Here is a 72,089-nt window from a genome sequence, read left to right as displayed (position 1 = left end):
GTCCAATAGTGTTGTAGTTGGATGGGGCTTGCAAAGGCCTTTCCAACGATATATTATAAGCCCAATTCCGATGAATATTGAGGAAGTTATGGCCAATTTACTAAACTGGGCCCGGTTTGAGCTTTATGTACGGCCCAATGATCTAGGGGAGGGCCTAATATCATTTAACATTCCTAATGCAATTAGGAATGGTTTTAGTTTTCTAGAACATTCTAGAAGGTTCTTTTCATTCCTAATTCAATTAGGATTCTTTAGAGTTTTAATCAGATCAAATAGCATTTTTGATTGAAATTATATTATTTTATCTTCCAGTACGGGAATTTTATCAAAATTTCAAAAACGCGTTAAAAGCCAATTTGGCGTCCAACCCCAGGCCTTGGCGCTTGGAATCAGGATTGGCGCCAGACGCCAGCCATTGGCGTCTGGCGCTAGCCACTGGTCCTGGCGCCAATGAGCCAGGGCTGGCGCCAAGGTTGTTTTGTGGTCTTAAGACTCTGTTTTGATAAATTATCTTTTTTGGATGATTTTCTCTATAAATATCGTATCAAAAACTCCGTTTTCATCATCAATTACAATTCATTATTTCACTTCATTCATCATCTACATCATTCATTCATCAATTTTCAATAACATTAATTCTTTGGCATTCTTTCTTCCTTGCTTTTTCATAAAAAATTCCGCATTCGCAAGATCTAGAAACACTTAGCCATATTCGAAGTTGCCTTCGCCCTAGACGTGAAAGGTTTTTAATTTCTGAGGGTTTGGTCCCAAATCTCTCTTTCAATTATTTAATTTAATTGTCTTGATTATTATTTTCCTTGAAGTTACTAACGTGTGTATTTTGTTATTAGAAAGAGGTACGAGGCATCCAAGTAAGTGCTTTAATTGATTAATTGATATTATGATGTAGATATCATGCTTAGATTGTTATTTTGATTCCTAGTATCATGTCTAGGGTATCTTTAATATTAAGTATGATTAAAAGTACGATGCTTCCTATGTTCTTCCTAATATTTTTTATTGTTAGTATCATGTTAGGGTTAAAGATTTGATTTTTTTTGCTTAGTGACATGCTAGGATTTGTTATTAATCTTGTTAGTATCATGCCTAGGATCTTGCTATGCTTTAACATGATTATTGATTATGATTATTTTTATTATTCATGATGTTGATTATTTATTATGTTGCTTGATACATATTATTTTATATTGTTATTGTTTGATCACCTTTATTGCATGTTTAAAGGGAATTTGTACTTGTAATCGCGCTTAATAAGATATTAATAATTTTGTTAGGGTTAATTATGATTATAATTCAAGTGATCGCCAATAATAGTTTATTTGTGCATTAATATTCAACCAACATAGATTAAATAGGTTTAGGGTTAATCTATTGATTGCATGTTAGTCAGAAAGCGCACATGAATACGAGCAGAATAAAGTAGAGGCCTATTATTAGGGCAGGTTCAATCTCTTTTAGGTTGGATTTGTACCATCATCCCCGAACCCTTATTTGGTTCATGACCTTATGGAGTTGACGATCTCTTGGATCGTTAAGGGGTGTAACCTTCACCTCGTGAACGGTTTACAAGTTCCTTTAAAACTTGTTGGCGACTCTTTTGCTCTATCTTCTTCCCTTTTGGACGCCACCGTACTTTAGTGTATGATCACAGTGGGGTTCAAGCTAGTGGGATTTTTAAAGGCTTGAAACTATTCCCCACAGCAATGGAGCCAAAATTAGTGTCGTATCCGTAGGAACGTTCGGTTTGTCTTTGCCCACCGGGCTTGTATTGGAACTAGATAATGTTTATTATGTTCCCAACATTACCAAAAACATCATTTCAATTTCGGCGTCGGACGCCAAGGGTTTTGAATTTCGAGTAAAAGACAATGAATGTTCGTTTTATCTCGATAATGTTTTATATGGTATTGCACATTCTTAAAATGGTCTTTATGTGCTTGATCTGGACAAACAAGTTTATAATGTGAATAATACTACCAAAAGAGCTAAGACCATGGAGTCAAACCAAACTTACTTGTGGCACTGTCGTCTTGGCCACATTAACACCAAACGCATCAAGAGACTTCTACAAGAAGGTGTTCTTTGACTCTTTCGATTTAGAATCGTTTGAGAATTGCGAAGGAAACTTATTAGGCAAGATGATTAAGCATCCATTCTCCAAGCTGGGAGAAAGGGCAGGAGACTTATTAGGCCTAATACACACAGATGTATGTGGACCAATGAGCTCAACCACAAGAAATGGACACCGATATTTTATCACCTTCACAGATGACTATAGTAGATATGGTTATGTCAACCTAATGTTACATAAATCTAATCGTTTGAAAATTTCAAAGAATTTTAGAGTGAAGTTGAAAATCATCTTGGTAAGAAAATCAAAGCCCTTCGATCGGATCGAGGTGGTGAATACTTGAGCCAAGAATTCGATGACCAACTGAAAGAAAAAGGTATACTTTCAGAATTGACACCTCCCAAGAACTCCTCAATGGAACGGAGTATCTGAAAGGAGAAATCGAACCTTGTTGGACATGGTACGATCAACAGTGGGTCTTAGTGATCTTCCTATCTCTTTCTGAGGACTCGCACTTTTAACTGCGGCACTAACACTGAACGTGCACCATCAAAAGATGTAGAAAAGAATCCATATGAATTATGGACAAAGAAACCTCCTAGGTTGTCTTTTCTAAAGATATGGGGATGCGAAGCATATGTCAAGAAATTGATTTCTGACAAACTTCATCCCAAATCTGACAAGGTTTACTTTGTGGGCTACCCAAAAGAAACCAAAGGGTATTACTTCTACAATAAATCGGAGAACAAAGTGTTTGTTGCTCGCGATGGTATTTTTTTGGAGAAGGAACACCTTTCCAAAATGACAAGTGGCAGTAAAATCGAACTCGACAAAGTTCGTGAGGATGAGCAAAAAAATTAGAATGAGATTCAAAGTGCTCAAACAGCATCTGTTGACGCAGGTCAAAATGATCAAAATGTGCAAAGTCAAACCGACAATGCAAATGCTCAATCCATTACGCTACATAGGTCTCAGAGGCCGAGATCTCAACCTGATAGATATCTTAGCCGAGATATCAGAGGACGTCCTGATTATGGATGGAGATGAACCGATAACCTACAAGCAAGCGATGGCAAGCACCGACTTTGTTAAATGGCATGAGGCCATGAGATCTAAAATTGATCCATGTTTGAAAATCAAGTCTGGGACTTGGTTGACTTACGCGAAGGTTATACATCTATCGAATGTAAGTGGATTTTCAAGATGAAAACCAACAAAGATGGAAATTTATTCATTTACAAAGCTAGATTACTGGCAAAAGGTTATAGACAAGTTCATGGTATTGATTACGATGAAACCTTTTTACCAGTTGCAATGCTTAAATCCATTCGGATCCTCCTAGCGATTGTTGCATATTATAACTATGAAATATGGCAAATGGACGTCAAAACCGCCTTCTTAAATGGTATTTTGGAAGAAATTGTGTACATGACACAGCTAGAAGGTTTTGTCGACCAAAACAATGCTGGGAAGGTTTGTAAGCTTAAGAAGTCCATTTATAGACTAAAGCAAGCTAGCAGAAGTTGGAATCTGCGATTCGATGAAGCCATCGGTAAGTTTTGTTTTATCAAGAATCTAGATGAATCTTGTGTTTACAAGAAGATCAGTGGGAGTGACATTGCCTTCTTAGTCTTATATGTCGATGACATATTGCTCATTGGAAACATCATTTTGTTGTTAGAGTCCGTAAAGGCCTGGCTTGGAAAATGTTTCTCAATGAAAGACTTAGAAAAGGCTCAGTATATACGAGGCATCAAGATCTATAGAGATAGATCAAAAAGGATGATCGGATTGAGTTAAAGTACTTAAATTTATAAGGTACTTTCTCGATTTGGCATGGAAGAGGACAAGAGAGGTCACTTGCCAATGTCACATGGCATAACCCTGAGCAAGAAGTAGTGTACACAGACACCTGATGAGCGGGAAAGAATGAATCTGATTCCATATGCTTTGCTTATTGGATCGATCATGTATGACATGATATGTACTAGGCCACATGTATCGTATGCCTTGAGTGCTACAAGCCGTTACCAACCAGATCCAGGAGAGGCCAATTGGACTGCGGCCAAGAACATCCTAAAGTACCTAAAAAGGAACAAGGATAAATTCTTGGTATATGGTGGTTTAGAAGAATTAGTTGTTGAAGGTTATACCGACGCAAGCTTCCAGACAGACAGAGACAATTTTAAATTGCAATCTGGATATGTGTTCTATCTAAATTGAGGAGCGTTCAGTTGGAAGAGTGCCAAGCAGAGTATAACTGCAAATTGTACAACTGAAGCCGAGTACTTAGCAGCTGCTGAAGCGGCTAAGGAGGTTGTATGGATTCGTAAGTTCATTGGTGAACTTGATGTTGTACCCTCCATAAAGGGTCCAATATCCCTCTATTGTGACAACAATGGAGCTATTGCTCAGGCCAGAGAGCTAAAGGAACATCAAAAAGTCTAACATGTCAAACGACGGTTTCATATGATTCGAGAATGGAAATCAGAAGGTGAAATCAGAATTTGCAAAGTTGGAACGGATGACAACGTAGCCGATCCACTTACTAAACCTTTGCCTCAAGTGAAGCACAACAAGCACGTTGAGGCAATGGGAATCAGGCATGTAGGAGACTGACTTTGATTTCCCTGTTTAGTGTTTTGGTTAAATTTTGAACATTTAATGTAAGACACTAAGAAAAATCATTCAGGTTTTGGAGTAATATAAATTTCATGCAATATTATTTTACTCTGTTTACTATTTAATTATGATTTAGGATTAAATAATGAGTCCATTCGATTCTTGCAATATTCAAAATAGGGTATCAAGACCAGTCTTGATAAGGAAACACCTATTAAGTGAACATTGATTATTATAATCGAAAATTGTCCCTGATCGAGGTCATTTAAACGATAGACATTTAATTAATGACTGTAGACACCTAAAAATGTCTCCCCAAAACCAAACCCGATGATGAACAACCTTTCACCGCCATTATTGGTCGGGTTGAGTATTTAATTTTTGGAGTGCTTAAATCCATATTTCCATTTCATAAACCAACCCAATTCCTAGCCCAATTCCTCTTTTCGTACCTTTAAACCCAAAATATTTTCATTTCGTGTCCTTTAAAATCATTCATTTCGTGTCCTTTTTATAAAAATGTTTGATCCAATTTATTTTGGTCCATCATCTGGGTCCAATGATTGAATAGTTGTATGGGGTTGAAAAGAGCTTTCCAACTATATATTATAAGCCCAAATCCGAGTTATAACGAATAAGTTATGGAAAAAATATTAAACTGACCCAAACCGAATCTAAGCCCACCTTACCTACGACCCAATGATCATGTGGAGGGTCCAAATTATTTAATCCCATTCCTAAACCAATTAGAATTAATTGGAAGCTTCTATAAGTTTCTAAAAGATCCTAATTATCCTTTTTGAAAAGATAAGATTAAAGAGTTTGAAATTGAATAAAACTCCTTGTTTGAAAATCCTAATTTTATCCGAATTGTAAGACATTCAAAGATAGACAGATATTATTTTCGTAACTCATAGTTTTTATTCAAATTTTATATGGTTGGATAGCCCTTGAAATTATCTTTCCAATGATATATTATAATATCAATTCCGAGTTATAACGGAAAAGATATGAATAAAATGTCAAACTCTATCCAAAACTGACACTGTCTCACTATTTCGGCCGTATCTTTACTTCAACAAAAAATTTTAATCTGATTCTAATTGGGTTTAAAATAAGACTTTAAGAGCTTTCCAACGATATCTTATTCATATTATTCTGATTTCTGGATCAAAAGATATGATAAAAACAAAAATGCAAAACCTGCTGTCTATCGCAAGTGTTTTAATCCGATTCGAACTCGATCTTTTCTTGATTCTTCGACCCTTTTTTTCCTATAAATAGAGGTCATATAACCCCTTTTTCAATGATCAACAAGCTTGATCACAAAATAATTCTCTTCTCCCTCTTTAGCCTAAGCACTAGCCTCCCTATTCTTTCATTTCTTCCTTAAGCACTCCAAGGAGTCCATAGAATACTTGAAGTTCTATACTTTAACCAAGGCGTGATAGGTAGAATGAACTGAGGGTTTGGACCAAATCAACTCTACTTTTTATTTAATTTAATTTAATTTTCATTTGATTTTTTTTATTGAAGTTACTAACAGTTTATTCATGATCTAGCAATTTAAAGGAACGCGCAGAATGTGAGTAATTAATTAATTTAATTACTCTTATTTTATTTTTAATATTGCTAGTATAATGATTAAGTTTATTATTTAATTTGACTAACGATATTATTGTTGAATTGCTTCCAATATTAATGTTTATTCTATTATATTTTTTATGATCACCATATTGCATGTTAAAGGGAATATGTAATTGAAAATCACGCCTAATAAGATAATTTGGACAACCGGTTTAGGATCCTTTTTAATCTTGTTATTTAATCAAGTGATCACAATATTTTAGAATTATATGTTGCATTAATATTAAACCAATTTAGCCTAATATAGTTTGGATCAAATTGAATATTTTGTTTGTATGCCTTTGAGATAGCATGAATCACTTTTCACTATAAGAATCGAGTAGAGGCCAATACGGGCGAATGTGACTCCATGACTCACTTTGTACCATCACCCTCGATCCTCCTTTTGTGGTTCCAAACCATATGGAGTTAGTAATCTCATGGATTATGAATGGGGTGTAACCTTCACGGGTCAATCGTTGTTGCCTTCATTGTCCCTTTATCGTGGTTGCCTTTTATAATCCGTGAACGGTTTACAAGTTCCTTAAAAACTTGTTGGCGGCTCCCTACTTTCCTTTTCCCTAATCGTATTATGTGAATTCCCACTTCCTATGAGTGCCAAGCATATTCACAACATGCTTTAACGTAGGAGCACTTCGAGCGACACCTACAATGACCAATTGAGATTAGTGTGTAGTTTGATTTATAGCATTGTTTCTTGTGCTACAAGGACATGATTGTCATAAATCATTTTCACAGGTATTGGTTTAGAACCATACTGGATCGACCTATTAGAATACTTTAAAGAGATTAATTATTGTCATAAAGTATGCTTCTCATTATGGCTATCGGAACCTATTTCCTTGACCATGAGTATTGTGAGTTCTCTTGTTTGAGTACTAGTCCGTTTTGATGTTGTCAATCGTCTTCCATAATAGGGGATTATAACAGCAACACTCGGATGGCTAAGTCCTCTCAGTAAGAGGAGCTACATTACAAGACTGGGAATTTCCCCCTACTAAAAAAAGGAAGATGTCTTTATTGTATACAAGGCCTCTCGTAGAGCGAGACTGTAAAAATGCATGGTCGTGCTCGGATGGATTTTAGAAATCATCTGTTTATTGACAGTTGGACTTGGAATCGAGAAACACTTCTAGACGTAATAAGGATAACGAAATAATCTTACCTTATAGTTCATGAAGAAGTCATGAAGAGACATAGGAAAAAGGCGATACACTAAATGCTCATTTGTCCGGAAGGACAAGTGGGAGATTAACAGGAATGGTGTCCTTCGAACAAGTGTATTATTCTGATAGCGAGTTCAGAATTATTAGAAAGCTAATATATTCAGCAAGGTCAAGTGATCGGAATGCCTTGATGGAGGCCGCTTCCGATCAGTAATATTAATGTATAATTAATGTTACAACTTATTCTTGACTGAACCCTTCGGGTCACACCCTAGCAAATATACGAACCGACTCGACGAAAGAAACTAATTCGTCGCCCGAGTATTAAATATTTAGACGTCAAAAATTCGAGCTTAGAGCGTCGGAAGTCGAGTCAAAATAATAAAAGACGAGACACGAAAATAATAAATCAACAAGACCAAAATACCCCTAGCGTCGGAATGCCCCGAGCAAACCGAGTCCTAAGGGCATTTGGTGTAGCATGGTGGCTAGCATGCGCACCAAGTCGAGCCTAGGCTTGCTGGTGCGTGCTAGCGCATCAATGCTAGCATCGCATGCTAGTAGCGCTGGCCAACGCGCGCAAGGAGCATCGGCACTTAGCAACAGCCCGCATCCATGATGCGCGGCTTGCTGGCCGAGTGCACAAGCCGTGCTGGGCTTGCTGGCCAGCAGCGCCAAGCAGCCTGCATGCTTGTGCTGGGCCTGCTGGCAGCCGCACATGGCAGCCCACCTTGGGTTCCTTGGTGCCCAAGTGTGGTGCCATGTTGTGCATTGTAAGGGGAGGCTTGAGGAATGAGGTGATCGGTTTTTGGAGAGGGACTGGGGAGCAAGTTTGGTCCCCCCCTCCTCCAAATGGTCCTCACCTAACCTCTCTCATGAGCTTGCCACTTGTTGATTTATTACTAGTTTGATTATTTATTTTATTTTAGCTTTAAAATAAAATGGAAAAATTAAATTCTCCCACATTGATGGGAGAACCTTTTCACTCTCTTGTTTTCCCTATAAGTACCCAAGTTGGGGTATTGGGAAAATCACTTGAGTGAGAGTTGAAAAAGACATCACCATTGTGAAAACCTTTGAACTCATTTAATCTCTCGGGTTTTGGTCAGACCCTGCTAACTTCAAGGTAGCGGACCTAAAAAGTCGGTGTTTTTCCTTTGTAGGTGGATATCGTTGGAGGCTCGGTATTTTCGGAGCTAAAGCTTTCAAGTAAGAGCCCATTAGGTCGGGCGAAGCACGCGTCAAAGGTAAATTTCGATTCTATCCTTTTATGTTTATTTTTTATACTTTATGGTTTTATTAATTGCGAGTGGTTCTTTCGGTCGGGGTCGTTTCCGCAGAAAGTTGGACTTACCAGACCCCAACAACATTTCACTCCGTACAAATAATGGCGCCAAATCTTTAGTGCAAATATGATTGCAGCTAATTCTAAATCATGGGTTGGGTAATTTACTTCATGAGTTTTTAATTGCCTTGATGCACATGCAATCACCTTTCCATTTTGCATAAGCACACATCCCAAGCCATTCTTTGATGCGTCACTATAGACATCATAGATTCCACTATTGTCTGGCAGTGTAAGCACGGGTGCTGTAACCATCTTCTATTTCAAGAGTTGGAATGCTTCATAACACTTATCATCCCACTTGAACTTCTTATCCTTCTTCATTAGAGTAGTCATAGGTTTAGAAATATTTGAGAAATCCTTCACAAAATTCCTATAATACCCCGTTAAACCTAAGAAACTCCGAACTTCAAATATTGTTTTGGGCGTAGGCCAACCCTTCACAGCTTCGATATATTCTTGATCCAATTCCACTCCATCCTTAGACACAAAATGACCTAAGAATGCTACCTTCTCCAACCAGAATTCACACTTAGAGAACTTTGCATAAACGTTATTTTCTCTTAGTGTTTGTAGAATTGTCCTCAGGTGTTCTACATGCTCCTCTTTGCTCTTTAAATACACCAATATGTCATTTATGAACACTACAATGAACTTATCCATAAATTGATGAAACTCCCTATTCATCAAATCCATAAAGATTGCTGGTGCATTTGTCAATCCAAATGGCATCATTGTAAACTCATAGTATCCATATCTTGTCCTAAATGCATTTTTAGGAATGTCCTCATCTGCAATCCTCAACTGGTGATACCCAGACCTCAAATCGATCTTAGAAAACATTGTTGCACCTTTTAACTGATCAAACAAATTGTTAATCCTTGGTAATGGATACTTGTTCTTTATTGTTACCTTATTCAATTCCCTGTAGTGAATATACAATCTCATACTCCCATTTTTCTTCTTAACAAATAAGACTAGCGCTCCCCAAGGAGATGCGCTTGGTCTAATGTATCCCTTTTTCTAATAAATCCTGTAGTTGCTCCTTTAATTCACTCAATTCTGCAGGTGCCATTTGATATGGTGCTTTGGATATTGGTGATGTCCCTGTGACTAAATCTATTGTGAAATCAATTGCTCTCTTAGGTGGAATTCTAGGGATCTCCTCTGGAAAAACATCAAGGAACTCATTCACCACTTCTATATCCTCTGGTTTAGTTACCTCATCATGATGCATGTTTCTCACACTGTAGAAGTACACTGGGTGCCCCTTTTTAATGTAAATTGCCAATTTTAACACAGATATTAACCTTGGGCATTTGGTTTCACCATGCATCCAATAAGTCACTGACTCATTCCCACTTGTGTTCACTTTCACTTTCTGCAATTGACAACTAATTTTTGCACTGTATTTGCTCAACCAATCTATTCCCAGAATGAGATCAAAATCCCTTAACTCAAACTCAATGAGATCATACATAAACACTTTCCTTTCAATTTCTAAAGGCACGTCACTTAAGGTTTTGGTACATTTCACTACCCCACCTGTTAGAATGGTTATTAGTAGGTCTACTACTTCTACTGTTTCCAAGAAGGCTTTAAGATTCGAAAAAATACCCTTTGAAATGAAGGAAAAAGTTGCACTAGAATCGAACAAAACTTTAACAGGAATAGAGTTAATAGAAAATACACCAGTGATGACATCTTTTGTGGAATCAGCCTCATGCCTACTCAACACATTCATTTTCCTTGTAGCTCCACCTTTCTGTTAATTATTTCCACTATTGTTGTTGTTGTTCTTTTCTTCATTCTGCTACACTTCCTTATTCCCAGCAAAGTTATTGTTGTTCCCCTGAAAGTTCCTTTGGGTCCCTCTTGAATTATTATTCTTCTTGTTCCCATTAGGATTCTTAGAGAAATACTTGTACTCCCTATGCCCCAGCTTATTACAAGCACGACAAGTAACCAGATTGCCTTTAAAATCCCTTCTAGGGTGGTTATTCTTAAACCTCTTGTAAAAATAACGCCTCACATTCTTGTTATTCCCTTGGTTATGGTTTATATCCCCTCCATTGAAGTTTCGTCCTCCTTAACGATTGTTACCTTGGGAATTATTGTTGTTGTGGAAGTTGTCGTTGTTATGGTGGTATTTCTGCTTCTTAAATTTGAACTGGTTACCCTGTTGGTTTCCAAAACTTTTCCCCACCTCTTTCCTTTTCTCCTTCCCTTTTATCTCAGCTAGTTCATTCTTCTTCTTCAACTCCAATGCATACAGGTGTACGACTCTCCCATACACTTCATCCAAGGTTTTAAGCACTTACCCACACAACTTCAACTGCAAATCAGTAGTCAAACCACTCTCAAACTTTCTAGCCTTTGCCTTCTCTGTAGCAATAGACTCTTTAGCAAATCGAGACAATTCAATAAACTTTTTGAAGTATTCAGTAACTGACATCTCTTCCATCTTCAGGTTTGAGAATTCTTCAGCCTTCTGCTTCTGTTAGAAGCTAAGGTAAAACTTATCTCTCACTTTCTCTTGGAACTTAGTCCAATTGAATCTAGGTAAGTCCCTAATGGTAGCTTCATTTTGTTGCCACCAAAGGTCAGCTTCACCCCTTAGATAATAAGTAGCACATCTACCTTAGAATTTTCTAGGCATCAAATTGCCCCAAACAGCTTCTCAAACTCCCTTGACCAATTTTCCAGTATGGTAGGGTCAGACTCTCCTTGATAGGTTTGTGGCTTTCTTTGGGCCACCTTCAGGAAAAGCTCTCCTTAAGCATCCTCATTATTAGTTGAATTCCTTGCCAACTATTAGGCAACAACTGTGAATTGCCTCACAACTTCACTCAAATTACCTCCATCAGTATTGTTATTACTTCCCCCTGCCATCTTTCTTCTCCTGAATTAATAACAAGGGTCTATATTAGATATGGTCTTGGCTAGCTATCAAGGCATACACTCATCTATTAATTAACACCCTTGAAACATTCGCAGTTAATTTGAAGCTAACAAATTGGGATAGAAAAAGCTGAAATTCCCTAAATTTATAGTTTTGTCAATTAATTATTGATTGCTAACCAACCATACATTTAATAAAGCATCACATAGATAAATGAAAATTATTCCCATAAATTCCCCTCTCTTAGAAATAATTTATTGGAATGCTTTTGATTGGAGTTTGGCTCATTGGAATAATGATATGAAATGAATAATTTTTGGGAAGTGAAATCAATTATTTTTCAATAATATAAATTAATTGACAAGGAAACAAATATAATTTTTATTAACTATAAGGATATAAAATAGAATTATTGAAATTAAAATGAGTTATAAAACTTATGCATTACATGAACTCACTGACTCACTGTGGTCATGCCACTTATTACTTTTAAAAATGTAAGGAATGATAAACTGAAAATAAAACTTAGAATCCTTAATGAAAAAAAAAACCATAGACGTCTAATCCTTTTGAAAGTTGTCTCTCTTGTCAGAGGACTATTTGCAACTACTAGGATCAAGCTCAGGGCCATCTGTCTCCTCCATGAGTTTAGGTGACTCTGGTTCAGACTCTACTTGCACGAACTCTCCCTCTTCCTCCTCATTGAAATATCTATTACAATTGGAGTTGGAGGTGGATTTGGTTTGAAAATTTCCATGAGGGAGCTATCTCCCTCTCCTTGCTCTCCATTTTCTGCTTAGTCTCCCTGAGAAGAAAAAGAAGAAGAACTTCTTGCCTGGTGACTAGAAGAAGGGGAATTATTCCCTACTGGATTTTCATAATGGTCAGGGTATGGAATGTGCACACGCTGACAATGGGCCTTCTCGACCCCAATGAGATAAGTAATGAAAAATCTGTTGTCTGGGTACCATTGTCCAAAATACTCCTTATGCTTGTGGTAGTTTGGGATGTCCCCTGGAAGATAAAAATCATAAAATTTTTCTTTGACGGCGAGATAAGGAGGCTCATCCAGAAGGCAATGAACAATCATAGCTGAATATGGTCGGGATGATCATAAACTCTGTTGCTTATGAAATTTTTCATGTAGGAACAAAAATAGCAAATATTTTCTACATAATCGTAGGGATATTCATTGTTTTTCTTAATGAGAGTGCCTATTTGGGTGAATTTTCTAGGGAGATTTGGAATCCTATAAAGGAAAAGACTTAGAAAAGAATTCCCTTTCCCAAAGAAAACAAAATAATACAGTTCTTTCATGAATTAGGTTCAATGTTCAATCAAACAATTTTTCTTTGTTTCTAATCACATAATTACATGCTCACAAGCAATTCATTCACATGATTAAACATTCACAACCTAAATACTAATGCATACAAGAACATGATTACTTCTAACTTATATGTCCAATTTCTTTCCTACCTTATCTCACCAACATGCTTTAAAAAGCTTTTAACATAATACTTACCTCAATCCTTGCTTTCTTGCAAAATAAACAAACTAAAAAATATATTCTTGACTCCTTTAAACAAAATTTTCGAAAAAAAGAATCAAATAGGCCAAAAAATATCGGCCCCTGAAAAAAAAAATTCAGACACTTTTTAAACCAAAAAATTAAATTTAAACCTTCTTTTAAAAAAATTAAAATAAATAAATAAAAAAATCGGACCCCTGGCATAAAAAAATTTCGGGTTTTTAATTTAATCAAATAAAAATAATTAAATGAAATAACTACTTTTAGAAATCTACAAATAAATAAATACTTGACCAAGTATCAAATTAAAAACACTTTAAAACATGTTTTTAGCTTTAGTAGTAATAAAATCTTAACCAAAGCGCTCTAATACCACTTTGTAACACCCTAGATATTCCTTTCTTTAAAATTATATGTTTTTCCCTGTTTAAAACTCAAAATAGAAAAATCTAAGACATTAAAGCCACCGTGAAAACGGCTAAGGCAACTATAAAAAACACACAGCGAAAGACTCTCCTTTAAAAAATTAAAAATGACTCAACTTAAAAAGTCAACAAACAAAAGTAATGTCAAACCAAGTAAAACAAAGTCAACGACCTACAACTTGGAACCATTGTAGGCCCTTAACCAAAATCAAACCAAATTCAAAACCTTACGTTAGTCTCACAAATAATAATATCATTAATTAATTAAAGTGATAAACACATCATAGACTTATGGAAACTAGCATGATTGGCTCTTCACTCAAAGTCCATCATGAATATTATTCATCACCTTAAAAACTTCTCTCTACTTGTTTCCACTACTCTCCATTAATAATGGGTCATCATAGGGCCAAGGTAAAGACAAGGCCAACAAACACACAAACACACTATCAGCAAAGCTGAGTACATAAGCGTAGTTAAACACAGTAACATGCTTTTACCTATCAATACACAACTTACCTTGTTGCACCTGTTTACAAGCACACAACACACCACAAAACTTCTCAACTAAATAACTAAAAAATTTATTTAGTATTGATTACGCATCGAACGGGTTTCCCTCCTAACCTGCCCCAATAAAGGGGTACTAACATGGGAGCTATCCGTGCCTGTATAAAAGAACCACTCGTAAGTGATGGAATTCTAGCGCATAATAATAAAAGAAAACTACAACATCCTGTACTCTCATTAGAAGTTATGTCAAATATAAAGTCTTATAACTCCCCCCATTTGTTCATACTCAAGGTATATATGTTCTAAGAGTTTTGGTGCGTAATCTCTTTCACTTTACGATATTTGGTGATGACTCTCAAACCATAACAAAATCAAACATTTTAATTATACGAATAATTAAACACTCCAATTTAGTTCTTGAATAATTAGTGACCACATAACATTTAATGTTGAATCCTTTTTAAATCTAACTCAATGTCAAAGACATCTTAAACGCGTAATGCGCCAAAATTCCTATCCTTTAGTGTTAGAAACACCTTAAATGCACTAAGGCACCAACACAAAATTTATTCCTCGTGTACATAGACACTTACATAGCTTCTTTCCCATGCTTATAGCATCAATAAAAAATTATATGAATCGTAATAAAATTCCCTTTTATATTCCAAACCAAATTAAACAATTAGCTTAATTAAACATGCTTTCTATCATGCCATAAATAAAAGTGTGGTTCATATTCAACATGCCAATAAATTATTTTCAAATCATTAATCCATCACAAATAAATCATGCTTCATACTTCAATCACCAATATCAACCAAATCACAATTTCCAATCATAATATAGCATGATACTACTTGAAATTTAATTAATCAAGTTGCTACTACTTCATCAAAAATATGCTAAGTACGCGAACGTACATTGATAACGATCTTAAAATCGCCATGACTAATAGAAATCACTGACTTCAAAGTCTCTTACAAACTAAAATCATAATATGGCATTAAAATCCACTCTACACAAAATTCCAACAATATATATTTTTATTAAACCACTCATAATTTAATTAAAACAAGCTGAAAATTTATTTTAAACCTCATAATTTAATCTTAATTAATATGTAATTAAAATTCTTTCAAGAAACTTGATTTTTAGCATGCTACCAAAAATTCAAGCAATATGTATTAATAAAAAGTTGTTGTAATTATGCTTTAAAACCCTTAAATTAAAGGTTTAAACCACCCTAAATCATAATCCTTCAATAAACAATTAATTATGAGTCTAGGGTTTCTAATTTTGGGCTTTTTAATTAGAATTAAAATCTGAATATTATTTTGCACCATACTTAATATCAATCATCATAAATTTAACACAAAACCCATAATTAATAATTAGATCTAAGATTGGCCGAATAGGAGGCCAGTACCACAGTAGCCTGTTGGTGGCGCCACTGTTGCTGCCAGCTGGTGCTGGTGGTGGCCGGCGGTGGTGAACCGAAAAGGGGAAGGGGAAAAAGTAAGAAAAGCAAAGAAAAATAAAGGAGAAGGAAGAGAAAGTTTACCTTACGTATTCTCCACTCTGGGCAAAAAGTTTAATTTGCCCAAGTGTTGAATATTTATACTCCTTTATCTAGAAACCTTTCTTATCTAAACTTTTCCTTTTTACTCTTTCCTAATCCCATTCCTAATTAAACTTTACTAAAGTAAAACTTTCCTATATTAAATCCCAACTTAATAAAATAATTAATTAAATAAAACTTTCCTTTTATATAATATTTCCAAACTTGTTTAAAATAAATAATTAAAATATCATAAATAATTCATTTCAAATTATTTAAATACCCCACAAAATACTTATTTAAAATAAAATACGTATAAAAATACTGGGTATTACAATCATTCACTTCAGCACGGTGGTGTCCAAAGGGAAGAAAGCTAGAGTAAAAGAGTTGTCAACAACTTTTAGGAACTTGTAAACCATTCACAAGTTGAAGATTATACCCCTTCACGATCACGGAGATCGCTAACTCCATAGTGATCCTGAACCTTGACTGGATATTCAGGGATGAAGGTATGAATCCAACCTAAAAGAGATTGAACTCGCCTTATATAGGCCTCTACTTTGTTCTTCTCATATTCATGTGCGCTTTCCAATTAACATACAAACAATATATTAATCCTAAACCTGTTTAATCTATGTTGGTTGACTATTAATGCACAAACAAATTTACTAAGCATTCACTTGATTTAAAATCACATTAGCCAAATTCAAATTATTAATTATCTTATTAAACGTGATATCAAATACAAATTCCCTTTAAACCTGCAAGAGATATAATTATCAAGCAATAATAATAATAATATCAAGCAACATAATAATATTAACTCAACAAATCATCATCATCATAACAATCTCATCAAAGCATAATAATATTAGCAAGATCCTAGGCATGATACTAACATGATTAATAAAAATCCTAGAATTGTCACTAAACAATAAAATCAAAGCTTTGTCCGTAACATGATACTAGAAATCATCAAAAAAATCCTAACATGATACTAGGAATTAAAATAATATTATAAGCACGATTTCTATATCAAAAGAATAATTAAATAATCAAATTACTTACTTTGAAGCCTCGTACCTCTTTATGTTAAAAGAATACACACGTTAGTAACTTCAATGGAAATATTAAATCAAACAATTAAAATAATATTAATTGAAATTAGATTTGGGACCAAACCCTCAAAACTATCAACCTTTCACGTCGAGGTCTAAGGCAAATTCAAGCTTGGTTATGTGTGTCTAAGTCTCGTGATGGATGTATGGTGTATTTTAAAAAGTCTAGGCTTAAAATCAAGAGAGAAATAAATAATAAGCTTTAGCTTAGAGAGAGAAGAGTGAAGGAGTTATGTCTTCGTCGTGTGCAATTACTTTATATATAAATGGATTAAATTATGGAGATAATTAAGTTCGTACATTTGGGTCGTCGTTTTTCCATAGCTAGAGGTACTAACAATCTTTGGACTAGTAAAATATCCCAAGCTCAATTGGAAGGATCCTATAAGGTAACACAAAGGGGCTAGATCGAGCATTAGAGGAAGAGGCCCATCATAGGCCTCATCACTCTAGGTGGCCGGCCATATGGAGAACTAGAAGAGGTTTTGGGCTTCGTGTCCTAGTCTAATTATAATGAGATTATAAATAGACTAGGTGTCTAGGTTTGCAAGTAAACAATTAACTGATCATTTTATCAAACCCTAATTAGCAAACACGAAACCCAACCCCTCTCAAAGTCCTCTCTCTCACACGGCTCTCTCCTCCTCCTCGGCGCCGGTTGTTTCTTGTGGTGGTGGTGGTTCGTACGGTGGTCGGTTTTCCGTAAAGGTGGTGATCGCGGTTTTCCTTAATCACTTGACCAATCTAGTATTGGTGGGCGACTCGTTTGAATCTCGTGGACTAATTAGAGGAGCAACACTTGGGGCTCTGTTCTCTCCCTGATTTGCCTGTCGAATAGCTTCGTGGAATTCACGCATCAAAGGTACGATTATGTGTCTTGTGTGTTATGCATGCGATTCTAGGGATTAGGTGCTTAATTGAATATGATTCATATTATTTCCGCTACGTAGTACCTATAAACTCCTACAGTGGTATCAGTTAGCCTCTTGCATGAACGCGCTAGATCATAATAATACGATTATTTGATGTCCATGTTAATTTTATAATCAATTAAGAGGAAGAATTTAATTTAATTATAGTTCGATTATTATTTCAATGTGATTAAAATTTTGTAATAGATTAAATGTGATTTAATTATGCTCAAAATAGCCACGAAGAGGACCGAATTAAGCCCTAGATTATTTGAAATTTTCAAACCACAGAACCCTAGTTTCGGATTTGTTAGAAAAACCCTAACCCTAATTCGAATTATTTAGAAAATCCTAGCCCTAAAATATGATTTTTATGCTTGATTTTGATTTAATTCCATTTATTTTATGTTTCATAATTTTAATTGGATGGATTTATGCATAAAAATATTTATGATCATTAATTTAATTTTAAAAGTTATAATTAAATTGGGATTAATTTTATGATAAACCCTAATTTTGAAGTTGAATGTGATTTAATTTTAATCTTATAGACTGATTTAATTTAATTGTGGTAAGTGTTATTTGAATTAAATTAAAACACAAAAAAAAATATTTTGGTCGGCAACCGTGGCTGGATGGCGCAGCCACGGCGGCTACCGATCGGGTGGTCAGTCCAGAGGGAGGGAGGGAGGGCAGGAGGTCCGGGAGGTGGCTGGACAGCAACGTGCAAGAGTTGCACGGCTGCTGTCATAGCCACGCTAGGGCTGCTACTGCTGCCGTTACGTGGCAGTGGCTGCTAACCGCATCCAGCCACCATGGCTAGCCTTAGCTAACCACGCACGGTGGCCTGCAGCCCCGGCAGAAGCAGCTGCCATGCTGCTACCCTATGCGGCAGTGGCTGCGGTCATGGTAGCCAGCCACAGTGGCTAGCTTTGGCTAGCCAACCACGGTGGCCGGCGGTGGTGGCTCACAGTTTTTAAAAAAAAAGTTATTTTTATTTTAAGATTATTTCAAGATAAATAGGATTTATTTTGGATAAGATAAAATATTTTGAAAATATAATCTTTTATTTTATAAGATAAAATCAATTTTATTTGGATAAAATCTTTTATTTTAGGATAACATCAAATATTCAAAAGTTGTTATATTTGGTATTTTCCATATTTAAAGTTGTTAAATTGGTAATTATCCATAATTAAAGTGGTTGATTTTGGATAAGATTGATTTGGATATTCAAAGCATATTCCAAAAGGATAATAATTGATTTAAATAATGTGATTATCCCATAATTAGATTAGGATATAATTGATTTTAAAATTATTTGATTAGCCACGGTGGAGCTGGTTTTACTCCGAGTCAGATTCTAACTCTTTTCTATCGTTTACACTCAATTTTTCTCTATAAATTAGGTTGATTTCCCCCATTTTCAATCATCAAAATCATCAATTATCTCTTTGTAGGAGTTTATAGGTACTACGTAGCGGAAATAATATGAATCATATTCAATTAAGCACCTAATCCCAAAAATCGCATGCATAACACACAAGACACATAATCATACCTTTGATGCGTGAATTCCAAAAAGATATTCGACAGGCAAATCAGGGAGAGAATAGAGATCCAAGTGTTGCTCCTCTACTTAGTCCACGAGATTCGAACGAGCCGTCCACCAATACTAGATTGGTCAAGTGATTGAGGAAAACCGCGATCACCACCTTTATGGACAACCGACCGCCGCACGAACCACCAATACCACGAGACACCACCGGTGCCGAGGAGGAGGAGAGAGTCGTGTGAGAGAGAGGACTTTGAGAGGGGTTGGGTTACATGTTTGCTAATTAGGGTTTGATCAAATGATCAGTTAATTGCTTACTTGCAAACCTAGGCACCTAGTCTATTTATAATCTCATTATAATTAGACTAGGGCACGAAGCCCAAAACCTCTTCTAGTTCTCCATATGGCCGGCCACCTAGAGTGATGAGACCCATTATGGGCCTCGTCTTCTAATGCTCGATCTAGCCCCTTTGTGTGACCTTATAGGATCCTTCCATTTGGGCTTTGGCCTATTTTACTAGTTCAAAGATCGTTAGTACCTCAGCTATGGCAAAATGACGACCCGAATGTATGAACTTAATTATCTCCTTAATTTGATCCATTTATATATCTAGTAATTGCACACGACGAAGACATAACTCCTTCAGTCTCCCACTTGTCTGAGACAAGGGTGTAATATTCAAATTCCTTAAGTCAATATATGTGTCAATTTGATAATATGATTACATCACATGTCGAGATCATATTAATCTACAAATCGTTTCTTGAAATCTGAGTTAGAATTACAAAACCAAATGATTACTGTGTAATGCATTTGAACGCGACCACGTATTTTCTAAATTCTCCCTCTTCAAGCGGCCATGATACATTTCCTAATTTAATAGGTAGACTCTATCCAATCTTGTGGTAACATGACTCCCACTCAACTTCCGAAATAACCGGGAAACACCCTTTATAATCTCCAGTTACGGCTAGTCGTTTGAGTGTACCATAGTAACAACATCCATTGAATGAAATCAATGTTCCACTCATGTCAAAGGAATCCACTAATATATACGAAAGCTCTATACTTGAACTTCAAAGTAGGTCATTAGTTCGATCATGCATCATTCATGCATATCCAAGTGATTGACCGAGCATCACCATGCCCCTATAGCTCATGAAACTGCGCTATCCAATCAAACTTACATGCTAGTTCATTTATTGAAATCATTTATATCCACTTTAATGATCTCAAACTAGGAACTTAAATAATATATGAATTTTGTTCACTTGTGGGGTTTCAATTCACCAGGTCATCAACCTGATGAGCCCATCAATTCATAATTATTCTGGACATTTATTTAATTTCCAAAACTATAATGAAATAAGAGAAATAACAATTTCTATTTTAAACATAATTCTGCAAATTGATGCATCTCTCATGTAATATGTTTTCTCAAAACATATACAACATAAATTACATAACTTGCTTCAATCCTAAGACTTTAATATGACTCTCATACCTTAGTCCATGGAAGAGGTTTAGTGATAATAAAACTTTGCTGAACATGACCTTCCGCTGGTCAATGATCTCTTATTTGAGGTGATATCTTATATCCTTAAGTTTGGATTTGTGATGTGACTCTGGCTTTTTTGTTCTTGGGCAAAGGCGACCTGTTAGTCACATGACATTTTATCCGAACTTCCTCTCTAACTATCTCAGTATAGTTTAATACACATATTCTGACATTGAGTATGCAACAGTGCTCTGCTTTGAACTCTTCAACCTCATTGTCCTTTTCCATCCATACACAAATATGCATTTATATCTCCATCTAAAATCATCTTGCCTGTTTGGAAAACTTTCATTCGTGTAACCTTTTGACAACTTGCTTAAATTACCATTTAACACAATATCTAGAAGAATTCCTCTAAGTGCTTCTCAAGTAATCAAGGATTTGTTCTTGGTAATTCTCCGTATGCTTATTCTGAATTCACTTGAAACCTGCTACACATGCACAAGTCATATGCAACATCTTGCTTTGTACATTTCATGGCACAAGTAATGGACCCTTTTGCAAAAGCATTAGGTACATTATCCATAAAACTCAACTCTATTAGCTTTTGAGGCACTGAGTTTTCTGAGTGTAATACCATGAAACATTGGGATATCCTCTCTTAGAGTCTTGCTTCATGAACTTGACAAGATCCTTATCAACATAAGTCTCTCGATTCATTCCAATCATCTTCAAGATTCACTTCATGGATCTTAATTCCAAATATGTACTCAACATCTCCTAAGTCTATCATATTGAAACAATCTTTCTAACCACTGCTTGACTTATTCAAGCATTGATATATCATTTCATATGAACTGTATGTCAACTACATACTAGACTAAAAAGACCAATTACTCCCACTAAACTTCTTGTCTCTAGAAGAGTCCTTTTTCGTTCTATTAAGGAAATCAACCTGTTTGATTGCCTAATCAAAACGAATGTTCCAACTCCCTGATGCTTACTTCAATCCATAAATGAATTTATGAAGTTTGCAAAACTTTCTAAGTGTTTCTAGATTTAAAACTCTTAGGTTTTATCATATACATGTTCACCACCAAGAACATTTCATGAAGGTGATTTTGATATCCATAACTAGAATAATCCGAATAGGCTTACCCAACTAATAGGTTTTGCCCTATTTGTAAGACTATTATGGACAAACATGGGTTCCATATTGGATTTCATGGATTTAATCCATTTCCTAAGTTGGCACTTATCCAAAGCTTGCTTGTAGGGCATGGATTCTAACCGTTCTAATAAGAACATTTTAGAATCCACCTTTTCTCAGAATTTCAACAAACTGTTTGTTTTGATCCTAAGTAACCTACGATAGGTATGAGCAACAATAGAATTATTTTCTTCAACTCTTTGAAGCCTTTCATTCAACGGGGACGATAGAAGTCTCGCTAGTTGAATTAGCTTGCTTCGACACATGTTTCATCAAATTAGCTGATTTCATGCGCATTCATCTCTGATGTAGTGTTATCCACATCCATTTGTTGCTCGTCTCGAATCTCACTGAGATCTAACTTTACTCCCACTTGGCTTTGTAGGAAGACATTCTTTCTATAAAGACACTATCGCGAGCAACAAACATTTCGTTTCTACGCGATTGTAGGAATAATACCTTTTATTTTCCATGAGAAAACCCATGAAGAACTATTTTTTCTGATTTAGGGTGCATTATGTCATCTTTGTAAACATTTTACATTGATTTCATAACCCTTAATCATGTTTAGAAAAGATAACTTTTAGAACATTTTCAAATCATAACTCTTATGACATCTTTTCTACTGCTTTGGTTAAGTTTCCTATTTAGCATATTCGCAATTGTTGTTGTAATGTTTGTCCTCAAAATGATATTTGTAAATTATTAAATCTTGGATTGAACAATGGCAAGCAAAGTTTGATTCATTTTTCATAAACATACACTTTAATTGTAATGTTTCTGTATTGTGAATTAATTCAACAATTCCCTTTAGATGATCATTCCTTTTGAGTTAAATATTTATCACAACAATCATATTGTGGTGTTAAATTGTTTATCTCAAACTGATTTTACATTTCATTTTGGAAATTTTGAACATTTCAATGTTTCCAAGCTTTACTTCATTAAGTAATTATCGATATACTTACTTAAATCACTATTTAAAGCAATAAAGTAGTTAAATCTTTTTGCTAATTTTGAACTTATTGGTCCATATACATCATATATATAAGTTCCATAAGGTCATTTTAGCTTCTTTTACCCTTTCTACTAAAAGGAAACTTGGTCATTTTAACTTATCAAGCATGACTTCTAATTCTCAAGTGATTCATAATCATATGCAAATGGTTAATGTGACCTAATATTACTTGTTATTAGTAAGTGTATTTTGAATCATTTAAATTTACTTTTGTGATCTACTTATATCAATGTCATAAAACAAAATGGTTAATGTGACCTAATCTTAATTGTGAAAATAGTTAATGTGACCTAATCTTACTTGTAATCTTATTAAAATGAAAACAATTTATTTCCTTGGTCATGGATCAACACTTGTCCAAGCCAAGTAAACAAAATTTTGTATTCAAAACAAGAAAACCGAAATATTGTCTCATCAAAACTGGAAATTGTTCTAAACTCATGATAACTAATAAAAATTTAAAACTATGAAGCTATCTCTGGCCACTCGAATAATTCTAGTGCACCTTCAAGCTCCATTTCCATGCTAGAATCACTTGTTTGCAGTTCCTGCGACATCACTATGTTAAGCACTACAACTTGGTATCACATACCTAAGTGAAAGTTAAAATGTTTATAACAAGAGTTTTAGGTAACTCTTACCTGTCACTTCATCCTAGTGAGGACATCCTTGTTCAAGCACTGGCTTATTCTTCTTTCAGATAATTCTCTACATGATTCTTGAGTAAATCAACTAGCTTGATTGCAGAATCTTCATCATCTTGACAAAGTTTCTCAAGGTAAAATCCATCATTTAAAGAATGCAAAATTATATCATGAACCTGATGATCTTCATATGGTCTCCCTAACATACTCATGCGGTCAAATAGTTCAACCATCGTATCCACATGAATCTGTACTGATTGGCCTGGCAAGAGTTTCCTTGAAATTATCTCTGCATTGAGCTTGTAGGTTTCAAACCTTATACTTCCAGTCCAAGAGTCGTCATTCTTGGGAACCATATTAATGATTTCCTTGACGTTTTCATCCATTTCTCCATCAACATGGGAATTTAGAATTCCATAGAAAACATCACATAAGCACTTGAATAAGAGATAAGGTTCATAGTTCATGAATCTTTTAGCCCAATCCTCTGGAATAGAAGACAACATCATATGCGCAATTCTCTCACAATATGAAACATTTCTCAAATGCTTCTCAAGAGTCATGCCTGGACTAAATCTGCCCTCGATTGGTAAGTCTAAACGAAATTCAAGATTTTTGTTCCTTAGAACTCTTCTAAGTTCGCTTTCTCAATCGTTGAAGTTGAGAAAGTTAAGCCTTGTTATCATCGTTGGAGGTAAAGAATTGTCATCATTGTTACGGCTACCCATCTATCTCAAAATAAGGCAAAGTTTAATAATTATGCTTAATTAAAATTAAAGTACCATAATCGCATTCATTTGGTAACTTTAAAACACTTTATTCAATAATTAATTGATCCCAATTGAATTTAAGTGATTCCAAGATCCTTTATTTGTGCAATAATCGACCGGACTTTGGCCCTACAATCAACCATTACATTTTCAAGGTGAGTAAACTCTTTACTGATTACAACTCTTGTAATTTTTGGTTGAATAATTAATCATCACATGTTTAATTATTTCCCTTTGCTTCAAGGTTCTAAACTCTTTAGGTAACCTTGTAGAGAATAACCAATTTAAATTGTAAAATTTGATTTACCCCCACTCCCCTAAGATATAATATGACACCCAGCTTTGGCATGACCCATCATAAATATCAAAGGTTTCATCGGGTTTTTAATTGGAAAAGCAATCTCAATATTACTAGGACCAAGATTTATTATGTTGTGATTATTTAGTGAAATCTAGCGCATCATCAATCAACATAAATAAAATCTAACATGCATAATCTACTAATGCAATAAAATAAAGCATGATATAGTACGACCCCTTAGTCCTAAGAAAACTAGAAATGAAAATGCTCCCACTTGAATCATCATGGATCTCCATCCACCTTGCTCCTTTGGGCCTTCACTTCATGGGTTTCTTTGAACTAACACTATTTAAATAACTATTCTATTTACTTTAAATAAAAGTTACAAAAATACTTAACGGTACGCAGACCGTATTTAGATTACAAAAATACTTCACGATGCGCATATCGTATTTAAAAAAAATCTATGGGGCATAGTAGTCTATATATAGCAACATAATATATATCATATATTATAAAAGTTTCATATAATAAATCACTCAACATGCTTGTCTAAACTACAACATCAAATGTTCATAATAAAGTCAACGCATTTCCTAAAATATATTATATTTTAATCATAATTAGATAATATCATATATTATTCATGACCATTTATAAAATATCATATATTTAATTTAGTCATGAGATAGAATCAAATCATATTTAATCTTCCATGATTATCCTAACAAATTTAGGAGATTCTCTCCTAATTACTAGCCAATCAAATAATTTTAAAATCAATTATATCCTAATATAATTATGGGATAATCACATTATTTAAATCAATTATTATCCTTTTGGAATATGCTCAGAATATCCTAATCAATCTTATCCAAAATTAACCACTTTAATTATGGATAATTACCAATTTAATTACTTAAATTTGGATGATATCAAATTTAACAAATTTTGAATATTTGATTTCATCCTAAAATAAAAGATTTTATCAAAAGAAAACCGATTTCATCTTTTAAAATAAAAGATCATATTTTCAAAATATTTTAACTTATCAAAAATAAATCATATTTATCTTGAAATAATATTAAAATAAGATAATAATTTTTTTTTTTTTGAAAAATCGTGACTGCACGGTTGCTGGCCACCGTGGTTGGCTAACCGGAGCTAGCCACTGCCACAAGGCAGCAGCACCCGTAGCAGTGGCAGCCACGGCAGCAGCGTGCAACGCTTGCACAACAGCTGCCTCAGCCACCGGGACCGCCGCCCTCCCCTTCCCCTCCCTCTTGGACCACCACCTGTTCGACAGCCGCCGTGGCTGCGCCACCCAGCGCGGTTGCCAACCTTAAATAATTTTTTTTTGTGTGTGTTTTAATTTAATTAAAATAACACTTATCACAATTAAATTAAATCAGTCCAAAAGATTAAAATCAACATTCAATCTTAAAATTAGGGTTCATCACAAAATCAATCCCAATTCAATTCTAACTTTTAAAATTAAATCGATGATCATACACAAAACACTTTTATGCATAAATCAATCTGATTAAAATTATGAATCATAAAATAAATCGAATTAAATCAAAATCAAACACAAAAATCATATTATAGGGCTAGTATTTTCGAAAAATTCAAAAAATAGGGTTATGGGGTTCGATAATTTCGAAGATATTAGGGCTAAAATTCGGTCATCTTCATGGCTATTTGAGCATAATTAAATCACATTTAATCGATTCCAAAAGTTTAATCACATTAAAATAATAATTGAACCATAATTAAATTAATTTCTCCCTCTTAATTGATTATAAAATTAACATGGACAAATCCATAGCAATATACGAAGTAGCTCAAAGTCTCATACGCATTATTCTAAACCAGCAATGAGGCATAGCTAGTTGGAAAAAGTAGTTTAACAAACAAATTACCCTAGTCTTCAAAAAAAAACACATTACCCTAAAAGATAATTTTGCGAAAGTGAAATTAAAATGAATATATTTCAGGATCAAATTGGGATCAAGTCATAATAAAAGTGTGCAAAATGGAACCCAAATCCAAGCTAACTGCAATTGTATATATTGGGATTTTTCCAAAGCCATATGAAGAAATAAATAAGGTGGCTCAACAGATGTTTAAACCTTCAGAGAACACCAAAGTGAGGATTCTCAATGGCTGATTGCAGTTCTTTACCAGCTGAATTCAGCACAGCAGTATCAACCTTTTCCCTGGGCATAAATAAGAATTCTCCGTCTTCACTCTTCTCAAATCCACACAACTCAAGAAATTCAATGCCTCCTTTCAATCCACCAACTCTATCCTGCAACAAAACATGGCATCAAACAGGTTGATATTAGACAATTGAACTATGTTCTTTGCCATTCACATCCAATAGTAAAAGCTCATCATAAAACTATTAACTTCAGCATTCAACAATATGAGAAATTACCAGGGCCTAAAAGGTACCAGGAGGAAAAACCGGAGTACAACTTAGACATAAGGTTTGAAATTGGGCTTCCGGGGACAAATCTTTCACTCACTGAGAAGTGAAACCCATAACTCGTAAACCCTAGACAAAAAACGCAATTTTATCCATTTGTAGATGGAGCTTCGATAGCGGCTAGGTTTAGAGGGAAGAATTTGTGGAACTAATCATGCTTTTATGCGTGCGCCCAAAAACATAGGCCGGCCGTAGTGCTCCGGGATTCTTACTTCCTTACTGGTGCTTAGAAGCCCCCCTAACTGGAGATGAACATTCATATTCTGGATTCCCGCTGAACTCCTTTTTGGCGTTCCTCCTACTTTTCCAATCATTTCGGCCCGCCAAGGAAAGCTAGTTGATTTTCCAAGGACGCTCCACCTTATCTATAGAAGCAGTCAACCGAGCAGGTCTAAGCAATCATATTGGCTCAGTACTGGAGCCTTCGCGGTTGATCGCACAAAGGAGTCGGTCCTTGTGAGGAGGAGGACTCTTCTCTTCCCTAGAACCCTGTCAGATCTATCTGGTGGATATTTGAGTAATCCAACAAGCGAAATGTATCATCATTATGATCTAGCGCGTTCATGCAAGAGGATAATTGATACCACAGTAGGAGTTTATAGGTACTACACAGCGGAAATACATGAATCATATTTAATCAAGTACCAATCCCAAGATCACATGCATAACACATAAGACACATAATCATACCTTTGATGCATGAATTCCACAAAGCTATTCGACAGGCAAATCAGGGAGAGAATAGAGCCCAAAGCGTTGCTCCTCTACTTAGTCCACGTGATTCGAACGAGCCGCCCACCAATACTAGATTGATCGAGTGATTGAGGAAAATCGCGATCACCGCCTTTACGGACCACCGACCACCGCACGAACCACCACCACCACGAGACACCACTAGCGCCAAGGAGGAGGAGAGAGCCGTGTGAGAGAGAGGACTTTGAGAGGGGTTGGGTTTCGTGTTTGCTAATTAGGGTTTGATCAAATGATCAATTAATTTCTTACTTGCAAACCTAGGCACCTAGTCTATTTATAATCTCATTATAATTAGACTAGGGCACCAAGCCCAAAACTTTCTTATCCACTCTATATGGTCGGCCACCTAGAGTGATGAGCCCCATTATGGGCCTCATCCTCTAATGCTCGATCTAGCCCCTTTAGGATCTGTCCATTTGGGATTTGGCCTATTTTACTAGTGCAAAGATCGTTAGTACCTCTAGGTATGGCAAAACGACGACCCAAATGTACTAACTTAATTATCTCCATAATTTAATCCATTTATATATCTAGTAATTGCACACGACGAAGACATAACTCCTTCACAAACATCTTCACAGCACAACCTATATCCAACATTCTTGAAAGGATTTACATACAGAAAAGAAATAAATAAGGAGATTAAGGATCTCTCTGACGTAATCCTCTTGTGGGCTTAAACTGTTCAGAAGTATCTCCATTTAGTAGAACTCTATATGGATACTGTAGAAATGCACTAATGGATCTGTAGTGAATCTAGAGAGGAGGGAACCCATAGGCCTGTAAAACTTGGAGTAAGACGTCCAATTTACCTTATCATATTCCTTACTCATATCAATCTTAACCGCCGCCATTAATTTTGTACCCCTCCTCTTTTTATTTATCATATCTAATACCTTATGGCTCAAAAAAAATTGTCTGTCATTTGTCTCCCAATAAGAAACACATGTTGAGACTTTGAGATCAATTCCATCATAGCATGTTTTAATCTGTTAACTAAACACTTGGACACGCACTCATAGATAGTGTTGCAATGACTAATAGGCCGAAGTTGACAAGTGGTCTCAAGTGACTCGATTTTAGGAATCATTACTAGAATATAATGATTCCATTCTTTCAAAAGAAAACATGTCTTGAAGAAACTCTTGGCTGCAAGAGTAACTGACTGACCCACCGTATTCCAATGTCTCTTAAGCAACTCGGCCTTAAAACCATCTAGTCCCGGACTTTTTGTACCACTGAGACTAACATCGCTCTCTGTATCTCCTCATTAGTGAAAACTTTGTCCAAAAGGGTGAGCTGTGTAAGTGACATTTTTGGGATATCTAACTCACTCAACACCATTGTCGTGTCAATATCATGGTGTAACGGTTGAGAAGTGCAAAGCACTATTTTCGTTGAATCGACCACCAAATTTTTTATAGAGACAAACTTTGGTATTTCATAAACGATATTGTACTATTTCACATTGTGACACACTGACACGTAAAACGAAGAGAAAAGTAGTCCAAAAAAGAGAAAATGTGCTTTAAGAATTTTAAATGATTTATTATTATTATTTTTTAAAGGGTAATGTTATATGTAGCCCTAAAGGTTATATATAAACATTAACGCACACTTGAAAACTGTATAAATTAGGAATTCATGACAAAAATACTTGTAAATCAGTGTAATTAGTGTTTATATTCTTATGATTTCCTAACTTTTTACGATTTTTTAGTGTGTATTTAATGTTTATATTATGTAGCCCAAGGGTTATTTATAGCATTTTCCATAACATTATTACTACAGAGTATTTCACATACATTCTCCTTCATGCATTCTATATCGAAAGCATACAATTTTTGTATTTCAACGACATTATTAATTACTATGGAGTATTTCACATACATACTCCTTCATGCATTCTATATCGAAAGCATACAATTTTTGTATTTCAAATACATTATTACTCCGTAATTACTATGAAGTATTTCACATACATTCTCCTTCATGCATTCTATATCAAAAGCATACAATTTTTGTATTTCAAAGACATTATTAATTACTATGGAGTATTTCACATACATTCTCCTTCATGCATTCTATATCGAAAGCATACAATTTTTGTATTTCAAAGACATTATTAATTACTATGGAGTATTTCACATACATTCTCCTTCATGCATTCTATCTCTCACTTAACCGGCATTTTCTTTTACACACCCACTTATTTTTTATTAAATTTGTTTTGCTTTGATTTTTGTGCAAATAATAATTTAAAGAACATTATATATGTAACAAAGATACTTCAATTTTAACAGAAATTATCTGATTTTGGCTTAATATGGTGTGAGGTGCAAGATTTTGCTGTTAGTTTTTATGTTTTTCTATGTGGCTATATCTGACTTTATAAGGAGAGAAGAATAGTTTAAGGTATATATACAAGATATTCTATTCTTCAAAAAAGAATATCATACGTATGCATGTTTAGTTAACAATGGAAACATTCCCTACAACTTTTCTATTAAGTGCTTCATTTTGACAACTAATAATTGCTAGTAAAAGACGCTATGTAAGGTAAAATATGCGGACAAAAATCGATGTATATGTAATTATGTAAATGTACATAGCTCAACACTATGAAGTATTAATTTTGAAGAACAATGTTTAATATATGAATGAATACAAAGAAAAACCATAGGAGCTCAAGATACTAATGGTTTTTACTTTAAATATTCCGTTTATTTTTAACTAGTACAACTTGTTTTCCAAGTTGGCCTTTTTAAATTGCAACATTACTAAAATTTAGCATTGTTTGACAGTTCGAGTTCGGTTCGGTTTGAAATCGGTTCGGTATTAAATCGAGTCGGTTTGAAATCGGTTTAAGTATCTCGCGGGTCGGTTTCACTTCGGTTTAAATAGTTACCGATTCAATTCGGTTTCGGTTTATTCTTCAGCGGTTTTAATTCAGTTCGGGTTGTAAACAGTCCGGGTAGTAAACGGTTTGGTGCAGACAGGTTGCAATTTGTTAACAGTTCGGTGTAAACGGTTTTTATCCCGGTTCAAACAGTTTCGGGTTGGAAACGGTTTCGGGTTAGAAATATTTTGATTCTTTTTCAGTTCAGTTTATAACTAGTTCGGTTCTTTTTCAGTTCTATTTATAATTGGTTCGGTTCTTTTTCGGTTTAGTTTATAATTGGTTTGATTCTTTTCCGGTTCAGTTTATGGCAGAAGGATTTTTAGTGGCAGGAAGATATTTTTATACTATAATAATAATTTGGCTAGAAGATATTTTATAATATGATAATAAATTTTCAATAAATATTAATTTAGCAGGAAGAATTTTTGTACCATGATAATTAAATATCATTTAAAACACCTTCTAATTTGATTTTAATATTCTCTTTATAATAAGCAGTTTGTAGCCGATTCGTTTATAAGCGGTCTGATTCATAAACGATTCGGTTGCAAGCGGTTCAGTTTATAAACGGTTCGGTTTATATAAAGTTCAGTGCAAACGGGTCTCGGGTTGTTAACGGCTTGGTGTAAACGGTTTTTATCCCGGTTCAAACGGTTTCGGGTTTGAAAGTGGTTTCAGCATAGAAACAATTCGGTTCTTTTTCGGTTCGGTTTAATTTCAGTTCGGTTTAGAACTGGTTCAGTTCATTAACGGGTTCGGTTCTTATACGGTGTAACGTTATTTGGAACGGTTTGGTTTCGGGTTCATTCACATACGATTCAGGTCGGTTTTGGTTTTAAAAAAAAAAATTAGTCGGTTTGGTTCTCATATGGGTCAGTTTGTTTTGAGCAGTTAAACGGTTTCGGTTTGCAATTTCACAGCACTACTAAAATTTATTAAGTTAATTATGCAATTTATAATTAAATTTATCTTCATCCATGGTCCCAATGTTTACATTTTTTAAGGTGCAAGTTTTATGAAAATAGTATAGTGCACCCGGGTGCACCATGCGCATGGTGCACCCGGAAAGAACATTAGACATATTTTAAAGAACATGGGCAAAAAAAGAACATGCTAGTGTTAGAAAAAGAACATACCTATGTTTGACTAAAGAACATGTTTGTGTTTGACAAGAACATGACATTACAAAGAACATAAAGTCTTTACAAAAAGAACATGTTATTTTTCATGGTTATTTAGGTGTTGAACGTGTTTGAAAAAGAACATTATATTTGACAAAAAAGAACGTGTTCGTGTTTGAAAAAGATGTAGGTGATCATTGGGTGGGTCGGGCCAAGGTTAAAAAATCAGTTCATTTCTCGGGTCGGGCCAAATTTTGGGCCGAAGTTTTTGTGCCCAAAAATGTCGGGCCATGCGGGCTTTTCGGGTCAAGTAAAAAAATCAACTAAAATGCATAAAACGCATTCCCAAACCCGCCAAATAAATTAAATTAAGGGCCGGGTCCGACCCGATTTTGGGGGCGAAAAAATTCTGCCCAAAACCCGTCCAAAATCGGTCGGGCCGTTCTAACTTTGATCACCTCTACCCAAAGAACATAAAGTTTTTACAAAAAGAACATGATAATACATTAAAGAACATGTTCTTTTTTCTGGTTACTCGAGTGATTGATTTTTTTTTTTTTTTTTAATGTACATACATTAAAGAATATATTGTATAATATAAAGAACATATAGTTCAAACTCAAAGAACATAATCATCAAACTTAAAGAACATATTATGCTCATGTTCTTTATAAATATATATAATGTTCTTTTTTTGCCCATGTTCTTTTAAATATACCTTATGTTCTTTTCGAGTGCACCAACCATACATTACAAGTTTTATATGTTGGCTTCAAGTTCCCCCGTCCGCCTCCTTCCCTCAAAGGCTCAAACCACATGCAAATTTAGATAAAACCATACTTTCTCCATCCTAATTAAAAAAAGTTCATACTTCTGCATTCTAATCTATTATTGATATTTCAAGCAATAAGTTATTATTGTGTTAATCAATTTAAAAACTTTTGTATACACCCGTTTTACACTAATTTTACTGTACATCGAGTAGGTATAAGGGTAACTTTTACCTAATTTTAGGGTAACTTTTTGCCTTTTTTTGGATAACTTTTAACATAATACAATTTTTATATAAATAGAAAATAAGAAAAGTTTTATAATGGTAATTTAATTACATTTAATCACAAATAATTGATTTTTAGTCATTTAAAATGTGATTATTTACTAATAATTTTTATTTGTATTGGATTACTTTTATGCATATTAGGGTAATTTTTATTTATTTTAGGGGTAACTTTTGATCAATCTAATCTATCTTTATAGTGAATGTACAATAATTATTGTACACCCGATTTTTTTAAAGTTTGTGTAATCAATTATACAATATTTTTAAAAAAAAGAAAGTAAATGGGTAATGTGAAAGAGTGGGAGGCCACTTTTAAATAGGGGGAGATAAGGGTCTGGGATCTTATCATTTGATGTTAGGAAAGAGAGATTAGAAAATATTAGTGAATAGTTACTTGTGTCCATAAAATGAAATATGGCAAGAAAAATCATGCCAACATAAATAAATTAAGGTGTGACAATTAATTAAATAATAAACTTTTAAGTAAATCATATGTACAATAAATATAGTACATCCGGTTATAAAGTTACCCTAAAATGAGCAAAAGTTACCCTAATATGAATAAAAGTTACCCTGACATATATAAAAGTTACAAAGTATTTATGTTTTATTGATAAAAGTTATAATTTTTTAAAATTAAAGTAACCCTAAATTTGATAAAAGTAACCCCCGATGTAAAGTAAATTACAGTACATTTGATGTATACAAAGTTACTCTTCTAAAATATACACCTACAAAATAAGAAAGAAGAAAGAAAGATATATAGAGTATAAAATGTAGAATTGATTTTTTTTTTATTATTTTTCTTTTTTTATATAGCTGGATTTAATTGCAATTTTTTTTTTTTGGTTGATACAAACATGTACAAAAATTGATTAAATTTCATATTGTAAAATTGGAAAATAGTGGAATTGTTTGGCCAACAAAAATTTAGGAAGGGGCAATTCTAGGAACCAACTTCTTGTAATTGTACAAATAAAACGACTTTCCTACATACCATCCCTTCCTCTTGTCCATTCGTTATTTGAACTTTCCATGAAAATTTCTACGTTGTATTCATCTTCCAACCAAAGGAATTCTAACACAATTTATGATATAAAACTTGTTTTGATTGACGCAACTTGTTGCAAAGTGTGATTTGATCTATTAAACCAACCAATCTCATACTTTTATACAGAGTGTTGTCAATAAATTAATTCACTTGTGAGTTGAAAATTATTGCTTCACACTGAAGTAATTTAGAAAAAGGAGGACTAGTATAAAAATCAACAACTTTTTTGTGTGGGTGATCACACTGTGTGGAAGGGATTATTTAGGGTATGTTCTCATTTACTGAACTGAGCTGAAGTGAACATAATATATTAGGGCTGAACTGAACTAAACTGAACTGAATATTTTACGAGATAAGGAAATTAGGAGCTGAGTTGAACTAAACTGAACTGAACTTATTAGATTTGAACTGAACTGAAATGAAAATAATGTGACGAGAACAAGGCCTTATTCATGGGTTACTTGTATTAGTTACTTATTTGGGGGTTACTTGTAGAGGTTACTACTTATACAAAGGTTCGTTACTTGTAGGGGTTACTTATTCAAGAGTTACTTGTAGTGGTAAATTAATTACTCAGTTGGTTAGCACGTTTTCAGTGTGATAGGGTAATCCCTGGTGACCGACTGAATAACCCTTAAATAGTTAATCCCTAAATAAGTAACCTCTATAATTTACCCCTGATCAAATGAGTAATCATTAAATAAGTTACCCCTGACCACACGAATAACCCCTTAATAAGTAACCCTTGACCAAACGAGTAACCCCTTACAAGTAACCCCTGTCAGAAAGTGTAGCCAGCCACATATAAAAAATTGTGTGTACGAAGATAGCATATACCCTTCGACAATTAATAAAGAGGTATATAACCTAAATATGGAAGACGTGCTATAACTATGTCAAGTATGTATAAACAAGGGAGGTTAACTAGCAAAATCTACTCAAACCGATTACCTAATATGAAATGTTCAAATTGATTATTCCATAATTTAATCTGAAATAACTTAGATAAAATGTTCCAATTTTATCTGATGTCTCCGAAGAGACAGATAAAATGTAATAGACCATAATAACCATATTGACATTACGTAGAATAAATAACAAACAACTTGAACTTAAATCGATATAAACAAGTCATGACTAAAAATAAATTTAATTGAATTGATCGAAATATCAAACAAGACTAAAAATGTATTAAATAGATGGAATTTATCAAACACGACCTGATTATTATCTCTAATTCAAGCCCTTATTTAAAAAGTTTACGTCTTGCCTATTGAGTAACTTGGGGTGTAAGTAAGACTTTTGGATGTATGAAAAAGTCAAAAGCAACTTTTGAAGATGAATAAAATCACAAATTAGTGAAAAAAATATACATGTAAGAGTGACCACTTATGCAAGTAACTGTCAGTTGGGTACACAAGTGCCTTCGCAAAGTTATGGTCGGTATTGAGTCTCCGGCAAATTAAAGAGTATTACAGTGATATGTTCTCCATATGAATGTCCCTTTCACCGTGTTTCATCCGGCAAGCAACAGGGCCGCCTAGCTTGTTTTGTTTTGTTTTGTTTTACGACTATAGTGATGTTCATGTTCATCATTATGTTCGAGTTTGCAAATATTTGATTTGCCGTCTGTTTACACCATACTATACCATACCATACCATACTATGTCGTGTTTGCATCTAAACCACATTTGATCATATTATTTTAAATATTTCATCTGCGTTTTGACTGTACGTGACGTAATTTAACATATTATGTCATATACTACAAATTGATATCTTATAGAGGGAGATTTTTTGGACAAGGTTCTAAAATAGTTTCATTAAACATCTACCTTAGCTTAAGAGTGGTAGGCATGATATTACCCGTCAACATTCTAAAAAATTGAAATGGAAGTCCAAATTGAACTTTGAGTAGGTAATGAAAAAGGAAATTGTACTAACTAGCTAGAATTAAGAAAAAATCAGGACAATGTCATTGTAGCGACTAGAATAATATTATATCTTGATTATAAATTTCTTTATAGAAAAAATATCAAAAGTTGTTAAATCAAATAAATGGCAAAAATATCTCATGTTTGGTTTGTAGTTTAAAAAGTAGATACTATTTCACAATTAATCTAACAATACCTATTTTTTCTTATGTTGTAACCCTTGATACAGAGCTATAAAGGGCAACGATGTAGTTGAAATTAAATCCATGTTTTGAGTATCAATTTCTAAAACTCTAAACAACAAAAATTTGACATCCACAACAATTAATTTGCACCATTTTCCTTTGAGGTCCAATTTATCTACTTACACGAATTTCTTTTTATCAAAATTTTTTCTCGCAAAATTTTCTATTCATCGAGTTAGACACTGCTATCTGAAAATTGGTAAAAATGGCTTAACAGTAATACTTGGGGGAAAATAACATATTAGAAAGAGACATCTAGGCATCTAGCCACAACTAAAAACTTACCAAAATATCGATGCTAAATATCATTTTCTCTATTTATGAAAGTGTGTTTTTAACGAGTTGTCATAGAAAGTGCTGCTCTTTTATAAACTCTGAATATAACAATTCATGTTTGCATTGAAACTCACATAGGTCACATATAAAATATACAATAACAACAACATAAGTCGACGAGAATGAAATGAATGCACAAAAATTATGTGGTTCGACAAGTTGCCTATAATTATGAGCATGTGTTCTAAGCCATACGTAAAAAAACATAACCCTTATTATATACCGAAACTCAGGAGGAACTAGAGATATACTCCATAGATATAAGAAAAGGCTTGGTTCATATAAATAAAGCTCACTCTATGTATAGTCATGTCCAGCAATATGTTGTAAACTTGTAACTAACATTAGTACATTATTTGTGCCATTAATTGTGGTGTGGATCGGTTGAGACCTTTTATATATTAGTTGCGGCAAGATATTTATTTGAATTTGGTTCGGGTTGGGTCATTTGTAGAGTATTTGTATTGTGAAGGTTAAATTTGCTCTATACTCGCACATTTAATTTAGGTATATACTTTCTCCGTTTTGTATTAGGTGATACATATCATTTAGACACGTTTGTCAATGCATACATTCTAACGCTAATATCCTTGATTACATATTAAAAATTTGATATTTAAAATATAGATGTTAACACGAACTGAATATACTTTTTCTCAATACGAAATTACAAAACAAAGTAAAACATAGCTATATGAATAGTGCACAAAGTCAAACTGTGTCATCTCATTTAGAACGGAAAAAGTATATGGTAGTTTGAGAGCTGAGACTTTGAGTTAACTAATATGGTACTATTTTATATCAAACGAGCTTCGACGGAGAACACTTCAAACTCCATATGTCTCTAGTACAAAACCCATGTATGTGATCATGGATTTTTGATTTGCATTAAGACCTCCTTTGGTTTGATGTACTACGTAAAATGTTTTTCCCATTACTTCTCATTTTCTTTTGTTTGATTTGTGCAGAGGTAAAAAATTTCACAAAGATGAAAAATTTCATATGTGGTAGTGGAAAACATTTGCCTATACAAAAATGGAAAACCACATTTTCCTTCCTTCTTTTTATCTCGCTCCTTTTTACTTTTCTCTCATCTTCCTCACTAAAACAAGAAAAATCATATTTTCTTTCACACAACAAGGGAAACCACATTTCCATTTCAATTTATAATTGCTCTTTATCTTTTCTTGTAAAAACCAAATAAAGAAAAATTATCTAGCAAGTGTGGTTTTCTTTAATTTGAAAATATGATTTTCATAAATTTCATAAAAAATAATTTTTCATTGAAATGATTTAAATCAAAGGAAGCAGAGGCCGGGTTGTATGTATAAGAAGCTAAAATGATGTTGAATGAGGCTTCCTCTTAACATATATGGATAAATACAAGTTAATCTCTAATATACACAAAATTTGTTTATCACATGACAATTGTGTAAATAAATGAACAACTTTTTAAATAAAAGCGAGTCCTATAGTGATGATGATTGGATAAAGTTGTTGATTTATTAACCAAAATACCATGTAATAAACAAATTTTGTTTATCTCAGAGATTAATTGAGGCTTCCTCTTAACATATTATGTCAATTAATCTTAGTATTTTATTAGGAAAATTTGTGAGGTAGGTCCTTTTAAGTAGATCTTTTTGTGACAAAGGTCCTTTTATAAAAAAAGATGTCATAAAAGGTCCTTATATCATGTTTAGGTTGTGAGGAGGGTCATTTGACCATTTTCCGGCGTTGACTTTTTTATTTCCCGGCCAAAAAAAGATGTCATAAAATGGTCAAGGGTTTCCTCCCTTAATCCAAGGTTTGATTCGGGTGAGGTGGTCTTCTTTGTTGGCCTTAACGATTGTATGTGGTGCTCATTTCTGCCGGTGCGATAGGCTGAGTACTCCTTGCTTCTTATGGTACTCACAAGACGCTTTGTGTGGACTGCTAGTTTTCTTTGCTCTTTTTTTTTTGGTTAAGTTATTTATGTTTTGACTTGGTTTAATTATGTTTTATTGCCTTCCTTTGTTGTGTTGTTCTTCATATGTTTAGTTTTCAATAATACCCTTCCCCTATTTGTTTATGAGTTGGAGTTCCTTAGGATAGTTCTCCATTTGGAGGCTAATGAAGTGTGGTGGTTGTTTTTTTTAGTCTGGTTGGTTGGCAATAGCCTTGGATTTAGGGGTAGTACAGTTGAGTAGTACTCGGATTGTTGGCATGGTGGTCAGTTTAGCTGCTTTATTGGGGAGAGATTGTGTTATGGGGAGTTGTTGTCACTTTGAATGTGTGGCTTCCCTCTTTGGTGCCCTATGTGATTATGTTATTTTTCAGAGGCTGGAGTTATTTGTGCAAGTAGTTAGTTTTCCCTGCATTTGGAGTTTGCATGGAGAAGTTAATTTTGAGGGGAGAGGTTTGTTTGTGTTTCCTGTTGCTACTTGGTTGAGGGATGATTTGGGTGTTCAGTCAGTAACTATCATCCCAGTGTCAGTGTTGATGATGACAAAGACAGTCATCATTAAAAATTTAAATCTTGAAGGAGGCTCCCCATCTTTAATGGTGGTGGTAAGCAAAGTCCTCCATTTTCTTGAGTTATATATAGGTAGAATTGCAGGAAAGGGACCTGCATTTTGGTGTAAGGTTCCTCATGGAAGAGTCGTGAAAAAATACGACTCTCATGGGTTGGCTCTTGGACTCTTAGGAGGTGGCTATGCTTTTAGATCCCTAGGAGTGGAGTCATTTTATGGGTTCTTTTTTCAGCAACAGGGTGCTGCTTTCCACTTCCGGGTGTATGGTCTCTTCACTACTTCCATCGTGAATTTGCATAGGTGTCATTGCAAGTTTCGGTTCCCTTCTCTAGTGTTAGCTTGCATTATCAGTCCTTCTCCAAGGTTTTGGTTCGTTTGGTAACTATTGATCCAAGAAAAGGTTTTGGTAAGAACCTTATGGTTATCCGGGCTCCGAGGTAATTGGTATGTTGCTCAAGGGTATGGATAGTCACTTCGTTTTCTCTCTACTGGTAAGTGGCAAACCCTCTCTATGGGTTTGTTTGGGCGTGTGGGTTCTGCAACAATACACAAGGTTTTTCTTTTTGTTTTGCGTGTTTAGCTAGGTGGATTTGGTTGCTTTTAGTTACTTGTTTTAGTTCTCTTAAGTTGTAATTGCCCTTTATTTATTTATGAAGTTCTCATTGTCAAAAAAAAAAAAAAAAAAAAAAAAAATAAATCAAACAACCCCGGCCCTTATCTAAAATTCAACCGAGTAGCATCTCATGCTCCATATGCTTCCAGTGCAAAACCCACGTGAACATGTATGATGTGTAATGTATTAAATGTTTAATTACACTATATAAGGTTTTTTTTTTAATTTTTTTTTTTTTTTTTTTGACACCATATAATGTACTTCCTCTATTCTTTTTTACTTGACCTATTTCTTTTATCACGCTTGTCAATGTAAAATTTAGCGATCAATAACTTTAATTCTTCATAAGTAAAAATTATAAAAGTTGTATATTACGATATTATTTATTGAGACGAACTAAAAAAGATATCATATGAATATATTTTTCCTTACATTTTTTTTAGCACAATATTTTTCCTTACATATTATTCACAAAAGGCGGCCAAAGTAGAGGTGGTGAATAGTGTAAAAGTCAAAGCGGGTCAAGTAAAAAAGAACGGAGGAAGTATTCCTTGTAGTTTTTGTTAATGGATTAATATTTCAAATTAGTGCTTCTACTTTATTTTTTTACTTGTTTTTTTTTTTTTTTTTTTTTTTTTGCTTTTTTGTTTTTTGTTTGTTTGTTTTTTTTTTTTTTTTTTTTTAAATGGTTACACTTTGCTTACTTAATTTGTTACTACTATTTCAATGTATATGAATCACGTTTTCCCATTTTACTCAATAATATTAATTCTTGCACAGTAATACTACTTTTTCCCAATTAAATTAGCTTAAAATATTCTTCTTCTTCTGTCTTCTCACAATATTCCAACTTCTTTTTAAGTTTTTTTCTCACAACACCCCTCTCCATTCACCGGTCACCGTTACAGCGCAACTCAACGAGTGTTTGATTATATCTTTCTTACACCATTTTACTTTTTGTGAACATACAGCTCTATTACTTATTTACTTTCTAACTCAACTTATGTTTTGATAAGTAACTGTTATAATGAAGCACAGTGAGTACTATAATATTGTTAACAATTTATACCTTTTTTCATGAAGTCATATAAGTTTCAAACTATATTGTCATTGTAAAGTCCCAACAAATAAATATTTCATCTACTAATACGGTCATATCACATAAATTTTAAATTTTAATTTTTTTTTTCTTGAGGATTTTTAAATTTTAATGATATAATGCAATTTTAGTCAGTATTACTATATACAAGTTACTGTCCACATTAGCAAAGATATAAATCTCTTACCAAAAAATCTTAGAAAACAACCTATTATCGAGGAAAATCTCGATCTTCATTATTTTGTATCAAAGATTAATCGACTGTTTTTAAGGAAACTAATAAGCTTCTTAAATCCGAAAACAAAGCAATTAAACTGCTGATTCAATTTGTTAGGGAATTTTGATCTGGAAAAATGGTGTTATAATTGATCAATCGCTTGCCTAAACAATAAAATGAGCAAGGCAGCAGAAACTTCAGCTGCAAAAATTGCAACACAAATAGTTATCTACACTAGTGATATTTCACACTTCACTACCATTTAAAAAAAAAAAAAAACTAATTCCTAACTTGTCCTCTACTAATGTCCAAATATCGATCTAATTAAAGTTGTTGGTCCTCCAACAAAAACAAAAAATACCATCTAAGCCAAAAATGTACTCCTCAAAGTAATAACATTTTTGGCTGAAGTAGATGTCTAGGAAGTATCGGGACCGGGGAGGCGGGGATGCTTCGTTTCATCCGTCATCTCATCATGTATAATTTTTACTCGTCCTTTCGTACCAGAAAAAAGAGAAAATAAAAAAGGAGAGTGAAAACTACTCTTCCTATTCGGAAATGATTGTCATATAATTGATTATGTAATGTGACAAATAATTCCAGACGGAGGTAGAACATAATAATATGCGGCCTTAACTTGGACGGAAATATGAAATCCGTTAAGCTTGATGACTCAAATCCTCGGATCTTACAAAGGTACCGTGAAATCCATACGGAACTCTTGAAGGCAATTGAACGGACGCTTCAAGCTCTAAACTTTTTGCATTTACTATCAATAATTCCGAAGTGCATTTCTCTTCGTCATGAACAAATCCCATGACGTACCCATCATCTTCCGTATCTTCCAAAATAGTATTGTCTCGTGGTAAAAAGAAGGGTTCACCACCGAACTTTTCACCACCATACATAAACTTTTTTAACTCACCTGTGACCAAATCAACCTTGGCGAACCCGGAGACCTTAGGCCACGGCTCTGCGATCGCCAAGTAAGCAAACCGGGTTTTTCGCCCTAGTAAGTTCCGGTTCACCATACCAGCCTCAAGATTTATATGACTATGCTGTGTTAAGTCAATAATAGGTCGGCGAGTCGACTCACCCGTCCGTAGATTAAGCCGGATTTCGGAGAGCACACTCTTAAGACACTCGTCACACTCGTTGAAAATCGAGTCGGGCGGAGTCATACATGATCCAATAACAACAATCTCCTCCGTTTCCGGCTCTTCCCAAGCATTCCAAAGGTGAAAACAAAATGTATCTTCTGAAGTCACCCATGTAACATCTGACGCATCAGTAGCATCCTTACGCATAACACCAAAACGCGACGTTTTGTTCTTGTCGTACACAACGGGTGATCCTCCTGTGATCATCTCCTTCATCTTGAACACAACTTGTTGGTCAGGAATTACCACAAAGTTTTTTGTAATAGCGAAGTCATGCATCATGGTAGGCTCATTTAATGGTATATCAACGTCGGGTGATTTTTCGCCGTCTTGCGTGAACTTGAAGTACTTGAGATACGGCGCTTTTAAAACGTCGTAGCTAAGAGCAAACAACTCTTTTGTCTCAGGGTCGAGTTTAGGGTGAGCTATCATCGTCGATGTTAGCTGACCCTGAAATCAAACCGCCCTATTGTCTTAAGGTCACCCGAAGGGGTGACCCTAACTTGGTAGGGAATATCATCCTCGGACATAGCTAGTAACCGGTCATTAAAATAGACCAAACCAGCGTTAGCAACTCCCATCCCATGTTCATTATCTAGCAAACCGAAAAGTCCTCGAGAGTAAAACAACATGAGTCTAGCAATCCCCGAATGTCCGTGAAGCTCACCAATGGCCTTCGGAAACACGGATCGTCCATAGTCTCGCTCTTGCGCTAGCCTGCTGGTTTCCGTAAACCGACAGGCATAGCTAGCGACACCGTCGTGGATTGCTACTGCATGGACCATCCCATCACCATCGAAGAAGTGATGTCCCGCGGTTGGTTCAAACAATGGGTTAGCACCGTTTCTTACGTAAACACCGTCAATGCAAGCCGGGATTTCACCGCTTACAGGGAGAGCTTGTTTAACAGGCATCTCTGGTACAGGGGCGAAGTTCCCAGCTATTTGCACCTGGGGGTCGGACGTCTTTGGTAGCGGTTGAGACCGCTTTCGGGATACGAGAGCGGTTTCAACCATGTCTAAGGCGGCCGCAGCCGCCTTCTGGAAGATATTCCACTTCTGAACAGGTTCAGGCTTAGTATTAATAGAAATGGTGTTGTTATTTTTGTTTTTGTTGTCTTGTATTGTGTTTGGAAAATGAAGAATTGAAGGAGAAACAGTGGATTGTAGAGCACACTGAATTTTATTATTACTCCGCTTTCTCGATGGGCCGGAATTGAAGGCTAATTGGGCCTGACAGGCCCAACTAGAGTTAGAAGTAGAAGGAGTTGTTCCTGCAGGATTCATCATGGTATTTCTGTTGTTTGCCTATCTTTACAAGATTATAATAATTCTTTTGAACTTTATAAGCAAGCAAAGAGAAGAAAGAAAAAGGAAGTTTAATTTGTTTTGAGAGAGAGAAAGAAAAAAGCAAGAGTATTGAGGAGAGAGAAAGAGGAAGAAGGGGTATAAATAGAAAATGAATGGGGGAAGGTGATGGAAAAAGAGGTCCAACTCAGATAGTGAATAGAAGACCACGTGGTGGGATATGCGGGAGTTAGCGCATATAAAGGGGTATTTTTTCTTTTTTTTTTTTTTTTTTTCCTTAACGGGATTACGGGATATAAAAGTTTATTAAATATTTATATGTATTACAAAAATCATTTACATTTTGGAGCGATTGATGTATACATACATACTCTCACTAAGTCACTATGTATTCAAGAACTGATGTTATCAATTTTAATTTCGGGTAACGGGATATACACGCGCGCACACACACTTGTTTCTTTTATACCAAATCAACCGCCGGTTAAGTCTCTATATAATTGGATTTTCTTTGAAGTGCTTTTTTAAACTTTGCGATTGCATTGCTCGCTGCAAAAAGCATGTGGGTATAATCAATTATTTTTGAAAGGTAAAAAAAAAAAAAAAAAAAAGTGTATAGTCAATTACATGTTTACCGCATGTTATAAAAAATATTGCTTTCGCTAATTCATTGCATTCAGTCTTAAGTCTTAAACTTGTTGAATCCCTTCTAGAAACAATGTGTAATTATTTAGGGAAAACAACATTTTATAAACCTCTTCTACTATAAGAATCTGTTCACATTTATTGAATTGAGTTAAAATAAACAAAACTTAATAGAGTTGAAATGAATATTTTATGAGGAAAAGAAATTAAGAGCTGAACTAAGGACATGTTCACATGAACTGAAATAAACTGAACTGAACTGATTGGAGCTAAACTGAAATGAACTGAACTGATTGGGCCTGAACTGAACTAAACTTAAATGAATAGAGCTGAAATGAATATTTTATGAGAGAGAGAGAAATTAAGAGCTAAAGTGAACTGAATTGAATTAGTTAGAGCTGAACTAAAGTGAACTGAATTGAACTAAACTGATTGGAGCTGAAGTGAACTGAAATTGAGGTGAAGTGAATAGACCCTAAACTGAATTGAAATTGAGGTTGAAATGAACGGGCCTAAGTGTGTAACTTACGTTAAGGAAATTTTCGTGTGTGAATTACATTATCTAACTTAAGCATCTACTTGTTCATTGTTTTACTGCTTTTAGCTTAGCCTCATCTGGTGTGATTTTTTATTTTGATTTTAAAATTTTTTCCACTCTTTAACATTACTTGACATTCCTTTTTTTCACCTTTAAAAAAATAATACTCTTCATTAAATATAATTTAAATTTAGTAAAATTAATTTTAATTTGCAAAAATAAAGTGAAAGCTGAGTTCAGAGTGTTTAATGTAGTTCAATTTTGGGATAAAGCTCTACTGGCAGTCACTGATGGCTTATTTATGAGCATAGGAATGTTGTCAATATTAGGATTTGACATATATAAATAGGGTAAATCCTAAAGTCAAAACTGGATGTATAAGTTACCCTGATGTAAAGTTAGCTTACCTTGATATGAATAAAAGTTATCCAATAAATATAAGTTACTCTAATGTAAATAAAATTTATTTATGCTTTATTAACAAAAGCTACCTCGATATACAATAATATTACTGTATGTAAATCCAATGTATACAAAGTTTTTAATGATATTGGGGTAATAAATGTAAGGAGGAAGTGCCATTGAGTTGGATGCAATGATGAAAATTAATCATCTTCAATTAGAATTAGGGTGTACTAGCAGCTATGCAATTATATTGTTGGGTAATAATAAAAGCATCATTAGAGGTGTCGAAATTGACTCAATCAATGCGATCTGAAACTGACCTAAAAAAACAAAATTTATATTTTAACTTGTAAAAATCCAATAATTTAACATGATTTAAATTTAAAATAGACACGACCTGACCCATCAAACCCGACCCACGCGAATTGACTACCCTGCTTAAGCGGTTCTTGTCTTGAAATGATAAACCCCACCAATCGTCAATTAACAAAAAGTCTACAAGAAATGAAATTTCAAGATGGAAATTAAATTGTTCCTCCATCTATCTACTTCGCACACGTGTACCAAAATAGAGCCTAACTACGTTTAGTGAAGTTTGGCAAAAAGTAAAGCTAATTAGGGTCTAACAATATCTTTTGACCTTCTAATAACCTTATTTTTAATGCTACCCAGTTTGAACTTTGAAGCAGGAAGAAGTTGCATGATTGTAATTGGGAAGAAAGAGCTAATGAAAGTGAGATTGGGTTTGATTGTGACTTTGATTTTTGTGGTTGGAAGTAGTAGTGACAAACCGCCAAGAATTGTAGTGAGATTGATATCTAAATAAGAACAATTGTGGAGCTTGGAAATCCTATAACTTTTATTTTATTTGGGTCTCAAAATGCACTCATGAGTTTTTAAACCCGTTCATATAAAGTCGTTGCATGCGAGGGGGGATGAGGAGCAGGGGTGAAGAAAAAATTTACAAGTATAAAGCTAAAATTAATGGTAAAATATATGTGTGGCACACTGTATCGTCAGAGTTAATTGGTCAGGTGTATCTCGTCGTCAAGTAGTTAGTGGGTTAAAATAAGAGTTACGCGATCATTTAAGGGTTACTCAATTAGTCGGGAGTTACTCGATCGGTCATGTGTTACTTGGTTATGGGTTACTCAGCCAGTTAGGTGTCACTTGATTGGTCATATTTAGGGGTAACTCGTGATTGTATCAGTCGGACGCCCGGACACATGATTGTAGCCATCCACACATAAAATGCACTGAAAATGAATAACAATGAAATTATTTTGAATATTTATATGCTTTTTAAAGAGATATAAATATACTAATGAGGAATTAATTAGTAAAATGCTAATATGAATAATCATGATATTTTTCTAAAATTGTACTATTTAAATGTCCATTTATAGAGATATATTACTTTAGCATGCATTGCCATACAACGAGTTGATCAATACAGATAAATTTGTGATTAATACACAATTTCAATTAAATTATGGACCATTTTATGTATTCATCGCAATGTTTATTTGGGTGATTAAAAATATTAATTGTGTTGCTAATTCAATTAAATATCTAATAAAATGTTTCCTAGCTATGTATAGTACAAACAATTAATTTAAACCAGGATGATGATAGATTTGAAAAGGACAAAAAACTAATGGAAAAAAATAAAATCATTAATATAATGTATTATTAAATAATAAAAGCTTCCCTCAAAAAAAAAAATTAAATAAAAGCTAATAACGTATCGAGTAATATTCATTGAAAGTCACCCGTAAGATTATGAAAAATATACCTCAAAAAAAAAATTAAATTATGAAAATTAAATTTCAATAGTGCAAATCTTAAATTCAAAATCTATACTAAATTACTAATATAAGACTCTTCCAAATTACAGCACGTCACTTCACTAACAATTTATGTCGCCACGTCAGTTCACAAACATTTGATAGCGCCATGTCACCTACCTAACATCACAACTAATATAAAAAAAAATATGAAGATAGGAGGATTCGAACCCCAAACCATTTACACCAAAATTGACTATTTAACCATTTAAGCTAATTATCAAACATGTTATAAATATGAAAATGATATATATATATATATATATATATATATATATATATATATATATATATATATATATATATATATATATATATATATACATATATATATATATATACATATATATATATATACATATATATATATATATATATATATATATATATATATAAACACACACACACATATATACAAAATTGTGCCCCGTGCGATGCCCGAGTTATTTATTGAATTTTAAGATAAATTTATAATCTATATATCAAATTTTAAATATATCATTGATACAAAACGATTTGTTATCTAGTATGCATGTAATGACTAATAATAATGTTGGTGTAAATGTTCGATTTAATACATTAAAAAAATAAAAAAAAAATTAGCAAAAAAATACATTAAATAAAATAAATGTTCAAAACCCGTTGGGTTGACCTAGATCCAAAACTTTGGGCAAGGGTTGAACATTTCTTGATTCGTAACCTAAAGTGATCCAAACGAGATGACTCATGACCCGATCCTAATTGACAGGTCTACACAGTGATAAATTCTATTAGATTGTGAAGTATATTATTTTAACTTATAAGTATGTATTATAAGGTATGTTTTACACTTTAAACTACTTCCTTTGCTCCAAAAAATATTATGATATAAAAAAAAAATTTATATGATAATTTCTTAAAATAATAATCTAATAATTTTTGTAAATAAAATTATAATTCAATTTGTACATCTGAAACATTGGTGTTTTATCAAAAATAAAACTCTAAACTAACAATTTTTTCTTAAAATTATATCCAAACAGAATTCTAAACTAACTTTTTTATATTATAATGTCTATTTAAATATATCAATGTGGCACGACACTTGGCGATTTATATATATACATATATATATATATATATATATATATATATATATATATATATATATAAACACATATTCATTCAAAGAAAATTTAATCATATATTACAAATCATTGATCATCTACACACACACACACACACACACACATATATATATATATATATATATATATATATATATATATATATATATATATATATATATATATATATATATATATATATATATATAGAAAATCACATAATGGTAATACCTTCACTAAGCTAAACTGTTTACAAAATGGCATAGAATATGGATCTTTTAAAGCCCTATTTAGTTGTACACCAGTGGGTTATGGGTACATGGAGAAGCCATGGAATATAGGGGTGGTAGGATTAATGTGTTTGATGATATCCCTAACACAGTTGATAGCTCATATGTGAAGCAACTCATAGACCTTTGGGATACACTAATATTGTTAAGCTTCACTTCTTGGATCCTAGGAAAACTATGCAAGATGGGATGAGATATTTAGCCTTCGATAGTAGCATCTTTGACCCATTTTTTCCCCTGTTGCTTGAGTTCAGAGTTATACATGTGTATTCGGAATATGAATTGGGCATGCCAACAAACTTCAATGTTGGTGCAGGTTGTTGTAACTAGGATTAATAAACAAGCTCAATATGAATATGATAATGAGGGGACTGATGAAGATGATTTGGAGTTTGTTAGTGCTAGGGAAAAACTAACTCAAGAAAAGAACGATGAAGTAGGGTATGAAGATGAGCTGGTTATGCTGGAAAAGATTGCATATTCTAAGGAAAAGAAATGAACATGTTTGAGGATGATTGAGAAGGTAATGAAGATAGTTTTAGTGAATCTGAGGATGAAGAGGACTTAAGTTAGCTCATTGCACCTAAAAAAGGAAAAATGACAAGAGAAATAAGGGCATGTGAGAGCACTCAATCTAATTTTTGTTTTGGTAACCAATATGAGAATGTTGTGATGTTTAGAAAAGCTTTGACGACTGACTACAGCATTGGGACTGGAAGGAACATAAAGTTTTAGTCCAAACAGGGTGGGTGCTAAGTGTAGACAGCATGACAAAGGTTGCCCTTGTAAAATATGGGATTCTTGGGAGAAAGACAAAAGAAATCTTACTGTGAAGTATCACATAGGATAGCACACTTACGAAAGGGCAGCAAAGTTTTCATTGATGAATTCTGAATGGATTGCTAGCAATTATGCAAATTGGTTTAGAATTAACCCCTATATGAAATTACATTATATTAGGGAGTCCATATCGCTGGAAAAAGGAATTAGGGTGAGCAAGTTGATGCCTTATAGGGAAAAAAAGCATAATTAGGCCCTGATTGTTGGTGAGTACTAGGAGCAATATGCTTTGCTTCCTAGGTATGCGATAGAAATATTAAAGAGCAAGAGAAGGAATATAGTGAAGATGAAAATGAGTGATAATGTTTTTTAGAGTCTTTATTTGTGTTTTGAAGCCTTGAGAAAAGGGTTTAGGGTTGGATGTAGGCCCTTTATCTCCCTAGATGGATTCATCCTTAAAGACCCTTTTGGGGGGAAACTACTCATTATTGTTGGGAGGGAGTGAAACAACCATATGTTTCCCTTGGCCTGGACGGTTATGAAGTATAGAGCATTAACACATGGACATGGTTCCAGTCTCTACTTGGTGACAATTTAAAGATAACTACAGGGGCTGGTTACACATTCATGTCTAACCAGCAAAAGGGGTTGCTAGTAGTAGGGGTGTTCAAAACTACCCGACCCGGTTGACCTGACCCGCCGACCCGACTCATTTTAATTGGGTAATTTCCTATTTTTTCTTTAATTCACGGGTCGGGTACCCGACTCGGGAAACAGTACAGCAATCTGGGTCGGGTCATGGGCCTTCTTATGTGATTCGCAGGTACCCGAAAACCCGAAAGCTGATTTTTTTTTTTAAAAAATATTGTTTATAGCCTGGAACACCTAACTAGGGTTACATTATTTGACTCACAAACTTCCAGCCGCAATACCTCTCTTTTTCTCTATTGTGTTCCTCTTCATTCCACTCTAATGGAGTCTGATCTCCTTCTCTCTCTCTTGAAGAACTTCAGCTTAATTGACTGCCCCACTACACGACACCACAAGTTCTCTATTTAATTCATGGTTTTTTCACCAATTCAACCATAATCACAATGTTTTTTTGGCGACTCTAGCGAGGTGATGTGTATTTCTCCATCTATTAGATCTTTATTTCCATCTTCATTCTTTTTTCTCCTCTTTAAGCTGTGGTGCCATCATCGATTCTCTAACCCATGTTCTTCTTTTTCATAGTCTAGGCTACTTGTCTTGATTATCAACACCAACATGCCATATCACATATTCTTGGTTTCTTTTGTTAGAAATAATATTGAATTCTCAAATTGGCAGGAACCTTTTCTTGTACTTGAGATGATTTTGAGCTTGTTAATTAATTTGGCAGCTGCAGTAAGCAATTGGATGTCTAATTTTCATACGAAGTATCAAATTTAGAGCAAAAAAAATTTATAATGTAAAAAAAAATGATAAGAAATTGGGTACCCGTGACCTGACCCGAGAAATCCGGGTACCCGAAACCCGGGTACCCGAGTTTCTCTAGTCGGGTCATGGGCCGCCTTTTAAACTACCCGGTAATCCGGCTACCCGCATTTTCAGGTACCTGAAAATCCGGGTACCCTGATTTGAACACCCCTAGCTAGCAGCAGTGTCTGGTGTGAACCTAAAGGCTGAAATAAGGGTGTGTGTTAGGCATGTTTATTGTAACTTCAAAGGGGGTTTTTGGTGGGGGCATGGAATTCAAAATACAATTTTGGATTATAGCAAAAAGTACCACTAAGAATGAATTTGTCAAAAACATTGAAGTGATCAGAGCCGTAATTGCAGATGTTGTTGAAGATTTGTTGCAAAGGGATTACAAGAAATAGTACAAAGCTCTCTATAGTCCAATGTCATGTTTTGATAGTGTTGATAACAACTTCAGTGAGGTTTTTAATGCCTATATTCTGAGTTCTAGGCATAAGCCAATCATTACAATGCTTGACAATATCAAGGAGGGGTTGATGGAGAGACTACACAAAAAAAAAAAAGATGAGATTGGTAAGAAAACAAATATTATTTGCCCAAGGATACAACAAAGAATGGAAAAGGTCAAAATATGATCAAGGGGATGGAATGCTTTCTAGGCTGGGGCTTTTGCTATGGGGTGAGAAAGGGTGCTACATATGACAAATTTGTTGTTAACTTGGAGGACATAACTTGCAAAGCATTGCATTTGCAAGTTAGTGGAATTCCTTGCAAGCATGATCTGATTGCTATTTGGAATAAGGTAGACCAGCCTGAGACTATGTCAATGAGTTTTTCACTAAGGAGAAGTACATGAAAGCATATGAATTTCGCTTGAGCCTTTAAATGGTCCTCAAGAATGGCCACATGGTGATACCCCTTGTGATCCCTCCTAAATTGAAAAAGGTGTAGGGAATACCTAAGGCTAAGAGGAGATATCATGTTGGGCAGACCACAACTACAGGTAAGTTGAGGAAAACAAGAAATCCTAAGTCATGCAACCTATATGGCTTGAAGGGACATAATAAAAGAGGATGTAAGAATGCTCCAAGAGAGAAGGAATTCAGCACACATACACACCTAAGGTGCCTTAAACCCCTGTAGATGCACCTAACACATCTGTCCCCATGTATATGAGAGGGTCTGGGGTCTACACATATGCTAATGGATATCAAAGAGTAGCATTAGTAAGTATTCCCTACTTATTCATCTACATTTGCTAAATATTGAAATTTATTTATAGTACTAATTCTTCTTTTCTTAATGGAGGTTCAAAACCATTACAGACCCTCTCAACGGCAACCACAAAGGGCCTTTTATAGCAATATTGAAGGAGAGCAAACTACGTACTCCTTCAGTCAAGATCAGTATTCTATGTCAAGCCAAACCAAAGCCAAAACATCAACAGCATTTCAAGTCAAGCATTGTAGGTATAAAAAATAATTCAATCAAGTTAAAAATTTATTTATTCATTAATAGATAAATTCATACACTAATTGCATTTGTTATTACAGGATTTAGTAAAGAAGAAGATAAACAACAAGAAGTAGAAGCATCAGGTACAAATACTTATTTTAGGCTTCACTTGTTTATTTCTTCACTGCATACCAAATTCCTACAACAACAAGCACCATAACAACCTTCCATAAGTCACAATTAATGCCCAAGTTCATTCTAGCGGCCCTTGTAATTTTCAGCATCACATAATCACTTTCAATCTTCCTAGCATACTGGTTAGCTTGCTTCAATTCCTTCCTCATATACATAATTTCATTATTGAGTTCATGTTTCTCTTGAAGAAGCCCCAATGTAACATTAGTCTGCCAAGCATTGGGGTCTTCCATGTCCACCAAATTACAATATTTGTAGTCCCTCCTTTCAGTCTCTACATCATAGTCAAGGCAAGAAAGAAACTTTCTACCAGGGTCATCTTTTGTCCAAGCCCTACTTCTAGACACCAACAAACCACAGTGACATCTACTTCCAATGTTGCTCAGCCTTGACATGTTATAATTATTCTTTTTTAAAAAAAAATTACTAGATCTTCCTTTAATTTTTTGAATTGCTGCTTGTGAAATTTTTTATTTTATTTTTTTTAATTGATGTAAGGTCTGTATGTTTAAAATGGCAATGGAGAAGAATATAAATGGAAGAAAATTTTTTTAGAGGTTTAATGACAATTTTGTAACAGCTAAAATCATTGAACAACACCAAACATTAGTACAATCTGCATTTATGTCAGAATTTTTATTTTCCTTTTTTATTTGGAAAATTTGCAAATTGCAGCCATTTAAAGTTCGTATTTTGCAAATTGCAGCCATTTAATTTTTTTTTTTTTGTAAATTGCAGCCTAAAAGTTCGTATAAATTGTAAATTGCAGTCCAATTCAACTTTTTCATCAGTTTACATGTCGAAAAATCTTTGTTTAAGGTTTTAGGGGTCATGTTAGCCCTCAAGGGCCCGAATTGAGCTCAGAATTAGCAAAAAAATAACATAAGTGTCTCATTTTACAGTTTCCCACAAATCAATACATTTTTTTTGACGCAAAACGAGACACTTATGTTTTTTTTTTTTTTTTTGCTAATTTTAAGCTCAATACGGATCCCTAATGCCTAAAATAGTCCCTAAACCTTAACCAAAGATTTTTCGACTTGTAAATCGATGTAAAAATTGAATTGGGCTGCAATTTACAATTTATACGAACTTTTGGGCTGCAATTTGCAAAAACAATTTTAAATGGTTGCAATTTGCAAAATACGAACTTTAAATGACTGCAATTTGCAAATTTTCCTTTTTATTTTTCAAAAGTTTACCTATTGTAGTAGGTTGAGTACTATATTTTAAACTTCTGTAACTTGAGTACCATCGGTGAAACTTTTTGCAAACTTTAGTACTCTCAAGTAGTATTAACTCAATATTTAAGTATTTTAAATGCTCAAGTTTTGTCCATCCTATAAGTTGTAGCTCATTGCCTCATTTCACTAAGCACTAACTTTTGAATTACTATGTTATATCCAAGTGTTAGCTATTAATCTCCTCTTAAGACCAAAAGTTCCTCTCATTTTTCATCATTTCATGGTTTTGTTATCTTACCCTCTAGTGAGGAATTGTTAGATTAAAGAGGGTAAAAGACATCTCATATTGTTGTTTTTCTGAAGGTTGATCAATTTACTCTATGAATAGGTTATGGCCTGTATATATCACATTTTCCCACAGGAGGCTTGTAGAATTATCTTCATGCTCAGGTATATCCAACAACAACTGTATATTGACTTTCTTCTCTTGGCTCTTCCTTTGTAATTCTCCAGTCTCCATTGTAACTCGCATAGCTAAGTACTCTTCCTTAGAGAGCTACTTATCTTCCTAATTCTAACTATAAGCTTTGTTGAAGAGATTACTTGCATCCATTGATATTCCTTGATTGTTCTTTCTTGGAATCATCTTCTAAAAAATACACTCAACGCAAAAGGACTAAACATACTCCTTCTAGGGCATAAGTTTATGTAATAACTTCAACCTCTCAAACAAAAATGTATTTGTGTAAGAGTGGTGTGTTAACTTGAATGCCCCAGCTATGCCTAAATCTCTTTTTCAAGTTAGCCCCATTAGTTTCTTTGATCAACTTCTTTTTTATATTATTAATTTTATACCCATGAAAAGTCATAACATTAATGAGACTTTCCATCCAATCCAACAATTATCACATGAAGCCTTATCTAAATCTCCATTTTCCAAAGATATTTGTTTTGTAAAAAATGAATGTAAATGGGACCTTTCTATATAGTGATTACATTTCTTTATAAAGCTATTTTGTACAATTACAATTCGTGGAAAACTATCATTATCAAATGCCTTTATCAATTATTCTCATATTGATATATACCACTCCAAAACATTCAATTTTGGATAACATCAACCATGAGGTGCTGTTTTAAGGGTGCTGACCCCCCACCCTCCTCTTCTATACCTATGGCTTCAGGTCCCCTACCACACCACGTCCTCGTCGTCGCTTCCAACCCCTAACCTTCAATCCCAGGTAAAATAATAAAACATCAGCCTCCACCTTCATAAGTACGTACAAGTTTGATCATGATGCTCCAACCACGTACGTACGATATACTTGTCTTCGATGGTTCTTTCGAGGACCACCGGGTGCGCGAACCACAAAGAACTTGGATGTAATGCAACTGTGTAATTGTAAATTGTTACATCCAACTGATAAAGATCAAGTTGATGTTTTTAGCTAGGTCATTTAAACTTCCGGTATTAGGACATTTATTAATATGGTAGTTACACTAGTTAGGAAAAACAATGTAGCAAGTTGGTTATGAGTTTCGAGAGGGTACGTACAAAAGTTACATTTCAGTTTAACTTGATAATAAAATTTGTCAACTTACGTACCTTTCGATCGAAGAACGCATCATGCATGTTTTGTACGTACCCTATGATATGTAAAGCTGTAAAATGACCTATATGAGTAGTATAGATATTAAAATTCTCGTTGAATGGTAAACTAACTTATAAAAACAAGCCAACCAAACTCATTCTACTTTCCAAAAGGGCGGGATTAGTTGTGTAAGCCAAAACTGTCACTTGTAATAAAAAAATAAAAAATAATTTCACTTACAATGAAATTCTAATTGGCCTTCATAAATCGAAACTTAGGTTCTGTTTTTCTAGTCTTCTTTTATAGATTTTTGATTCATTTTAGTTAGTTAGATATTTAATTTTCTGATTATAACTTATAAGTTTTATTATATATATGTACCAAAAGTTGTGAGCAAATTTGGCATCGTCTAATTACATAAATTGAGTAGTATACTATTTTGACTATATTATCAAAAAAAAAAAAAAAAACGCTACGCAAGTCAATTGGCTTGTTTCTTACTAAATATTCATATTCACCTAAGTTTCAAATGTGTTAATTAATTTATAATATCTTATTGGTCTTAAACTTACACTTTTTGTGTTAACTTATTATCCTTTATTTTATCTTTTATGAATAATTAGTCCTTTTATATATCTTAATTATATATTCTTAACTTACTACCTAAATTATCTTTCACAATTTAAAACATACGGAGTACATCCGCTTATACACTTATAGTTCTACACACAACTAACGGAGATATACTTAAGGCATGTTTTGTTCAGCTCCAATTAGTTCAGTTCAGTTCAGTTCAATTCAATTCAGTTCAATTGTTTTAATTTCTTTTGCTAATTTATTTCAGCCTCAATCAGTTTAGTTCAGTTCAGTTCTAATCAATTCAGTTCACTTTAGCTGCTTTCATTGAATCGGAACAACCCCTTAGTAGTTTTCTTGTAATGAATAAAAAAGCTACTTATATATACAAAGAAGATCGAGAAATCAATAATGATATACTACCTCCGCCTCGCATTACTCGCAACAAAGGAATATTTTGTGTTTCACAAATAATACCCCTTTTGTTGCGAGTAATGCGAAGCGAAGGTAGTACTATGTATAAAGTATAAAAATTATTATAGAAGCGCATAATATTTACACATTATAACATAATGAAAGCACAAGCACATTACATTGTCGTTTTACCTAGTTGCATGTAGCTAGCTAGGTTGCATGTAGATTACATACAACCGAGTGTGTAGCTTCAACCTAAAGACAACACAATTATTCCAATCATTCAATTTCCTAATTTCTAGTCATTGGATAAGTTTGTTGACATTTGTCTTCCATTGAACCCCAAAGATTTTTTAAATACAAATTAGTACACATGCATGACATTTATTTTCATGTAAAAAGTTTTGGACAAAAAATGTGGAGGTCCTTTGCTTATGAATCTGAGGCCAATGTCGGTAGTTTTCATCTGCTATTGTCATAGCAATTAATTCATGTTTGTACATGAATGAAAAGCTGTTATTCGATGTGTAATCCGACAAAGAAACGAAAAAGAAAATTAGTAGCTAGGGTACCAATTTCAATTGGTCCTTTGAAAAATGGGGCAAAGATGCAATAAATAATCAAGAGTAGTTGTAGTACTTGTTAAACGATTAGTCAAAAGTAATGCAAATCATCAAGAAAATGCAAGTTGTGTAGTAGTACTTCTTCTACTTGTGTCATTTGTGTGACAAAGTTAAAACATTCTACTGCAGAAAGAAAAGTTTCGGAAGCTCCTAATTGATAGGATTTGTGTCTAGTCTTTATTGTTGATTAGGAGATGTGCAATTGTGCATTGTGGATGGAGATAGATCATTTGTGATTAGTTAGACAAAAATTGAGGTTATTTATGCTTTATCTATTATATTTGGGTTTACTTTTGTTTGTCGAGAGTTGCAAGACAACGAGAGTTGTAAGTTTTGACATTGTATGGCTGTCATTTCTTGGTATAGACGGCTCTCAAATATGTCAATATGTGGTTGCTCCAACTTCAAGGAAATTAGTTAGCATTCTTTTTTAGTTATTGGGTGGCTCACGCACGCAATTTGCGTGAATAGCTAGTCTATGTCTGAGAATTTCTTTCATTTTGATTTTAGGTCACAACATTAGTGATTAGCAACATTAACGAGGCTAGGGAATATATGTAAACAAAAAAAATTTAGGTTTATAAATATCCAAATACTGTTCTTAAGAATTCGATAAAAGAGTCAACTAATATTATTGATGGCAATTAAATAAGTAAGTAAATAATTTAAACGGTATAATTGTTCAAACAATATTTATAAGAGTAATTTCAAACTTTTTAAAGATAGGTATTATTATTTATGTTGACCCTTATGAGGTTTTGATGATGATGTTAAGAATTGAGCAAACTTCCTTTTTAATAAAGATTTTCTAGTGTTGTGATGTTTGCAGGTTCAGTAAGCAGTGGCTGAAGCAGGAACTGAGACAAAGGAACTTTAGAAGATCCATGAGGACAAGTAAAGACAGAAGAAGAGTTCCAGCAATGGAACTTCCCGAAGTTTCTTAACAGGAACTTCAAAACGGGTTGTAATGACCTGGTTCCGGTGTAATGCTGGGGCAAGCCTCAACAACCAAGGATCAGTGCAAAGAACGAGATGTCAACCGAAAAAGATGGACTTCATAACTTATAGTTGTATAAAAGATAACTTTATTTTGAAGGTTGATGTAAACATGTTAATGGTTGTTATGCATGGAACTAACATATTAGAAATCAGATAAGGCTTGGCAAACTAATCAATTTGTAAAAGATAATTATAAGTTTTATGAAAAAGTATTTATTTGATTTTATCCTTAAAATCTGATTTAACTTGGTTTTATCTTTTTCATAAAATTCTATCTTTTAATTAAAACGAATTTGATAAGATTTGGTTTTTAAATAAAAGGAAATTAAATCTGTTTGGTTTCGGTTTTAAAGAGATAAGATTAGATTTCAGTTTAACTTATCTTATTTACGAAAACCTTACTTTGTGAGCTGAGGAACCTCTATAAATATAGAAGAAATTCAGCGAAGTAATGTGAGAGTTTTATGCGTGAAAAGTACTTAGTGCTTAAGAGTAAGTTTGCCAAAGGTTTAAGCTTTATAATTTTGATTTCGGGTTCCATGTGTAGCTTTCCATTTATGTGTTAGAGTGTGTCTTTGTGTTGTAATTGGTTTTGGGATGAGATTGTGAATTCTCTTAAATTCACGCTTGAGTGTATGAGTTTGAATTCTCTAAAATTCGAGTGGTAGCTGTGAGTGCACAGTGAGTGAAAGGAACCTGAGAGGTGTCTTGGGTCACCTAGGAAGTGTCGTCCTGGGTAAAGGGAGAAAAGGGTCCTAGAAAGTGTCTTAGGTCTGGTAGGAGGTGTCCTATCATATAGTCAAGTGTCCGTGGTGGAACTTGCAAAGCAAAGGTCTGTGTAATAGGTTGTACTAGGAGAGTTGCCTATTATAGTGGAATTTGTTTATAAGTCCCAATAGGGCCGAGGTTTTACTTCTAGTTAGGCACTGGATGGTTTTCTCGTAAATCTTGCTGTGTTCTTTAAGTTCCTTTACGTTTTAATTGTTTATTTCCGCTTATGTTCCGCGATTGGAACCTACTACTATTCACCCCCCCCCCCTCTTGTAGTAGTTCATCTAAACTAACAATTGGTATTAGAGTAGGTTCTCACGAATTTACAAGCAACCTTTTAGAGCAAAGTTCCTGAAGAGATGAATGCACACGAGAAACTTGAAGAAGGGTATTCTACCCAAAGACCACCAATGTTCAATGACAAGTTTTATTAATACTGGAAAAATAGAATGGAGATATTCATCAAAGCTGAAAATTATCAAGTATGGAGAGTCATTGAAAATGGTGACTTCGAGGTAACAAAAACTAATGCAAACAAAGAGGTAATCCCTAAACCACTGACTGAATTTGATAAAGAAGATTATGAAAAATATGAGTTAAATGCTCAAGTAGTGAAAATCTTGCATTGTGGACTAGGACCTCATGAGCATAATAGAATCATGGGTTGTAAGTCTGCAAAGAAAATTTGGGATTTATTACAAGTAACACATGAAGGAACAACTGAAGTTAAACGTTCCAAAATTGATTTGCTAATGTCAAAATATGAAAGATTCGAAATGCTACACAAAGAATCCATTCAGGATATGTTCACTAGATTTACTAACATTGTCAATGAGTTAGAATATTTAGGCAGGTCCATACCCATTAATGAACATGTAAGAAAAGTTCTTAGAAGTCTTCCTCAAGATGAAAGGTAGAGATCCAAGGTTACTGCCCTACAGGAATCCAAGGATTTCACCAAGTTCAACCTCGAACAGCTCAATGGATCCTTGCTCACTCATGAACTTCATCTTGGAGCTAACACTGAAAGTTCCAAGAACAAGAGCCTTGCTCTAAAGGCTTATGAATCAAGTAACTCTGAAGATGATGACATGGAGACAACCATGCTGGTACAAAGATTTAGGAGGATGATGGGAAAGAGAGGAGAAAAGAACAAAAGAGGACAGCTAAGTTCCAAGGAAATCAAGTGCTTCAGATGTGGTTCCAAGGACCATCTCATCAGAGATTTCCCTCAACTTAAGGAGGATGAGAAACCAAAGTATAAAGGGAAGGAGCCAAACAAATATTACAAATCATCATTCTCCAAAGAGGACGTCAGGAAAGCCATGATGGCTGCATGGGGAAACTCTGACTCAAATGATTAAGGAGAAGGAGAATCCTTGGAAGAAACAGCCAACCTATGCTTAATGGATAAAACTGATGATGAAGCACGATTGAAGGAACTTGAATATGAGGTATGGTATGACTATCGACAACTCAAACATTTAAACAAAGAAAATCTTATGGACATCATTATGGAACTTCAAGATGACTGTAAAGAATAAAACAGGTCGAAGTTCCAAACTGATCAAGCTTTAAAAATCCACAAAGAACATAGTGAATGGGTAGATAATATGAAAACTGATATACAAACTAGATTCTTTGACTTATATGATAAAAATGTCCTAAAAGAACAAGTTGAAAAACTGAAACATGATAATATTTTGTTAAATGTAGAGCTAGCTCAACTGAAACTTGGAATAAATTTTCCTGACTCTGAAGTTCCTATTGCTAGTCAACTTCCAAATTTTAAGAAATTGAAATCAGATTTGGAAGAAGTTAAAATAAAAAATCAAACCTTGGAGGAGGAACTTGCTAGAGCCAGGAAAGGCAAAGAAGTGATTAATAATGGAATCCCATCTTGGATAGCTAACGCTCAAAACAAGAATAAAGAAGAACTAGGATATAAGAGAAAGTCTAGGAGAAATAAGAAGTATGTGGATCTACCCAGCCAAAAATTATGTTACTATTGTGGTAGTACAGGAAATCTTTGAGTTGCATGTTTTAAAAGAAGTAAAGATAATCTTAAGAATACTGAGCATGCTGAACAGGTCTAGATGAAGAAATCTGACTCTTCTTCCAAAATAGTGGAACCCAAGGAAACCTGGGTTCTAGAAACTAACGCTTAGTTTTCATGCAGGTTGCAGTGAGGGGGAACAACACTTGGTACCTCGACAGTGGTTGTTCTAAGTACATGACTGGAGATAAATCTAAATTTCTCTCACTGGATGCCTACTATGGAGGAACTATGACCTTTGGTGATAATAAGAAAGGTGAAATTATTGCTATTAGTAAAGTAGGAAGGTCAAGTTCCCATGCTATAGAAAATGTCTTTTTAGTCGAGGGTCTTAAACACAACTTGTTAAGTATTTCTCAATTTTGTGATAAAGGTAACTCAGTTAGCTTTACTTCTAATCTTTGTAGAATCATTAACAATGACACTAATAATATTATTCTTGAAGGAACCTGTAGGCGTCGTTCAAAGTGCGCCTACGTTAAAGCATGTGTGAATATGCTTGGCAATCATAGGAAGTGGTAATTGACATTACGATTAGGGATAAAGCAAAGTAGGGAGCCGCCAACAAGTTTTTTAAGGAACTTGTAAACCGTTCACGGATCATAAAAGGCAACCACGATAAAGGGACAACGATAGGCAACAACGATTGACCCGTGAAGGTTACACCCCATTCATAATCCATGAGATTACTAACTCCATATGGTTCGGAACCACGAAAGGAGGACCAGGGATGATGGTACGAAGTGAGTCATGGAGTCACATTCGCCTGTATTGGCCTCTACTAGATTCTTATAGTGAAAAATGATTCCTGAGATCTTAAAGGAATACAAACAAAGATTCAATTTTCTCCAAACTATTATTAAGCTAAATTGGTTTAATATTAATGCGACACATAATTCTAAAATATTGTGATCACTTGATTAAACGATAAGATTGAAAAGGAACCTAAACCGGTTGTCCAAATTATCTTATTAGGCGTGATTTTCAATTACATATTCCCTTTAAACATGCAATATGGTGATCATAATAACAATAGAATATACATTAATATTGGAAGCAATTTAGCAATAATTCCAACAACACAAAATCGTTAGAAAATAATAGAAATAAGAGGAACATAATTCTTACTTTGATTCTGTTTGTTTGCAACTAAAAAATAATAAACGAGTTAGTAACTTCAAGGAAATAATAATAAAACAATAATTACATTAATTTAAATAAAGTAGAGTTGATTTGGGGCCAAACCCTCAAATAGTTCTACCTTTCACGCCTTGGCTTAAGGACAGAACCACGAGTAAAGTATGGACTCCTTGGAGTACTTGAAGAAGGAATTTTGAAATAAGAAGGGTAGGCTAGTGTTTAGGCTAAAGCATAGAAGAGAGAAAAATAATCTAGAGAATTAATTCATGCCCCGTACATCAGAAATGAGGGGGTATTTATAGAGAAAATGTGCTGAGGGAGCACACGGAACCCTAAAATGATAAAAACCCTAAAAAAGTATCCCGCGACACGGCAAAATGTACCGTGACACGGGAATTCCTAGCGTCAGACGGGAAACATTCCCGTGACACGATGCATTTTTAGTGTGACGCGGGAAATTTTCAGTAAACGGGGAAGAAAACGCGTTAAGGGTTTACGCGGAAAAGACACAGAAATTCCCGTGTCACGGAACATTTCCTGTGTCACGGGAAATCCCACCGTCAGACGGGAAGGATTCCCGTGACACGATAGGTACCTGCCGTGGCGCGGGAAATTCCTGCCTGTTTTTCCGTCTAAATACATTTTTAAACCTAATTTCCTTCGGCATTTTAAGTGTCGATTGATAATTTCGGGCCTTTTCTGACTTTTTATTATTCAGGCTAAAATAAGAAAATAATTAAATAAAAATAAATAAAGGGTTTGGGCCAAAAATAAATAATAAAACAATAAAATAAAAAAGGTTTGGGCTAAGAATTAATTAACAAGTTTGGGCTGAAATTAAAACTATGCTTTTACCAAACATCAAGACTAATCCATGAACTGTTCAAAAATATGAATTTAATAAAATACGATTTTTTAAGCACTCTCGGGATTAAATACTAAACCCGACCAATAGTGGCGGTGAAAGGTTGTTCATCATCGGGTTTGGTTTTGGGGAGACATTTTTAGGTGTCTACAGAAGCCCCCACTTTGACTGAGTTTGTAGAAACGTCAGTTTCGAAAACAATAGTCAAACTATTTGATAGGGACGAAGAATGATTTAAGATGTTCTGCGATCCTAAATCACTCTGTATACGCCGATACTTGCAGAAAAATGTTAATTCCACATATAAAAGAGTAAAAGGATAGAGTACGTATCTGGCACCAGTGTATCGGTGACAAATGAGTTTGGAAGCTTCTTATGCTTGATGGAATCCACCGGATAACGTTCGTTGAAACGCTTTCCATGCTTGAGGAAAGCCGACTAAGGGACTTGGCAGCTCTCTAAGCCTGAAGAAACCTATCGGATAATACTTTCCATGCTTGAGAAAAGTCGACGTATGAATTTGGTGTCATTCTATGCTTGAAGAAATCAACCGATGATGCTTTCCATGCTTGAGGAAAGCCGACAAAGGAATTTGGCGGTTTTCTGTACTTGAAGAAAAATCCACCGATAACGCTTTCCATACTTGAGGAAAGCCGACTTGGCGGTTTTCTATACATGAAGAAAAATCCACCGATAACGCTTTCCAAGCTTGAGGAAAGCCGACTTGGCGGTTTTCTATACTTGAAGAAAAATCCACCGATAACGCTTTCCAAGCTTGTGGAAAGCCGACGACTACTGTAATCGCTGAAATTTGCAAGTGTATGATGGTTCGATTATCCCCGAACGTGGGCCACAGATGATACACACCTTCAAGTCAATTATCCGATCATATTAGGTGCTTAAAATATCGAAAAAATGACTTTAATGCTTCTAGGGGAAAAATAGTAGTTTTGGTACCCTCCAACCGTTAGTTAGAATTTTCTGCGTAATTTTACCGAAAAACTAACTGTCCAATTTGCGCGGAAAATCGTGCAATTTTGGTCAAAATGCCAGGAATATTCGCAAATAGCTATGCAGGGCAGGCGCAAAAACCACCGTGTCACGAAAAGAATTCCCGTGACACGGCACGGGTCCCCGTCACGCGGAGCAGATTCCCGTGACGCGGGAAGTGGGTCAGTTGCAAACTGGTCAGTTGGCATCTTTGACCAGTCAAACCACGTGTGCCACGCCAATATATTACCGTTACATGGTAACGGGATCCGTTGCACTGGAAACGGGATGTAACGGGATGCTTTTTTTGGCTTTAAATTCAAGCTGCTTCTGCCATTTTTTTCCATTTCCACACTCCCCTTCTCCATTTTCTTTTTTTTTTCTTCAGCTCAAACTACTGAGCCACGACCAGATCTTACCGGCACTCGGAGTTTGTTCCCGTCAGACGGAGTGTTCCTCCGTGGCGCGGCGTTGTTGCTGGTTCCCATTTCCTTTTTTTCTTTTTTTTTCTTCGCTAAGAATTGCTGCTGCTTGGTGCTATTACTGCCGTGTTGCTGTTGCTGTTTATCGGAGCACCAACGTCCTTCGAAATTACCGTGACACGGAATTCATTCCCGTGACACGTCAGTTGCTCGCCGTGCCGCGGCGTCTGTTCTGATCTTCGCGGTTTTTCGAGCTTTTGGAGCTTAAATCTTCATCAATTCTGCTCTAATTTTTTGCTACTTTCCTCATTTTCGATTCTCTACAAGGATCTATGTAAGTTTCCCTTGATTTTGCCTCGAATTTGCTTCAAATGAGTAATTTCATGAAAAACCCTTAAAAATCAATTTGGTGAATATTTGATTTTGGTGTTTATGTTGAAATTCTTGCTATGAATTTTCTTGCATATGTATGTATGCGTGTTTGTGAGCGATTTGAGACAAAAATTGCATGATTTTGTGAAGGATTGAGCAAAATCACCATTTTTGATACTACTTGCGGTAAATGGTGTTCCTTGTTGTTCATGTTGTTCTTTTGCACTTGGATTGATGACATGTTGGTTGTAGATCTTGTAAAATATGCTATGATGCGTCGATCTATTGTTTTTGTGAAACTTTGAGACATGTTTTGTATTGTGTATGTACTACATTGTCATGGAGAACATAGTATCATGAAATTAGGAGAACATAGTATTAGTTCGTCATGGAGAAACTAAATACTATAAATAATTCCATTATTTTACCAATTTTTAGCCTTGAGATTAAAATTTAGCGTATAATGCGATAAATAATAAATAACTTAGGAAGTGATGCTAAGCATTTAGATTTTTTATTAAAACGCAACTCGAACTAAATATCATAGGAAATGATGGTAAGCATTTAGATTTTCATTTTTATAATAGCATGCCTAGGCGACGGGATCGCGATCTTTCCACCCATGGTCGGCGTCAGGCTTTTTGAGAAGAAACTCCTACGATTCCCGAGGGTATGGACGACGACGTCTTAGAGTCTGAGCCTCGGGCTTCTACGAGAAGAGGTAGGTGGGTTCCGCCTCTATGGACTCCAGACCAGTTGGGTTTTTCGTCGTGAGAACCACGTCTCTCATCGCCCACTTGCCAGCATAGTCGACGGCACGCTTCGCCACCACGTTTCTGGAGCTGGAGATTTGATTCCTCGACTTCACCAGATTATCACGAGGGATCCTGCTACGAACGCCTTATGGGAATCGGTTGGTTTAGGGGATTTTTATTCGGCGGTCGTAGGGTTTCGCAGCCCCCGGGGTTGCGGTGCGACCGTCGTTCGCGCATTGTTGGAGTATTTTTGGGATACTACCAACACCTTTCACTTTGCTTGGGGGGAGATGACGGTGACCCCTCTGGACTTTAGCATGATTAGTGTGGGGAATAGTTTCAAAACTTTAAAAATCCCACTAGCTTGAACCCCACTGTGATCATACACTAAAGTACGGTGGCGTCCAAAAGGGAAGAAGATAGAGCAAAAGAGTCGCCAACAAGTTTTTAAGGAACTTGTAAACCGTTCACGAGGTGAAGGTTACACCCCTTAACGATCCAAGAGATCGTCAACTCCATAAGGTCATGAACCAAATAAGGGTTCGGGGATGAAGGTACAAATCCAACCTAAAAGAGATTGAACCTGCCTTAATAATAGGCCTCTACTTTATTCTGCTCGTATTCATGTGCGCTTTCTGATTAACATGCAATCAATAGATTAACCCTAAACCTGTTTAATCTATGTTGGTTGAATATTAATGCACAAATAAACTATTATTGGCGATCACTTGAATTTATAATCACAATTAACCTAACAAAATTATTAATATCTTATTAAGCGCGATTGCAAGTACCAATTCCCTTTAAGCATGCAATAAAAGGTGATCAAGCAATAACAATATAAGATAATATGTATCAAGCAACATAATAAATAATCAACATCATGAATAATAATAATAAATAATCATGAATAATAATCATGTTAAAGCATAGCAAGATCCTAGGCATGATACTAACAAGATTAATAACAAATCCTAGCATGTCACTAAGCAATAAAAATCAAATCTTTAACCCTAACATGATACTAACAATCATAAATATTAGGAAGAACATAGGAAGCATCGTACTTTTAATCATACTTAATATTAAAGATACCCTAGACATGATACTAGGAATCAAAATAACAATCTAAGCATCATAATATCAATTAGTCAATTAAAGCACTTACTTGGATGCCTCGTACCTCTTTCTAATAACAAAATACACACGTTAGTAACTTCAAGGAAAAATAATAATCAAGACAATTAAATTAAATAATTGAAAGAGAGATTTGGGACCAAACCCTCAGAAATAAAAAACCTTTCACGTCTAGGGCGAAGGCAACTTCGAATATGGCTAGGTGTATCAAGATATTGTGAATGCAGAATTTTGTATTAAAAAGCAAAGTTTAGAAAAGAATGCTAAAGAATTAATGTTATTGAAAATTGATGAAAAGAGATGAATTGTTTGTAGATGAAGAGAATTAATGAATGGTAATTCATGATGAAAACGGAGTTTTTGATACGATATTTATAGAGGAAATCATCCAAAAAAGATAATTTATCAAAACAGAGTCTGAAGACCACAAAACAACCTTGGCGCCAGCCCTGGCTCATTGGCGCCAGGACCAGTGGCTAGCGCCAGTTGCCAATGGCTGGCGTCTAGCGCCAATCCTGATTCCAGGCACCAAGGCCTGGGGTTGGACGCCAAATTGGCTTTTAACGCGTTTTCGAAATTCTGATAAAATTCCCGTACTGGAAAATAAAATAATATAATTTCAATCGAAAATGCTATTTGATCTGATTAAAACTCTAAAGAATCCTAATTGAATTAGGAATGAAAAGAACCTTCTAGAATGTTCTAGAAGTCTAAAACCATTCCTAATTGCAGTAGGAATGATTAATTATATTAGGCCCTCCCCTAGATCATTGGGCCGCACATAAAGCTCAAACCGGGCCCAGTTTAGTAAATTGGCCATAACTTCCTCAATATTCATCGGAATTGGGCTTATAATATATCATTGGAAAGACCTTTGAAAGCCCCATCCAACTACAACACTATTGGACCCATATCATGGACAACCAAACTGGATTGGCTGTTTTCTTAAAATAAAGTTTTCAAAAACAGAGAGAAGAGAAAAGAATTAAAACTTTCCGCAACACTAGACCTTTCCACACTTTCGTTTCATTCGATTATGATTCGACGTGAAAGGTACTCATCACTGGGTTTGGTTTTGGGGAGACACAAATGGGTGTCTACAGAAGCCCCCACTTTGACTGAGTTTGGAGAAACACAAGTTTTGAAAACGAAAGCCAAAGTATCGATAGGGACGGAGAATGATTCAGAACGTTCTGCGATCCTAAATCAATCTTATAACACCGATACCTGCAAAACCAACATTAGTTAAACAGATAAAAGAGTTAAGAAACGCGTATCTTGCACCGTCGAGCACACGTCTCTGAAAGTAACCGATTGTTGCTGTATTGTTGTTTTGACGACCTCCTGCAAGCTAGAGAATGTCATCCCGCCTGAAAACCGCTACGCCTTGTAACTGCTTCCAAATTAGAAGATTGCTTCGCCTGAAACTACCTTCTCCGCTGTGATAATATTCCACATCCAAGGGAATATCATCAAAAATTATTTCTCTTGAAATAATTCTCATCCGCATTATGATCATCTTCCATGCCTCAAGAACTATGATCAAAGACAATTTCGCCCTGAAATTACCTTTAGTTGTTTGTGACAACTTTCCGCAAGCTAGGGAATGTTGTCAAAGACATCTTCTCTTGAAGTCATCCTCATTTGATGCGATAATTTTCCAAAGGAAAATACCGAAGATCCACGCCTGTCGATCCTTAAAAGTTCGCCTGAACTTTGCTTTTACTATGCCTGTACGTCGACGCTCTTTTCTATTGAACCTGTATGTCGGTGCCCTATGCTCTTGAACCTATATATCGGTGCTTTTTGCTAATGAGCCAATGCTTAGGCGCTTTAAGCTAAGTGAGACGATCTTTTCATCAGGTCGATCACTTTACATAATCAAGCCGATTACTTAATCATGTCAAATTGCTTAGAGGGGCTAACTGGCGTACCAAGGAACCCAAAATATGTTGCAGAATGCTAGCACAACTTCAACAGGTGGCTGGCTGCTTTGGCGTCGCTGAAAATCAATCAGCGCCAGCCTTACGGCATTAGCGCCATGCGCTGGTATTGGCGTCTGGGGCCAAGCAAAAAATGTGAAGCCAATGCCTAGGTACTGGCTCCAACACAGATTCTTCTTTAAAATTAGTTTTCCGTTTTATTTCTTGCTCTGTTCGTCGCGAAACAGCCCGAGAGGAGTCCGAAAACTTCAATTGATCGTTGCTTATTCGTTTCTTAACCAAATTCGCTCAAATTTGTTGCAAATCAAAGATCTTCTCATCCATATTCCCGATCTATGTAAGTTTTCCTCCAACTAACACCGGTTTTTATGAATTCTTGGCATGTTCATTCACAAATTTCATGAAAATTCGAAACTTATAATGCTCAATTTTCTTTGTTTATCAAGTTTTATGCCATGAAATTGCTTGTTTATGTTTGTATATTGCCTTGGGAGTAACTTGAGACTTGTTTGACTTAATTTGGTGAAGAAATGAGCAATCCGCCATTGTTGGACCTCTTAAGGTCGTGAAAAACAATGTGGCTCGTTCTTGATGTTTTTACTAACAATTCTTGTTCAATTTGTCGCAATAATCACTATAGTGTTGCAAGAAATTGTTTGATTGCTTGAAATAATGCTGTCATGCTCAATTTGAATTTGTGTTCTATTTTAGTACTAAGTACTCTGTTTTTGCGAACATAGTATCATGCGGCTAGGCAAACCTTTAGATACTATAGAACCTTAATTTATGATGATTTTGCACAATGTAGTATGGCTAGACAAAGAGGCTCAGGTTCACGGTCCCGAAAAACTAGAAGGGAGCATGAGCCCGTGGAGGACGACACTACACCGTCCACTTTGCTTGGTCGGTTCCCAGAGTGGGATAAGCAGACCCTGTTCTTTGCCCCTATCCACCACATTTCTGAGAGGGTGAGATAGGGAACCGGAGGACACGGCATCACGGCTCTGGCTGTGATGGTCTAGGCGATTTGTATAGGATGCACATTGCCAGAGATCGAGAGACGAGACTCCTATGGGAGTCTTGCGGACTGGTTGCCCTGTTTGAGACCTCCGAGGCTATGGTTGCCTCCAGCGGGGGTCACCACGTAGTATGCGCTCTGGTGGAGTTCTTCTGGGACACCACCAACACTTTTCATTTTCCATGGGGCGAGATGATGGTCACCCCTACAGACTTCAATCTCATCACAGGACTGGAGTTCTCTTCTGTGCCGCTGCCATTCGACGACGGTATCAACGTCTTTTCTCCAGAGGTCGAGGAGCTGTTGCGGCCGATTGCTGTTCGGGCCCGAGCTGAGGTCGAGACGACTCAGTTCAGTGCTAGGGGGATTCGCCGCTCGGCGCTGGCAGAGGCTCTTGATGACGATGCGACCACCCGAGAGCAGCGGGTGCGCATCTTTGTGCTGATGTTGTTGTCAGGGATATTCTCCCCTGACAGGGGTAGTAGGGTGTTGCTTTACTACCTCCCTGCTGTTCGCGATCTCCGGCGGATCGGGACTTATGACTGGGCCAGCTTGGCCTATACTGACTTCGTTCGCGCACTGAGGGACTCGTGTCGCCACCAGTCCTTTAGGATGAACGTTGCTTTGTCCTCTTTCTGGAAGGTCGTAGAGGTAAACATTATTCCCTATAAAGTTTAGCCCTATATGTTAGTTAGCTTTTACTCATGCGTTTAATTTCTTGTAGATCTGGTTCTATGAGTACTTTCCTTTCATTGCGCCGGCGAGACCATCGCCGAGGGGATATCTGGTGAGCGCCTCTTGGGGCGGCCACCATGTGGACCTGTCTACTGCACGCGTCCGGAGTCGGATCATCTCGGTACGACTTTTAGTGTTTATCTTGCGCTTCTGTGACGTTTTAGACATGTTCTTACCTGATCGGTATTCTTATAGGGACCTGAGGTAGTATACCGACCATGGGGTGCTTGGACAGTCCCTGGATTAGCCGCACGGTACTCTGCTGAGCGCCGCTACTTTCTGGGGACCTACGGAGCGGTTGTGTACTTAGGAGAGAGAGTTGCTAGACAGCATTCTTCCGATGTTTTTGTTGTTCCTACTCCACCATGTCACATGTTCGACGAGAGAGAGTTGTCGAGCATGGCTGAGGAGTCTGGTTCCCTCTGGCGGTCGCATGTGATCTTCGGACGGAGTTATGCTGAGGAGCTACTTCTTTTGTTAGCTCCAGCCCCTGTGCCGGCCGAGGATGTGAGGGTAAGATCCTTAACTTTTTTGTTTTTCGCTGAGTAGCCCCCAAGTAATACCTTGATGATTTCTTTTCTGTTTTATTAGGATGGTCCCACTGAGTTTGTGCCACCCTGTATGTCCATCCACTACCAGGGGATGTACGGGCCGATCGAGGAGATGATTTCTCCGGCTCCTGAGGGCGAGCGCTTCGTGGAGCGGTCGATTTCTCGTCACCAGACCAGGGTAAGCCTAGCTCTAATTCAGGATCTTGTATTCAGTTATCATGCATTTTTACTGACTTAACTTTCCTTGACAGTTCTCACGCGAAGTGGTTTCGGCTATGGCACGATGCATAGATGCCTTCCGGAGCCAACTCGTTTGAATGAGGAACGCAGCTACCTGTCGTCGAGACGACACTGTCCGAGAGCTAACTTTTCTTTACTCATTATATCTGCACTACACTTCTTTTACCTTGCTTCTGATTTAATTCTTTTTGCAGGGTCAGCCGATTGCTTCTCACACCCGTACGAGGCTTGAGGGGCGGAGAGAGTCGGCGAGGTCTAGCTCGAGACGTCTTCGCACTTCGTCCGGAGGTAGAGGTGGTCGTTCTGAGGCTGCTCGAGCCGACGTTGCTGAGGGCTCAGGGTCTTCTTCTGAGGGTGCTCCTGCTGCACCGGTGGGAGAGGCTACCTCGGCTTTCAGAGGTAGTGGGATGTACGAGGTTGGCTCGTCATCGCAGCAGCCTCCGCGGTCTCAGCCTCAGGTTGACCTTGGCTGGAGCGATCCTGTTTTGAGTTTCCCTCCTCCTACGGAGACTGGAGCTGGTGCTGAGGCCGGAGCTGGTGGAGAAGTTACTCCTCGGACGGCGCAGTTTTATGGCATGATGGGCCTACGTCCTCCGGCGCCGTAGTTCATTTCTGTATATGCATTTTATTTTGACTTTTTATAGAACTTTGCCTTTGACTTGTTATTTAGACACTTTGTACTTTATGTTATTGTGAATTTATCTATTATTATGTTAGTGTATGTTAGTGTGTGCAAATGTGATAACAATTTTGCGCAAAAATTCCGTCATTTTTATTATTGATGGAGGGTATTATCCGACTCTCTCCCCCAAAAAGAAAAAATAAAAAGGAGAAAATAAAACGGAGAAAAAAGCTGATTTTTGAAAATTAATTTAAAAAAAGAAATAAAAATAAAAATTAACTAAAAATAACTGCTATATTTAATTAATAAATAGAAAAATATTTCGAAAAATAAAAACGGGGCCATAAAGTCATTAACCGACTCCAATTTAATGGCTAAAGACATGATTATTATTTTTTCTAAAGAGAAGAATAATTTTTTCGCTGGAATTATGTGAAGAATCGACTGAGCAGGGGGCTATTTATGCACAAATTACGAGGAATTTCAATCTGAATGAAATACGGAGTTAGCGTCAATTGGCGTCACACACCCGAAATTGGCGTCACAAAACTGAGCACGCGCGACGGTTATGTTGACTTGGCGCCAAAAACAGATGGGTGACGCCAATTTCGGGTGTGTGACGCCAATTGACGCTAACTCCGTATTTCATTCAGATTGAAATTCCTCGTAATTTGTGCATAAATAGCCCCCTGCTCAGTCGATTCTTCACATAATTCCAGCGAAAAAATTA

At 35.2% G+C, this 72,089-nt stretch overlaps 1 long non-coding RNA gene and 1 pseudogene across 2 annotated transcripts; one reads left to right on the top strand and one right to left on the bottom strand.

Annotated features, from left to right (window-relative positions):
- Positions 1-40,334: 40,334 nt before the first annotated feature.
- Positions 40,335-44,335, bottom strand: LOC110709367 (annotated as a pseudogene).
- Positions 44,336-49,915: 5,580 nt separating this feature from the next.
- LOC110709296 lies at positions 49,916-57,939 on the top strand. Of its 2 annotated transcripts, none has more exons than XR_002508918.1 (5): positions 49,916-51,930; positions 52,013-52,173; positions 52,258-52,302; positions 53,927-53,988; positions 57,573-57,939. It is a non-coding gene; the product is annotated as an uncharacterized LOC110709296 (long non-coding RNA). The 2 variants fall into 2 exon arrangements; XR_002508900.1 differs by having other exon boundaries at positions 57,556-57,939.
- The last annotated feature ends 14,150 nt before the right edge of the window (positions 57,940-72,089 follow it).

Source organism: Chenopodium quinoa, unplaced genomic scaffold (genome assembly GCF_001683475.1).
Source record: "Chenopodium quinoa cultivar QQ74 unplaced genomic scaffold, ASM168347v1, whole genome shotgun sequence".
Classification (NCBI taxonomy): domain Eukaryota; kingdom Viridiplantae; phylum Streptophyta; class Magnoliopsida; order Caryophyllales; family Amaranthaceae; genus Chenopodium; species Chenopodium quinoa.
Note: the sequence above shows the minus strand (reverse complement) of the source record. Positions and strands in the feature narration are given on the sequence as shown.